Source organism: Pyrus communis, chromosome 8 (genome assembly GCF_041283825.1).
Source record: "Pyrus communis isolate YQ-2024b chromosome 8, ASM4128382v1, whole genome shotgun sequence".
Lineage (NCBI taxonomy): Eukaryota > Viridiplantae > Streptophyta > Magnoliopsida > Rosales > Rosaceae > Pyrus > Pyrus communis.
In genome coordinates this window covers 20,412,749-20,484,837 of record NC_142572.1, presented here as the reverse complement: position 1 = coordinate 20,484,837, position 72,089 = coordinate 20,412,749, and the positions used below count along the sequence as shown (strand labels likewise).

General features: G+C 39.8%; 2 protein-coding genes and 3 pseudogenes across 2 annotated transcripts; 1 reads left to right on the top strand and 4 right to left on the bottom strand.

The window, feature by feature from the left end:
- Positions 1–3,691: 3,691 nt before the first annotated feature.
- On the bottom strand, positions 3,692–6,214 carry LOC137718419 (aspartyl protease family protein At5g10770). Its single transcript, XM_068457966.2, has 2 exons — positions 5,987–6,214; positions 3,692–5,252 (listed from the first exon to the last, which is right to left on the bottom strand). Exons 1-2 carry the CDS (start codon positions 6,168–6,170, stop codon positions 3,946–3,948), a joined length of 1,491 nt encoding a protein of 496 aa, XP_068314067.2. The 5' UTR covers positions 6,171–6,214; the 3' UTR covers positions 3,692–3,945.
- Positions 6,215–15,224: 9,010 nt separating this feature from the next.
- On the bottom strand, positions 15,225–29,850 carry LOC137718095 (aspartyl protease family protein At5g10770-like; annotated as a pseudogene).
- Positions 29,851–30,572: 722 nt separating this feature from the next.
- On the bottom strand, positions 30,573–44,468 carry LOC137718096 (aspartyl protease family protein At5g10770-like; annotated as a pseudogene).
- Positions 44,469–49,971: 5,503 nt separating this feature from the next.
- LOC137718588 (aspartyl protease family protein At5g10770-like) lies at positions 49,972–53,558 on the bottom strand. Its single transcript, XM_068458138.2, has 2 exons — positions 53,246–53,558; positions 49,972–51,527 (listed from the first exon to the last, which is right to left on the bottom strand). The coding sequence occupies exons 1-2, from the start codon at positions 53,424–53,426 to the stop codon at positions 50,233–50,235; spliced, it is 1,476 nt and encodes a 491-aa protein (XP_068314239.2). The 5' UTR covers positions 53,427–53,558; the 3' UTR covers positions 49,972–50,232.
- Positions 53,559–67,890: 14,332 nt separating this feature from the next.
- LOC148695304 (uncharacterized) lies at positions 67,891–69,440 on the top strand (annotated as a pseudogene).
- The last annotated feature ends 2,649 nt before the right edge of the window (positions 69,441–72,089 follow it).

Genomic DNA, 72,089 nt, shown 5'->3' with positions numbered 1-72,089 from the left:
TGTTTTCCGAAAGATTTTTCAGTAGTGTGTCATAAAAATGGTCTGGTAAACAAAGTATTATAATACAGGAGGTTGAATACTGAAAAAAATAATTTTAACTACTTATATAATGATACTTAATGTACCAAATCCTTTCTCAACACTGAAAAATTTCTTATGTATTGGTATGCATTATTTTCAGTCTCCTGGGATTTCATCCACACAAGAATAAGTGGACTCGTGAAGTCTATAAAGCATGGTGGAGTGCTGGCTTAGGCATTAGTGGGAGCTTGACCCACCTAATTCATCGACATTTTCCTTATTTTCTTTTTCCTCCATCTTTTTAATTTCTCTTTGCCTTTCCGAGACATTTACGAGTGACAAAAAGGTAAAAATGAACGACTTTTGCCTTGTCGTGTACAAGGGGAGATGCAACGTTTGAGTTTTGTTGCCCAGCTGCGTTTTTGGTAAAAATGGACGACTTTTGACTCTTGCTTGGTATTCCTCGAACAATTGTGTGTAACATTCATGATGAGCTGTAGCGGTTTTGGTTTTGTGTTGGTTGGGTTCGTGGCAATGGCCATGCCTGTGCACCGTTAGTTCTGATGCATGTTTCTTGTTGTTGTGACCTGACTTAGTGAATCAATTTCCAAACCTCTGTCATCAATTTCAATTCCCCTTTCCCATCTTCCACATTTATGGTTTTCTTCCTTCCTTCTCCTACCCTTCCCAGCTGGCTCCGGGTTTCCTCAACCCCACATATTTGCGGATCTTCAGTCATTCTCCTTCATCGCGTTTTGATGCAATTCTCTTGGGAAGTGCATACCTTTTTAAGAGGATTTTTGTCAAACTAACCACTTCACTTAATAAGGATATTGACATATTGTTCACAGAATGATCAAAATGTTTACGGTGGACAAACTCAAAGACCACTTTTATTGATTTTCATTATCAGAGAACAAAGTGAAGAGTTTTGTCAATTTCATGAAACATTTTAGTGAAAAAGCCTAGAACAAATAAAACCTAGGATCCCCCTTGGCCACTACTTATTCAATATGCCAATCCCTTTGTTCACATCACCACCTCCCATGGATCAAAAAATACGTTTTGCTCCGACTCGGGTGTTCACACCGCCACCTCCCATGAATTTGTCCTCGGCGGCTTTGTTGCCCCCAGTGACCTTGTTGTTGGTGGGTCATCTTTCACTAGTTTTCTTTGGTTTGTGGTTGTTGTTTTGATCTACATGGTGCTTTGTGGAGGTTGTTGGAGTCGTCTTTTCCATCATTTTTGCGGATTTGGTTAGCTGTTTGGAATTCTGTTCCGCGACAGCAGTTCAAGCAGGATTGTAGGGTTCTTTGTTTGGTTTGTCTGTTCTGGGCTCAAAACTTTGTTTTGGCGGTCCATATCCTTTTTTCCTTCCTTTTTTTTTTTTTTTTTTTTTTTTGTTTTAATATTTTAACTGGACCTCTTTTCTTTGTAATTTGGTGTGCTGTTAGCAATAAATTTACCTTTTATAAAGGAAGACGTATTATTCATGATAATTACTGTTACTTATCCATGAATACTAGTTTCAAATAACTTTTTCATACCTTGGTTGGTTATAAATATATATGAATCACACATTCATTCATACAATAATTGAATGTGGTGCAAAAGGGAAGTTAATAATGGTAAAGGTAATCAATGGTTCAAATTTTAGAGCGAGATAGTAAGTGCGTCATGTCGTGTTAACAGTTTAGAATTCATGTGATAATACGTGTTATAGCTATTAATAATATATATACATAAATTTGTCATTGATCCATGTCATATTATAACTATTTGACATGGCTTGCTAGTGCTGCTATTATAGTGCTTACTACATAATGATGTCAGCGTAGGACGTCCATGCACGCTGGACCTGCAGGAATATGGAATCGTGAATTTTGATTCAAGTAGTAATTAGCAAGTCAATGGCGGTCAACTCTAACTTTGATATTTAAGTCGTTGTGTTATGCTAATTGCTAAAAGAGTTTAATTAGGTCTGTCTTATCAGTTCAAACAACCCAAAAAATTCAAACCCATAAGAAAAATCAAACCAATATTTGTATTATATTGCAGATATAGGCAGATTTTCCAAGCTAGAAACTACGTAGTACGTACGCTTATTTCCTAGTTGCACATTTAGATGTCCCTTTTACAAGTCAATACTAATTAAATGTACGTACGCTTATTTCCTAGTTGCACATTTAGATGTCCCTTTTACAAGTCAATACTAATTAAATCATCACCTCGATTACAAAATCATAATATTTAGGGCAACGACTCATACTCTAAACATCGTACTAGGAATCACTTTGAACCTCATGTTGTATGCTATACGTATTATGTGTCAAATAATTGGTTTTAAAATGTTTAGATATAGTTGGTGCCAGTAGGCCAAAAGGAGAGATTGTTTAGCGTCCATAATACTGCAGTGAACATCACATATTATTATACAATTGGAGGGACGATTGAAATTTTTTTTCTTCTCTATTTGTATAATAAGGATGTCCCTATTATACAAATTTAAGGGAAATCCTAGTCAGACTAAATTTGTGGACAAAATTTTATAAACTAAATGACATAGAAGTTGATGATTGAATTATTACTTAAAAGTTAAACATGCTCGTTTCTATTGGTAACACATTATTTAGTTTGCAAATTTAGTCGATAAATTTAGTCTTCCTAACACTTCCTTAAAATTTATGACGTTGAGAACAAAAACGTCATTAAAGGATCTTACCCATGAAGTTTTTTATTTTTATTTTTTTTATTTTCCAAACGATCTCTCTCTCTCTCCCATGACATGTAGTTTAAAAAACGTCATGGGTAAGATCCCTTTGATGACGACATAAGTTTTACCTCATTAAAAGGTAGTTTTCTTGTACTGTAAGTGAGACCACACCTTTAAAAATTTAACCCCATTTTCATAAAAAATAAAGCTAATTTTGTCTTCTTCTCTATTTTTCTCTTTACTTGTTGCATTGATAATTTAATACTCATACATGTTAACAAAAGTACGCAACTCAATATGAATATAAACATGAGATTGGGAGTAAGCAAACAAAGAAGGGGCAGGAAAACTTAATAACTCAACTAGAATTTTGTTAATATTTCAACAGGATTAATATATATATATATATATATACACACACACACTAAATTTTCAACTTGGAAAAGGGTGAGGGAGGTGGATTGTCTGCCCTCCCATTTCCATACTCTTTCTACGCCCTCCTGTGATGTGTGGTCACGGTTAAGCCACGTCAACATTTTATATTAATTTTTTATAGAAATAATAAAACAAAAAGTAATAGGAATATAAAATGTTGACGTGGCTTAACCGTGACCACACAAACAACAAACAGGAGGGCATGTGGAGAGTATGGAAATGGGGAGGGCAGACAATCTACTTGTACTTACTCAAGCTCTAAACACATGACAATATTCCGAATACACCTCAAAATTATTCTCGACGTACATACGAAACATTACTTAATACCTTTTTTTGGTTGTGAAACCAATATTTATTTTTAATTAACTAGCTGTATTACTAACACATAACCTATCCACTTTGTTTATGTGTATAAGTATTACGATTGTATCTGTTGGTGATCTTTAATTAGCAATGGTTCTCCTAATAAATGTAGAACCAAAAAAGGAAATCAAAGAGCTTTGTAAGTGCCAAGTACGATTACGCTTGTAGGCTGGGAGAATTCTTATTGAATTGAAATAGTAATTATGGCTATTAATAGCCTTACATCAAAACAGGAATGGGAATAACGGCCCACGATTTTACGTCCTGTAAAATCGTGGTAAGTGACTAAATCATAAACAGAAAACAAACTTGTCGCTCAAGTATAGGAGGGTTATTAGCACGACCTGGAATAAAACCATAAAAACAAGGATCCCTATCAACTAGGAAATCCCAACAACTTCAACAATAAATCATTGGCAACCAGCAGGTGCAAATCCAACCTTTCCACCAGCGACGTCATACACTACCTGCAACCTCTTCTGTTGAACGTTCCCAATAATCCCAACACTACTGTCATCTTTGTTTCCGGCAAACGCCAAGCAAAACTGCGAAGCACTTTGCGGGAATAATATTCCGGTTGCGTCCACGTCTACCGTAACCCCATTGCCAAACACAAACCCTATCGTTGGAAGGGTTATCGTTTTGAATCCACTGAAGTCGTAACACGTGTCAAGCAGGGAAGAATTCGACTTAGCAGTTGGGTACCTCTTCATCGCTTCTCGAAATGCGTCCCGCAGCGCTGTGTACGCTGTGGCTGGGAGGCGCGTGATGACCGTCCCCGAGTCGATGATTGTCCCCGAAGTCGAAAATACTGAAGCCGAAATTGGCAGTTGACTCCCATCGATGTTGATGCCGACCAGTCCGAGGCTGTAATACGACGTGTCTTGAGATAATGTGGTGAGCGGCGTGAACTTGACGGCGTTACCTGAACGTCCGTTGTCGGAGTTGCCTAAGCTGAGGTAACCGGTGGAGCTTGAAGTGGAGGGGAGGCAGTAGGAGAAGAATCTGTTGTACTTCTGAGCGGTTTGTTCAACAAGGGAGATCTTGCTTCGATCGAGACCGATCAAACCGGCGATGCCCCTAAATAAGCCTTGGTTATCCTGGCCGCAGCCGAAGACAAAACCAGTAAAAACATCTGTTGAAGTCAAAGTTAACTTCTCGCTGGCAAGGAAGCCGAATGTGAAGGAGCGGTCTCCATACCCTTGGCCGTAAATACAGGTGGAGCCGGAACAACCGCTACTGACACCGGAGGCTGCAAGTTGAGAACACGCGGCGGAGTTGCAGGAGATGTTGGAGTAAGAGGTAGAGAGAGAAGGGTCGAAGATGGGATCTTTCTGTTGGTAACAAGATCCAGCACATGGTCGGCACTGTGTCCAAGTGAGACCGCTGCCGGTGTCGAATGCAAGCGAGAGTTGCTTCTGGGGCGAGCCCAAGCCCACACTGACGATGTAGTTTCCATAACCAAGTACGTTGCCGGACTGGGCAGGAATCACGGTGGCGTCAGATTGTGCAAGTGGGTCGGGGAGTCTGTAATTACGGTTTGGGTCGTTGAAATGGGAGTGGATTGAGTTGACTCGGGCTTCGTCTTGCTTGAGGATTTGTATGTGATATTCATCTTGATCGGAAGGATTACTGTTTGATTTGAGTTGGTGGACTTGGTTGCATGGGCCATGTTTGTGGACCACTTTCAGTACGGATGCCGCCTTATTGTCATGACCTGAATTGAAAAATGTATAGGTTTGTCATTACATACAAATTTTTTTTTTTAACCAACGATATGTACATATGGGAACATAATGATGACACGAGTTGTTTTTACACATGTTTTTTTATGGATCCTCTTTGTAATGTATTTCAATGATCTGAACCGTCTATCTTTTAAGTCTTCCCTCAAATATCTTTTCTACAAAAAATGACCTAGACCTGAAATCATGACTGTTGAATTAATTATTTAGGTTTTTTTTTTTTTTTTTTTTTTTTTGTAGAACCGTATTCGTCAAATATTTTTCACTAAAAGATAGATGGTTCAGATCATTAAAATACATAACGGAATGTGTACAAAATTAAAAATAGAAATATATGATACAAATTTTACCCATAAATATAAACATACCAAATGTAACATTTTTGACACTAAATAGATTTATTTGAAAAATTAAACTTAAATATGTTGACATGTAAATATTTCATTACTGAAATACTGACATGGATAAAAATAAAAAAAACTTGATAAAAAATTAAAATAAAATAAGATTTCAATCGATGGAATAGAAAAATGAAGGATTTAATCTAATTTTTTCTATTAAAATATTTCCATGCACTTAGCACTCATTCTATACCATGCATGCAATGATACATATATAAAGCAAGTAGAATACGCTCCATTGAGGTTGAAAAGACAACATATGTGCGTGGATAGAGGAGTTAGCTAGAGAGAGATATGGGATCAACCATTGGTGGAGGGTCTGCAGGTGTTTGCTGGTAGAAGAGAGATGACTTCAACTGTGTAAGTACGTGAAGGGAGGTTGGTTTTTGTATCTCTTACTGCCAAAGAGCAGAGAATTAGGCATAGAAATGCTGATAAACCAATGGAAAATCTAAGGAAGGAGGAGGAGCTAGAAATAGGAGTTGCCATGGATAGCCGATTTGCAAGTCTTCTTGCTATTTCCTCTAGATTATGTTGCTCCTGTAAGCATACGATCTCAACCTTATATACTAATTGGAATTTTGGAAGACACGCAGGGATTGCGCCTGTGTTGTCGGGTTCATAGGTTGACCAATTGGTAATTACCCACCACCAGTCTGCTCGTCAATGTCCATAGAGACCCCATATACACCAACGTTCTCGACACGTTCACGTCAACTATAATACTTCGTTGCATTCCTCAAAGGAATATTAGAGAATATTACTCGAGTTCATCCGATTGTGATTGAAATCTTGTTAAACAAATGTTATAATTGAAATCGTTTATTTTTTAATTAAAATTTTTGCTACATTGAAGAGTTTCAAACAATAAATCTAAATTACTCCTACCTATCAACCTAGACCTGCCCACACCACTAGTTTTCTTAATCATAGTTTAAATATGTATCATCTCTACCCAAAAAAGAAAAAACATATATATATAATAATAAGAGAATATTTGTAGTGCATAATGAAAATTTTAAAGTGCTAAATTAGCACTCATTCATTATTTCAACTAATTTTTAATATTAATAGAAGTCACAGATGATGCTTTATTGCGTAGGGATGAGTTGGAAAAATCGAAAATCGAAAAAAAAGGACTGAAAACTGACCAGTAACCGAAAAAAATTAAACCAAAAGTACAAAATCGAATAAATTATAAATTAATATTTTTTTATTTAAATTAAATTATATGTTAACATCTTCGAAGCCCAATTCCAACATTAGTTAGTTTCAGCACAATTTACAGAAGCCCAACTTCAAGCCGAAAACATATCAATATTATAATTGTCCATTACCTAAAAGGAAATCTTATGATCAGTATATTGAGATGGTACATTATATGTCATTATATAAATAGTGAGATAAGTGTGTTAAAAAATTAATAGCTTAAGACATAAAATTTCCTACTACTTATATAAAAACACTTGATGTATCCCCGTGTACCAGTCACAATGAAAAATTTCTCGCCTATTGGACCTATTCCTTTTCTCTCCCGTTCTGCAAATTCTTAGTCAACACCTTCTGTGTGATTCTTGTGAATTTGTTCAAAGAAGGGCTAGGGGATTTGCATGGGTGAAAAGTTGTGGTAGGTATGGTGGGGAATTGCAACTTTATCTCATCTGTGATTCATCAGATTCTACTGTTTTTGCAGAATATTAATCTGTTTCAGTTAGATTTCAGATCCTATAATGTATATGATAATTTTTTTTTCTTTTTTAATTTGATTGGATTTATTATAACAGGTGTGAATGTCACAGAGAAAAATTCCATTCATTGTCATTTTGGTACATATGAATCTGTTGATTGCTCCGTCACTCAGCAATGAACTTCTTGTGAATGTTAAAAGAACAAAAATAAAAATAAAAAATTGAACCGAAACCGAAACCGAAACCGAATCGAAAATAACCGAACGAAAAGCAAATCGAATTGAACAGGAAATTCGGTTTGGTTTTTGGTTTTGGTAAAAAAATAGAACCGAATGAAATCGAACCCCTCTATTACAGTAACGGAAAAGAATTATACATGCACCTTGATGCGAATTTGATTCTCACTTATTATCCTCAATTAATAACTAACTATTATCCTCAAATATCAAAGATATGCATCAAATCAATGAATCATGAGCATGCAGAATAACTCAACAACCACACTGAGGCATGGCTCTGCATGAAGTGGGGTATAGGTCTCGTTGCTCCGCCCAGGAAGGCCAAAGGAGACAGAATATCTTATAGGAGCAAGTAGCAACGTACTACTTCTCCAAGTGGATTAAAGCAGAGTCTCTCGGATTACTGATGCGGTGGTTAAAGCTTTTGTCAAGAAAAATATCATTTGGCGATTCGGCACTCCACATACCATTCTCACCGACAATGGTCTGCAATTAACCAGCTCCAAGGTCACAGACTAGTACGAAAAATTCGGAATCAACCCTCACACTTAAACAGAAGCTTCAAACTAAACGATCACTCAACGCTTGAAGTAAACACTTGAGCAAAAGAAGCGCAAATGGCCAGAAGTGTTACCCGGAGGTCTATATGCGTATCGCACTCCTGTTCGGAAAGCAACAGGAGAAACTCTGTTTTCCATGGCTTATGGAATTGAAGCTGTGATCCTAGTCCAAGTCACAACAATGTCAAACTTGTATACTAAAGAACGAACTGAATTGAAAAATGTCGGAATTCTCTAGTTCGAACTCGACTTTGCGGAAGAGCACAGGGAATGCTCCGAGTCCGCTTTGTTGGTATTGAAAAAGTTTGCTAACTCAATACCAAAATATGTGGGTGATAAGTTTACAAACTCTATCACACCTCTCACTTTCACTCTCAATAAAATTGGACAAGGAAAGAAATAGAGAAATAGAGAAATAGAGAAATAGAGAAAGGAGGGAAGCAACAAGCTTTGGTAAAACACTTGCACTTAGATATATGAAAAGAGAGTTTAAAAACTCAATAGCTTACAAGCTGAAATTAAATGAATGGGAAATGGGATTCGGATGGGATGCTCTAAAGCTTAGCAAGATGGCCTATTTATATAAAACAGAAATTAATAAACAATGCAACAACACATGCAATGAATGGGGTGTTTAACATTTTTACACCCTTTAAAACACATGCAGGAACTTTGGACAGTCTAGCACACATATGCAGCTATCTTTCCAGCTTGCAATCAACACTCTTTCGGCTAATACATCACATGGCAGCACACTGCTGTCTTGTAATCAGCTTTCGGCTAACAGATGGAGGGAGCAATGATCTTTGTAGTTGCTGGAAACAACCTGGAAAGAAACTAACAGCTTGCTTTAACCATTAACAACCTGTTTTGATTTGATTTTCCAACACACCTCCTCAAATTAAAACGCCTTTATGCCTAGCATTTCACGTAGCAACTTGAATGGCTCAACTGGCAGTGGCTTTGTGAATATGTCAGCCACTTGTTCCTTGGTGTGACAATAGACAAGTTCGATTGTCTTTTGCTTCACATGGTCCCTCAGAAAATGGAACCTGGTATCGATGTGCTTGCTCCTTCCATGTTGGACTGGATTGCTAGCAAGCTTGATAGCTGAGATGTGATCCACATGAATCACAGTCGATTCCATTTGTGGATGAAACACTGACTTCAACAGATTTCTTAACCAAATTGCCTCACACACGGTTGAGGCTACAGCAACATACTCGGCTTCACACGATGACAAAGCAACAATTGATTGCTTCTTTGAAGTCCATGAGAAAGCTGTTGATCCTAGAAAAAACACATAGCCAGTTGTGCTTTTCCTTTCATCTTGGTCACCTCCCCAATCACTATCTGAATAACCAAATAATTTTGCATCTTCACCAAAATTATAAAATAGACCATAGTTTAGAGTACCTCTTATGTACCTCAAAATTCTTTTGGCGGCCAGCCAATGAGACTCCCTTGGTGTTTCCATGTATCGACTCACGAGTCCAGCACCATAAACTATATCAGGTCTTGTGATTGTAAGGTACCTTAGGCTTCCAACCAAGCTTTTGTACACGGTTGAGTTTACAAACTCACCTTCTCCTTCCTTAGACAGCTTCAATCCAGTTGCAACTGGAGTGTTGACAATATTACACTTGTCCATATTGAATTTCTCCAATATATCTCTCATGTACTTTTGTTGAGAAATGTAGATACCATCACTTCCTTGCTTCACTTCTATGCCAAGAAAGTATGACATTAATCCATTGTCAGTCATCTCGAATTCACTGAACATGGATTGCTTGAACTCATAGAACATTGCTTCATTGTTTCCTGTAAACAACAAGTCATCTACATAGAGACAAATAATTAAGAACTCCCCTTTTTCACCGTTCTTCATGTAAACTGAATGCTCGTATGGACATTTCTGAAATCCATTTTGGTGAAGGTAGTTGTCAATCCTTGAGTTCCAAGCTCGTGGTGCTTGCTTGAGGCCATACAAAGCTTTCTTCAAACGATACACCTTATCTTATTTTCCTTGTACTTGGAAGCCTTCTGGTTGTTCCACGTACACTTCTTCCTCAAGAACTCCATTAAGGAAGGCTGACTTGACATCTAATTGATAAATTTTCCATTTATGCTGAGCGGCAAGAGAGATTAGTAATCTTACCGTGTCAAGTCTTGCAACTGGAGCATAGACTTCATCATAGTCCACTCCATACTTCTGTTTGTAGCCCTTTGCTACAAGCCTTGATTTGTATCGATCCACACTTCCATCTGCAATGCGTTTGATCTTGTAAACCCACTTGACACCAATAGCGTTCTGATTTGGTGGGAGCTTTGTTAACTCCCAAGTGTCATTCTCCTCGATGGCATGGATCTCTTCTTCCATGGCTTTCTTCCAACAATCTTCTTCCACAGCTTCATTGAATGAGAGAGGCTCATGGTCTGCATAGAAGCAGAAAAAATTGGTTTCTTCTTCTTCTTGTCCATAAATCTCTGTGAGACTCCTTAACCTCACTGGAGTTGAGGAGCTGCTTTCTTCACTAGATGTCGGACCACTCCTTGCAGTTCTGTGCAATGGAGTTGTTGTGGTTGTTCGAGCAGGTTGTTGCTCAACAGGTGGTACAACTTCTGGTTCTTCAAAATCAGTGGAAACGATCTTCTCTTTACTGACTTCTTTGTTGTTCCACTTCTATGCCTCTTCCTCACTGAAGATGACATCTCTACTAACCACTAATTTGCCAGTTAGTGGGTTGTAGAGCTTGTATGCCTTGGACTCTTCACTATATCCCACAAACACACACTTTTTACCTCGATCATCGAGCTTTCTCCTCTTGGCTTCTGGAACCTGAGCATATGCAACACACCCAAAAACTCTTAGGTGTGCAACATTCGGCTTGTACCCACTCCAAGCCTCTTGTGGTGTCATCCTCTTGACACTCTTTTTTGGACATCGATTCAACAAATAAATCGAACAAGCTACAGCTTCTGCCCACAATTCTTTTGGCAAATTCTTCTCCTTAAGCATGAACCTTGTCATGTCAAGGATGGTTCGATTCTTTCTTTCGGCTATCCCATTTTGCTGTGGTGTATAGGCAGCAGTCAGTTGATGCCTAATTCCTTGCTCCTTGCAGTAGGCTTGGAAAGCATTGGAGGTGTACTCTCCACCTTTATCTGATCTCACAGCCACAAGCTTGTGGTTGCTTTCAGCCTCTGTGAGTGCCTTGAACTCCTTGAAGATTTTTAGGGCAGCTGACTTCTCCTTGAGAAAATAAACCCAAGTCTTCCTACTAAAATCATCAATGAAAGTAATAAAATACCTATTACCTCCATAAGACATGGGATCCAATGGACCACATATATCTGTGTGCACCAACTGCAGTGGTGCCCTTGCTCTCCATGTATCACCAACAGGGAATGATAGTCGTGCTTGCTTGCCAAGCACACAACCTTCACATACTTGGCGTGTGGCTTCAATCTGGGGTAGACCACGAACCATTCCTTCATTTGACAGCAACTTTAGGCCATTGAAATGAAGATGGCCATACCGAAGATGCCATTTCCATGACCCATCTTCCATTACACCGATGTTGCAACTCCCAATCTTTGTGTTCAACTTCAACGGGAACATTCGGTTTTTTGACATTTGAACACGTGCAATAAGCTTTCTTCTTGCATTCCTGAGAGTGAGAAACATATCCTCCATATGTATAACATACCCTTTCTGGAGCAGTTGACCAATGCTCAAAATGTTGCTCTTCATACCTGGTATGTAGTAGGTATCGGAGATGTATTCTTCTTTACCATCCTTCTGGATGATTTTGATCTTTCCTTTGCCTTCAACTGGCAACTTTGAGGAGTCACCAAGACTCACAGATCCATAAGGCCCATCTTTGAGTTCGGCAAAAAACTATTTCTTTCCACACATGTGGTTGCTTGCACCAGAGTCTAAATACCAGACATCTTGTTGGCTACTGATATCATGGTGTGCTAGTAAGACTGTAAGTTTTTCACCATCATTTCCACTTGATTCTGCCATGTTGACATGCTCACCATTTTTATATGAACATTCATTTGCATAATGTCCATACTGCTTGCAACTGTGACACTGGATATGCGCCTTTCCTCGAGTAGATCTCCACTCCTGAGACTGACCTAGATTTTGTGCATAGCCTCGACCTCTTCCTCGAGCTCGTCCTTGGCTACGGTTGGATGAACTCCCACGACGTGAGTTCCATTGCCCACGACCTTTATTTGGTTTGTCAATATTCAACTTTGACTCCAAAGCTTGCTCTAGCGTTGTGGGGCTTGCATTCTTCTGAATGCGTTGCTCGCGAACTATGAGGGATCCTAGTAGCTCCTCTGCGCTCATCGCCTCCAAATCCTTGGATTCCTCAATGGCAGTCACCACATGCTCAAACTTAGATATGAGTGACCGGAGTATCTTCTCCACAACTCGTACTTCATCGAGTCTCTCGCCATTTCTCCTCATCTGATTTACTATCACAATGAACCTTGAGTGATAGTCGGAGATGCTCTCTCCTTCATTCATGTGAGCAGTTTCAAAATCTGCTCGAAGTGACTGTAATCTCACTTTCTTGATCCGATCTACTCCTTTGTAGATTGTACTGAGTGTGTCCCATACTTGCTTGCTCGTTGTTGCTTCTGCAACCTTCTCGAACGTTGAATCTTCTAATCCTTGATAAAGAAGATACAACGCCTTCTGGTCATTCTTTCGTAAGTCCTTGAGAGTGTTCCTTTGATCCGCAGTATATACGGCTTCTTGCTCGGCAGTGGGTACAACATACCCACTACTGACAACCTCCCATAGCTCCTGTGATCCAAACAATGCTTTGAATTGGATGCACCATCTTTCATAATTTTCTTTCTTCAATGTGGGAACTTGGAGTTGCACTAAGTTGGACGCCATAACTGCTGCACCTGCCAGAATGGTATTCTGGCTCTGATACCAATTGTTGGTATTGAAAAAGTTTGCTAACTCAATACCAAAATATGTGGGTGATAAGTTTACAAACTCTATCACACCTCTCACTTTCACTCTCAATAAAATTGGACAAGGAAAGAAATAGAGAAATAGAGAAAGGAGGGAAGCAACAAGCTTTGGTAAAACACTTGCACTTAGATATATGAAAAGAGAGTTTACAAACTCAATAGCTTACAAGCTGAAATTAAATGAATGGGAAATGGGATTCGGATGGGATGCTCTAAAGCTTAGTAAGATGGCCTATTTATACAAAACAGAAATTAATAAACAATGCAACAACACATGCAATGAATGGGGTGTTTAACATCTTTACACCCTTTAAAACACATGCAGGAACTTTGGACAGTCTAGCACACATATGCAGCTATCTTTCCAGCTTGCAGTCAACACTCTTTCGGCTAATACATCACATGGCAGCACACTGCTGTCTTGTAATCAACTTTCGGCTAACAGATGGAGGGAGCAATGATCTATGTAGTTGCTGGAAACAACCTGGAAAGAAACTAACAGCTTGCTTTAACCATTAACAACCTGTTTTGATTTGATTTTCCAACACGCTTGCAGCCTATCAACAACAAATTCGGTCATACTGCAACAAAAGGAGTTAAACCTCGAAACTTTCAAAGTGGATACCTTGTTTTAAGGGAAGTCTTCGGGAACACCAAAGTACCTGCAGAGGGCAAGCTCCGGAGAAACTGGGAAGGTCTATACATGGTCCTTAGAGTAAGAGGCAAAAGAACATACAATCTTACACAGATGGATGGAACTCCAATCCTTAAGAGGTTGAATATTGCCAAACTCTGACGATATTATTAAGAACCTCAATGTCGTTCGTCTACCCGTAAATATTGAGAAACAACTCCAAAGCTTGCCTAAATCAAGGCACCTTTGCCAAAGATGAACCATGAGGTGGACAGACATTGTATCATCTTTCCTTGGAACTACACTAGTGATTTGATTTAGGTCTGATGAAATTATGGTCGATCGAATTATGTCTTGAGTGTGCTCTGCATTTTGTAGTCGGTTTGCATCAACAGTAACCGGCTGACGGTTCTATAATGGCCAGAAGATAATAGGAGATTGAACTGACTGCCCAATTTCGGTTGTCGTTGCGGTGGATAAGCATATCTTTGATAGGCACCGAGGCTGGCATGACCAAACCACTCGTTGGAATACTAGATGGAATGATTATAGCGGAAGGAGGTCTAGTCATTATCACCTCATTTAGACTTGGAGTTGTGGCATGCTGCTGTTACCATTCCATTCCGCGCGGAATATATCTTCCATTCCTTTGAACGAATCACTCGCCGTCACTTTCCGGCATTACTCTCTCTTCGTCTCCTCTCACCACTTCCAGTGGTTGCTGTTATTGCTGTTGTGATTGCAGCATTGTTGGAGGTGGCTGTACGTAACAACGATGGTGATGGTTATGACAATGGTGGTGTAAGGTTAGTGGTTGTAGTGGTAGGTGGTGTTCATCACCTTGATCTCCAAGGAAAAAAAATAAAGGTAGAATGATAAATTATGTCATTTAAAAAAATTAATGAAGGTTATTATAGGAATTAAAAATATTTATTAAAGATTTAGTTCCGTTTTTTTACAAAAGTAGCTTTTAAAAGCAATATACATGTTACTTTTAAAAACAATTAACAAGCTGCTTTTGAAAGCTGTTGTCCGGAAGTTATTATTTTAAAATTAATTATGATATTTTATTTTTATCTAACATTTTTTATTTCTTAACTTTAAAGTGAAACAGATTTTTTATATAAAAATAATAATAATAACAAAAGGGAGCCTAAGACACTTACTCTTTAGACATTTGTATGTATTACCCACATTGTTTACGTGTACTACAATTATATCCATAAAGGATCATCAATTCATAATGAGTAATGCTATGTAGATCAAATTTTGTAAATTAAATTGCAAACCAAATAATGTATTACCAATTAGAAATAAGTATGTTAATCGATACTTAATTAGTAATCCAGTAATCTACAATCACATCATTTAATATACAAATTTAATTTAAAAAATTTGATTTCTCTAGCATTACTCATTCATAATTGTTCATTGAATCGATCAGGAGCATCCAGCAGGGGGGCAAATCCCACCTTTCCCCTAGCAACGTCATACCCCACATGCAACCTCTTCTGCTGAACATTCCCAATAATCCCAATGTCCCTATCATCCTTGTTTCCTGCAAAAGCCAAGCAAAACTGCGGAGCACTCTGCTGAAAAAAATATCCCGGCAGCGTCCACGTCCACCGTAACCCCGCCGCCAAACACAAATCCTATCTTTGGATACGACATCGTTTGGAATCCGCTGAAATCGTAACACGTGTCCAGCAAGGTGGAAGTCGAGTTAGCCGACGGGTACCTCTTCATTGGTGCCTGAAATGCTCCCCGCAGTGCGGCGTATGCCGTGGCCGGGAGGCGCGTGATCACCATCCCTGTGTCGATAATGGTCCCGAAAGTCCGAAGCCGAAATAGAAAGTACGCCCGCCGACGTTGATGCCAACCAGTCTGAGGCCGTAAACCCCTGGACCTTGAGATAATGTGGTCAGCGGTGTGAATTTGACGGTCTTTCTCGAACCTTTGCCACCAGCTTTGCCGAAGCTGAGGTAACCGGTAGAGCTTGAAGTGGATGGGAGGCAGTAGGAGAAGAACCGTTTATATTTGTCGGCGGTTTGTTCGACTATGGAGATATTGCTTCGGCCGAGACCGAGTAAACCGGGGATGCCCCTAAATAAGCCTCGGTTGTTCTGGCCGCAGCTGAAGACAAAACCGTTAAAAACGTCTGTTGAGAGTTGTCCCACATCGGTGAGGGACAAGGTTTGCTATGTGCTTATATGGTCTTGGGCTACTCCCCATATTGCCAATTGGTTTTATGGTGGAACCTCAATTTCATCATGGTATCAGAGCGGGTTGTCCTCGTGTGAAGCCAAACGGCCACACGCGCTCCACGTCACCCAGTTGTTGTCCACGTGTAGGCTTGAAAATTCGCCACACGTGCGGGGGCGTGTTGAGAGTTGTCCCACATCGGTGAGGGACAAGGTTTGCTATGTGCTTATATGGTCTTGGGCTACTCCCCATATTGCCAATTGGTTTTATGGTGGAACCTCAATTTCATCAGAAGTCAGAGTTAGCTTCTCTTTGGCCCAGAAGCCGACTGTGAAGGAGCCGTCTCCAAACCGTTCGCCGTAAACACAGGTGGAGGCGGAGCAACTGCTAGCAACACCGGAGGCTGCGAGCTGAGAACACGTGGCAGTGTTGCAGGAAATGTTGGAGTAAGAGGTAGAGAGAGAGGGGTCGAAGATGGGTCTTTCTGTGGGTAACAAGACCGAACACAAGGTTGGCATTGTGTCCAAGTGATGTCGCTGCCGGTGCCGAATAAGAGCGCGAGTTCCTTCTTAGGCGAGCCCAAGCCCATGCTGACCATGAAGTCGCCATAGCCCACTAAGGTTGCCTGACTGGGCGGGGATGACGGTGGCATCAGATTGTTTGAGTGATCCTTCAGGGATTCTGTAGGTTTTGTTTCTAATATTGAAACGGGAGTGGATCGAGCCGACTCAGGCTTCATCTTGCTCGAGGATTTGTGTGAGGTCCTCATCCTGATCAGTAGTACTGCTTTTTGGTTTACGTAGGCGGAGTTGATTGCATGGCCCATGCCTGTGTACCACTTTTAGTACTGATGCCTTGTTATATTGTTATGACCTAAATTCGAATGTACATAGGAGTTCAGTTGTCCAGATTCACAATTATTTTCATCTATGCGTGTGTGTATATATATATATATATATAATTATATATTCATATAAATCCTTAAGCTGTAAACAAGCTTTAAGTAGGTGAAATTGTGACATCCCACATCACCCAGGGGAGTGATCCTTAAATGTATATTCCCATCCCTACCTAGCACGAGGCCTTTTGGGAGCTCACTGGCTTCGGGTTCCATGGGAACTCCGAAGTTAAGCGAGTAGCGCACGAGAGCACTCCCAGGATGGGTAACCCATCAGGAAGTTCTCGTGTGAGTTCCCAGAAACAAAACTGTGAGGGCGTGGTCGGGGCCCAAAGCGGACAATATCGTGCTACGGTGGTGGAGCGGGCCCGGGAAGTGGTCCCGCCCGGGCCGGGATGTGACAATTTGGTATCAGAGCCTAACCCTGGCTGTGGTGTGCCGACGAGGACGTCGGGCCCCTAAGGAGGGTGGATTGTGACATCCCACATCGCCAAGGGGAGTGATCCTTAAATGTATATTCCCATCCCTACCTAGCATGAGGCCTTTTGGGAGCTCACTGGCTTCGGGTTCCATGGGAACTCCGAAGTTAAGTGAGTAGTGCGCGAGAGCATTCCCAGGATGGGTGACCCATCGGGAAGTTCTCGTGTGAGTTCCCAAAAACAAAACCGTGAGGGCGTGGTCGGGGCCCAAAGCGGACAATATCGTGCTACGGTGGTGGAGCGGGTCCGGGAAGTGGTCCCGCCCGGGCCGGGATGTGACAGAAATAGTCACGCAATGAGATAAATTTATATAGAAATGTGAGACGTGAAGTCTAGTTTTTCTTGTAACCATAATATTGTATAAAAATATATATGTTTAGTATGCTATTTAAACATACAAACTTGACATAACTCGTAATCTCTAATAAAGGTGAGTCTTACTATTATATATGAGACTCGCCTGAGAGTATGTAAGCAAATATGTTAATTTTACTCTTCTACACACACACACTATATATATATATATATATATATGTGTGTGTGTGTGTATTTGTAGCTGGAAGAGTAATATTCATGCACCATTCCAATTACTCCATGAATGCAGGTGTAAAACGAAGCAGAGTGCGATGCATTAAGATTGAAGAGACAACATGCAAGCATGGATAAATATATGGATAGGTAGAGAGACACGTATGTATGCACAATATATAAAGGGTTGGAAATTTAATTAAGTTATATGGCATTGACCTTTGGGAGAGGGACTGCAGGTTGCGGCTGGTAGAAGAGATTCCACTTCAACAGTGAAGGTGAGTTTTGTTTTCTCCTTCAGCCAACGAACAGAGAATTAGGCATAGAATTGAAGAGAAACCAATGAAAAACCTAAGGAATAATAACAATGATCTAGAAATGCGAGTTCCCATAGATATAAGTTATAACAAACCCAGAATATGTTGCTCCGTGAATGTAAGCATACGATCTCTTCCTTATATACTGATGGGAAGACAGGAATGTCAATTGACTGGGGATCTTGGGTTAATTTACATAATTTCCTCTCGGTTTAAATTTGCTGTTGATGATAAGCATGTAGTGGATCAAATGGTAATTACATACGATATAGTTTGTGGAATTTACTTTGTTGGTTGAGTGGAGTTACAGTAGTTCAACCTAGACTCCACATACCATACATACCGACGTCCTCAACACGTTCAGGTCCACAACCCTTTGTTTCTTTTCATCCTCAACACTTTCAGGTCCAATCTAACCCTTTGTTTTCTTTCCATCAAGGCCCACTCGACCTTAACATTAATTCGGCAATTTCTTGCATTCCCTCAAGGGAATATATAATAGCACTACTCGAGTTCACGCAATGTGATTAAAGAAACTATTTATTTTCTTAATCACCATTTACATATGGAAAAGGCTAGGGATACTTTTGTAAACTAAATTTGCAAACCAAATAATGTGTCACAAATAGAAACTAAGCACGTTAACTAACACTTAAGTAATAATTCAATTATCAACATCCACATCATTTGGTTTATAAATTTGGTCTCTCTAGCATTACCCTTTAAACAAGCCTTTTAACAAGAGGGATCCCATTTTTCTAAAAAAATGGGAACACCCTCTTGACCGTTGGATTGACTTTAATGAAATTGTGTGGTTGAGATTAAATCACAGATAACACAATCTCAACCACACAATTTCATTAAAAGCCAATCTAACGGTCAAGTGTCCCCATTTTAAAAAAAATAGGGATTCCTCTTGTTAAAGGATTCCACCCTTTAAATATATATCATATCTAATAAAAACTATCACATTATATGTCATTTAGTCATTGTATGTACATAATCGACAGATATCGTAAGAACCTTAGGGCGCGTATTAAGATTTACATGGACTTCTGTTGAGTTTTTAAAGTGATAAACTTTCATGGCAATAAGGCTGATGGCGATGATGGATGGAGGAGATGGTTATGGTAAGGTGGTGGTGCCGACATGGTGGTAGAAGTAGTGATAATGATAGTCATTGCATTTTAGTGGGTGGTGAAGTATATCCTAAAAAAATTTAGTAAAAATAAAATTCATCAAAATCTGTGGGGAAGAGGTTGAATTTCTCATGACAAAAAATTACCATAAAAGAGCAAAGTCCATTAAAATCCAAAATGATTTAAAATCCTTTAAAATAATTGAATAAACCTTAACTTTTGTAATGACACACCCCGATCTAGAAAGTCCACTTGGACCCTGAATCGAGCTGTGCTGGCCGACACCTGGAAGGTGACGAAGCCATAAAATGTGATAGAGTGTAGAAAAATGTGAATAATTTGAACCTAAAAATTATTAATACCAGAGTGCGTTGCGAGCGGGAGCGAACCCATTCCACGCACAATGTCAGAGCATAAGTAAGGTACAAGAGTGTGGGTAAGAATCATACACTCAGAAATATCCATTAATACTAAGATTCACCACAGATTCTTGTCGATACAAACTCAGCAGCTAAAACCTGGAGGGCACCAAACAGAGAGTGTGAGTAAGCAATAAAACCAAGCTTCCTAAATTTATTACCTCTCTAAAAGTAATGCCCCTAAATGTAAAACATGTATCGTTTTCCATAAGACAATACAACATATATACATATATCTAAACCGTACTCAGAAATGGCCAGAACCACGGTTTGCCATCAACTCCACCATGCAATAATAAGCAGGCCAAATGAACTTAATCAATACAAAATGATATATCAGTCGGAGTCATCTAATATGACATGTACAACTTATCCATATCTCATCAATCATGGCTAGCATATAAGTCGGAGTCACCTATAGTGACTTGTGCGACTTATTCATATCTCATCAATCATGGCTAGCATATAAGTCGGAGTCACCTATAGTGACCTGTACGACTTATCCATATCTCATCAATCATGGCTAGCATATAAGTCGGAGTCACCTATAGTGACATGTACGACTTATTCATATCTCATCAATCATGGCTATAGAAGAACTCAATAAGTATCACCTGTACGACTTATTCATATCTCATCAATCATACTCACTAACATCACTAACATCAACATGTATCACCTGAGGCTTACCTGGGCGTCTGCGGCGTCATATAGCACTTCAAAGCATTCACCATAGTTAGGTCCAGGTAATATCCATATGAATATGCCATGATGCAATCTAAACCCAAACATTTCATGATATTCCCAAAATATATATAATACGGCGTAACATGTACAATCAATAACACCCTACTCCCAAACTATTTACTTTTGAGAGTAATCATTAGTGATAAGCCCAATTAGACCCTAGTTACATTAACTATCATACTTACCTTTCCTTACTTCAATTTCTTGATTCTTCACGCATTGATTTATGATCAACATTTAATCACCAAATCATATAGCTAAATCTCACAATTCCCACCAATGTCCCTCACATTGCTCAATTCACTAAATAAGGCTATTGTCTCAATTATTTAATTCATTTATTATATGGCTGCATCTAACGTCTTGTTAGACTGCCTACGTACCGTTAGACTGCCTACGTACCCTAAACAGGGATCAAGCCATTCGTAGTTCAAAATGATTAATTGTAGGTAACAAGCATAGATCACTATAGAAGTGCTTGTGGAACTATCAATTATATGCCTATCAAAGAAAAAGGTCTACTCACCTGGAGTCCACGCTATGATTATCTTGCACGCACATCGAGACATCACGATCTATCGTCGCCTGTGACCAATTATCAAATCACGTCTCAAAGTTTTTACCGATAGAATACATAATTTACATAAAACATATCCTCAAGGACCTTCAAGAATAATTTGAGACCCATTGACCAAAAGTCAACCGTCGATCAAAGATCGGCGGTAGGTCTACAACCCTGTATAGCTCGATTTGGAAGATCCGCATATCAGATTTCCAATCTGCAACTCCCAACGATCCAAAATATGTTTCTAGAATAACATATTAAAATTTCATTACTATCCAACGGTTGGATCTCCGCCATTTGCCCAAAACCAAGTGGACGTGAACATTTATTTTACTAACTTACAAATTCAATTCAGGAAGATCCGTAAATCGGATTCCCGATCCATAAATTCCTATGCTCTTTAAATATTATGTATTATAATGTATCCAAGTTTGGTGACGATCCAACGGTCGGATCGTCGATTCACATTTTCATCAAGCAACGTATCGTAACGAATTTAGGTTCCAACGATCAACCTATGTTATTCAAATAAAAAAACTGAATTCAAGACATTCGACATAGCCTAAAAATAGCATTGGCGGCCCACTGGCCAAGCACCGCCGCACGCGCCGCCGTAGGTGGCGGTCGGTCGCCCCAACTCGCCGGAAAATCCAACTATTTCCAAAAATTCTCAAACTTTATACAAATGAAGATCTCAGTGATTGGAGCAACTTTCATACCTGCCACGAAGTCCAAAAGTGGACGGAAGATGGTCAATTTTTCCCACAAAGCCGGCGGGTGCCTAAAACTTCCCGACGTCGATTTGTCGTCTACGGTGGTCCAACGGGGTCAAGGTTGGTTGGGTTTTTCTCCTGGGATGATGGGCTACAAAGCTCAAGTGGTGGCATCGGCCATCGCTTTTCCGATTTGCCGGAAAATCGAAAAGGGTGGCTGGAGCACTATTGATTTTCGTCAACTTTCATAGCCTCAAACCGCCACATCCCATGGTTAATCAAGGTGGTTCTAGGGTGGGTTTTGTAGAGGGGAATGAGAGTTTCAAGATGGTGGTGGTGGCATCGAAAAAATCCACCGGAGTTGGCCGGAATCGGCCTTGAAAGATGGGTAGTCGGAGAGGTGTACGGACGGAACCCACGGGAGCTTCCCCCCCCCCCCCCCCCCTTTTTTTTTTTTTTTTTCTTTCTTTCCTTTTTTTTTTTTTCTCCTTTCTGATTTTTGGCTTCACCCCACGAAGTGGGGATTTAATTTAATTAACACTAAACCTTGAATAACCAATTTCGAACGTCCGTAACTATACCGTTATAATCCGGACTCGCAAACGGCTTTTGCCTATATGTTCGTACCAACGAGTACTACGAGGATATGCTAAAAGAATAAGTCCCACATCTCTCAAGTCGATGGTCCACGGAAGTCAAAGTCCTTACCTCTAAGGCAATTTCATAAATTCACGCTTTTAAAATAAAATAAAAACGTAAAATTTGGAACAGGTTGTCACATGTAAACTCACAAAAAGTTATAATTAAATACCATAGGGTTTTTATAGACTTTTTAAAAGTTACAAAAAGTTTTTATCCAATACATGATGACTCTTGTTTACTCTTTAAAGTCTATTTATATATTTTTTTAGTCAAACCTTAAAGTATATATTGAATACCCTTGGATTTGAGAGTCAAGCAAAGCACATCAATCTCCATACACAGCGCAATCCCTTATTGTACAAAGCCGTCAATTTGGTTAAACATATAAATTATTAAAGGGTTTTCTAATTGGAAAAATTAGTATCCAGTTCCTAGTTATTAATGTTCTTTGATTGAAACTTTATTAGTTTTCAAAGTTTGATCCAAGTCCCACATTAATGTAATAATGAATTTACATGTCAGTTACAAAAATTTTTAAAATAAAAATTAATAATAGATTTAGAATTTTAATACTCACACCTTTATTAAACTCCTAACTAATTTTCAATTCAAAACATTCCAAAATAAATAAAAAATTAGAATAAGTTTGTACCCATTAGCTTTTTTTTTTTTTAATTTTTTTTTTTTTTTTTTAATCTTATATGTAACATCCCGTCCCAAATTCCATTTTAACGTACGTGTGAAATTACGATTTTACCCCCCTAGTTGTTATTTTTTTTACGTGTAGTTTTGTGTTGTGTGGTGTTGTAGGACCACACACACACTCATACACCTCGTCTCACACCCCCGGGATTCCCTCACTCCCTGTCTCTTCCCTGTCTCTTTTCTCTCTCTCTCTCACTCTCCCCGAGTTCTTCTTCTTCTTCCTTCTGCAAACACACAGACAACACACACATATACTCAAATCTTCACCAATCGAGAAACCAAGACCATCATCGTGCTCGTGAGGCTGAGAGGAGTCCAGTGGTGCCATTTTCAGGTAAGGATATAGTTGTTTTCACGTCGATTTCACCATGGCCGAATTTGAACACTGTTCATGCAAACCTAATCTAGCTTGTTTTAGGAGATTCTAAGCTTGTAGTTGTGTTTGTGAGGTTCCCAGGAGCTTGGGAGTAGTTCGTTGGACGAATTTGGACGTTGGGAAGGCTAGGTTCAAAGTTGGCCGAACTTTGATTGTTGTTGCAGGTATGATCTAGCAATTTTTAGCCCTTGAAACTAGTCTATCGTGATTCTACTAGTCATAAGCTTCATTTTGGCTTTTGAATCGTGAAAAATGGTTGAAAAACGAAGGAGAAAACAAAGTTTGAAAAATTCCCAGTCGCCGGCGCCGGCGACGGCGACTGGCCGGAGAAGGAAGGGGAATATTCCGTTAAGTTTAACGGAATATTCCTAACGGCAGTGACGGCGTCAGTTAACGGCGTCAGTTAAGGTTAACGGAATATTCCGTCAGGTTAACGGAATATTCCTGACGGCGTCTGTTGACACCGTCAGTGTGCAGTGCACGTGACTGCGCGTGGGGGCGCGTGGGTCCGTGCCTATTCAGGCACGTGGGGGCGCGTGCGTGGTCCAAAAATTATTTTAAAAATATGGGTGTGATCCTGAGGTTGTGTAGATCACGTTGGTATATTCAATTGTCCATTTTGAGCAATGTATGAGAAATTATTACAAGAAGTTGCTTAGGTGCTTTTAAATTAACGTTTTCGTAACTCTGTCGCGTATAGGTGATTCGTTTTCCGAAGACGAGCGTTCATACTCGAGGCAGGGGGGCTACGACCCTTCTAATTATCAGTGAGTGGGCTTTTGTTTTCCGTATATACCTATATACATCTATATTCCCAGAAATTAAATAGAAAAGGTTATTTGTTTTATGCCATACATTTTATCATTATCACTTATGCATCATCACATGCATTTGTAACGGCATACATTTATATACGTGTATTGGTGCTGTTGACGCACAGGTAAGTGCCAGGTAAGTGGTACTGTTGTTTGTATGCAGTAATAGTTTGAGATGCTTAGAGAGCTCATAATCTGCACCCCCGGTGTTAGTGCTCCCGCCCAGAGTGAGGGGCATAGCCTTCACGTGTATGTTCACCCGCACCGCATGCTCGCCTTGGATCCAAGATAGGTGCAAGCCTGTCGTACAGACCACATTAGGTGGTTCCGACTTGTAGGTGACCCGCGATTTATCGCCCAGCTTCACGTGATCGTAGCACTAGAGCATATATATATTACACCCAGCCTGTCGTACAGACCACGTTAGGTGGTTCCGACTTGTGTGCAGATTCAGATGTTGAGTTGAGATTGGAGCTCTATATGCAGCGGTACATGTCACGTTAGGTGACTCCCGGCTGCCAGTTTATATGTTATTGATGTGAATTACGCTTGAGTATTTATATTTGATTATGAGATTCTGTTGTGACATATTCTCAAGCATGAATGGCATATTGTGAGCATAAATGGCATATGTGGAGCATGATTGAAATACCTATACATACGTATATATGTTCATTTTCTGGGAAGTATACAGGTTTTACGGCGAGGGGTTATAATGTATTTTGCTAAAGAGTTTTCAAAGAGCTTTGTTTTTGCCCACTCACGCTTTTGTTTTAGCGCCCCTCCAGGTTCTAGTGGTCTAGAAGATTCAGTGGTTTATCCCAGAGGGCGTCCCGGCATTTCTGACAGACACTCACCATTGTAGGGTCACCTTCGGGTGTACATATGTCGTATCTTTCCTTTTTCGACTGCTGTAGACTTGCTCTGAATTGTGTCTCACATACACTAGTACCTTGTATGCTATTAGGTTTTTAATTATTCGTACTTTTATATTACTATCTTAATAGCTTCCGCACGCGCACATGGCTACGTCACCTTCGCGTGACGGCCAGCATGCCCTGATCTCGGTCGGGGTGTGTCATTATATGTACCCATTCATGTAATTTTTTTTTTTAAATTTTTTAATCTTAAAATGTACTCATTCTTAAATATTCCTATTTGTTATGTGTAAAATGTATCATTTTTTTTAGGGAGTTTTAACGAAAAACCCACGGTACTGTTCACTTTAACGAAAAACCACATTTTTACACTAAAAAGTCAAACCTGGTACTATTCACTTTACCCTTTATTTTGTCCTTATCATTAAAACTCAAAGTTTTCAAGCCATTTTCCTTAGTTTTCCTTCTTTTTTTTTTATTTTTATTTTTATTATATATATATATATATATATATATATATATAAAATGTATTCAATTTTTTTCTAATTCATTTTTAAACTTATATGGGTACTGTGACATCCCACATCGTCCAGGGGAGTGATCCTTATATGTATATTCCTATCTCTACCTAGCACGAGGCCTTTTGGGAGCTCACTGGCTTCGGGTTCCATCGGAACTTCGAAGTTAAGCGAGTAGCACACTAGAGCACTCCCATGATGGGTGACCCACTGGGAAGTTCTCGTGTGAGTTCCTAGAAACAAAATCGTGAGGGTGTGGTCGGGGCCCAAAGCGGACAATATCGTGCTACGATGGTGGAGCGGGCCCGGGATATGGTGGACCCCGAGCCGGGATGTGACAATTTGGTATCAGAGCTTAACCCTGGCCGTGGTGTGCCAACGAGGACGTCGGGCCCCTAAGGGGGGTGGATTGTAACATCCCACATTGTCTAGGGGAGTGATCCTTATATGTATATTCCCATCCCTACTTAGCACGAGGCTTTTTGGGAGCTCATCGGCTTCGGATTCCATGGGAACTCTGAAGTTAAGCGAGTAGCGCGCGAGAGCACTCCTATGATAGGTGACCTACTGGGAAGTTCTCGTGTGAGTTCCCAGAAACAAAACCGTGAGGGCGTGGTCGGGGCCTAAAACGGACAATATCGTGCTACTGTGGTGGAACGGGCACGGGAAGTGGTACTGTGACATCCCACATCGCCCAGGGGAGTGATCCTTATATGTATATTCCTATCTCTACCTAGCACGAGGCCTTTTGGGAGCTCACTGGCTTCGTGTTCCATCGGAACTCCGAAGTTAAGCGAGTAGCGCATGAGAGCACTCCTAGGATGGGTGACCCACTGGGAAGTTCTCGTGTGAGTTCCCAGAAACAAAACCGTGAAGGTGTGGTAGGGGCCCAAAGCGGACAATATCGTGCTACGGTGGTGGAGCGGGCCCGGGGTGTGGTGGGCGCCTAGGCCCCAGAGGAGTGATCTTTATATGTATATTCCTATCTCTACCTAGCACGAGGCTTTTTTGGGAGCTCACTGGCTTCGGTTTCCATCGGAACTCCAAAGTTAAGCGAGTAGCACGCGAGAGCATTCCTATGATGGGTGACCCATTGGGAAGTTCTCGTGTGAGTTCCTACAAACAAAACCGTGAGGGTGTGCTGGGGGTCCAAAGCAGACAATATCGTGCTACGGTGGAGTCGAGCCCGGGATGTGGTCCCACCCGGGCCGGTATGTGACAATTTGGTATTAAAGCCTAATCCCTGGCCGCGCGTGTGCCGACGAGGACGTTGAGCCCCCAAAGGGGGTAGATTGTGACATCCCACATCACCTAGGGGAGTGATCCTTATATGTATATTCCTATCTCTACCTAGCACGAGGCTTTTTGGGAGCTCATTGGCTTCGCTTTCCATCGGAACTTCGAAGTTAAGCGAGTAGCGCGCAAGAGCATTCCCATAATGGGTGACCCACTGGGAAGTTCTCGTGTGAGTTCCTAGAAACAAAACTGTGAAGGTGTGCTGGGAGCCCAAAGTGGACAATATCGTGCTACGGTGGAGTCGGGCCTGGGATGTGGTCCCACCCGGGCCGGGATGTGACAATTTGGTATCAGAGCCTAATCCCTGGCCGCGTGTGTGCCGACGAGGACGTCGGGCCCCCAAGAGGGATGGATTATGACATCCCACATCGCCCAAGGGAGTGATCCTTATATGTATATTCCTATCTCTACTTAGTACGAGGCCTTTTGGGAGCTCACTGGCTTCGGGTTCCATCGGAACTCCGAAGTTAAGCAAGTAGCGCACGAGAGCACTCCCAGGATGGGTGACCCACTGGGAAGTTCTCGTGTGAGTTTCCAGAAACAAAACTGTGAGGTTGTGGTAAGGGCCCAAAGCGGACAATATTGTGCTACGTGGTGGAGTGGGCCCAGGGTGTGGTGGACCCCGGACCGGGATGTGACAGGTACATTCTTTTTTCTTTGATTTTGAGAATGTATCCATGTCAAGTGTAATTGAAGAAATTTACTAATGTTATTAAGCCTAATATCTTTTTTTTTTTTTTTTTTTTTTTGTGATTTTTGAAGAATGTACCCATGTTTTGGTACAATAATTTTTTTGATTAATTTAGATGAATGTACCCATGTTTACACACACACACACTCACAATAGTATAATTTATATTTTAATATTTTTAATCCCACAAATTATGGTTTTTTATTTAAAATCTCATTAATCTAAACAACTATAAATTTCAATTTTTAATTTAAAAAAATATAGTAACATTCATAGAAATAAATTATCACATTAATTTCAGGGACTTCGATTAGAAATTGAAAACCAACAAGGTTTCAGTAAAAAAATATTCATACGCATCCAAAGTCTTCCTTTCTAATTTTATGTATATGAATACAATGAGAGTTAATTACAAGGGCAATGGACAAGCCAGTGCACACAGTAGTAGTGCACTAATTATCTCAGTGCACTTGGAATTTGCGTATAACCAAAGCCCATGTCAAATTTCCACAGTGCATTGATCATATATATGAATTTTCATTGGGATATCCTCAGGCGATGTTCCAACTTCCACATATATGGATGCCCTTTCTAAGTCATGAGTCGTCCACTTATCTCTACCAAGATTAAGATTTCTTACAATTGTTCAATGCAACAAGAAAAGTCTGAATTTAATTACGAAATATATTGCTTACTTTGGGACTACTTTAAGAAAGTGTCACCCATAGAAGCACATAAAAGTATTAACATGTAAACAATCTACGTCATTTTTGTGTATAACCCAAAAATTTCCATGTTTAATGATTATTTTTCAGTATTAGATTGATATGTCGTTAATTTTGATTCGATATACCGTTATGTGACCAACATTTCTTTTAAAAGAAATACAAGGACATAAACCTTATCCTAATAATAAAATATAAAAGAATAAAAGGGCGAGACATAAATCTAATTCTCATGAAAGCAAAAATAAAAATACAAGAAAAATAGAAGGAGTGACATAAAGTTGAGCCATCTTGAAAACAAAAGAAAAAAGAAAAGAAAAGAAGGAGATGAGCTTTTACTCTAATAAATTTCCAAAATTAATACAAGTTAACAAATGTTTTGGATTTGACTCGGGAGTGGATCGAGCTGACTCGATCTTGGTCTTGACTTAAGATTTGAACATGAGAGTCTTGGTTTTATGTTGGTTAAGTTCAGAACGTGGCCACTTTCTACGCTGATGCCCTGTTCTTAATTGAAAAATATATCCAAACGTCTAAAAAGATAAAAAGGGGTTTGAATGGTTAAAATACGACCTATAATAAGCTTTACAACTAGTTTTCCTTTCTATAAAAAAAATGAGGACCCTTTTAGATAAAGGCTCTGTTAAAACATGTATTATTACATTTAAATTCACAGTTATATCCATTTTGTGAGTATTTTAAGTAAATTTTTGGTGTATTTGGAACCCTGTTATGTGGTACCACTTAAATTTCTCTAGGAAATCATGGACCCAAAAATAATATCACCAAAAAATCTTTTTTACATTTTAAAAACACTTTTAAACGAATTCTAATTTAATTCGTCGATATTTTTCTTCATATGTAAAATGAAATACCTCAAAGAAAATGATGTTTTTGTAGTTAGTTGCAACGTTATTGCTTGCATCCCATGAAGATGATCTTTTAGTATTACTGTTACCAAAGTGGTTTACTTCAATTTTCGTCAAATTATTTTTTGTCAATTTTAATAACTTGGCCTCTACATGTAGGTCACGTTCTACCATAGTTTTCTTTTTATGTTCAAATTTCACTTTTCTTTGTTTGGATGAAGAAAATAAATTTAAAATTTAGACAAAAGTCAGGATTTATACATTAACATGCACAAATTTTTTCGTTTGGATTCATAAAAATAAAAATTTGGAATTTCCAAGTGAAAAGAAAATCTCGAAATTTAAGACTTCCAATTTCCAAGTTTAAATTATATATTAATAGTTGTCAATGTGAATTTTCATGAGGGGAAGTTTAAAAAACTTAAAAAAAAAAAAAATGAAACTAAATTATTAGTGACCATCATTGTTAGTCCCATCACCGTTGTCGCCACCACCACTTGTCATGACCACTGTAGCCGCCATCGCTACCCACCATCACCACCACTGCAACCATTGATCATTGTCATCGCCGCCACCACCACCATCATGACCAATTATCATCATCGTCTTTATTGCCGCCACCACCCACCATCGTCATTGCCACCACAGTTGACGCCACCACCACCACCAACCGCCTCTGTTAGTACATTTCCTTACTATTATATCTCATATATACACATTAAATTATGTATTTGAATTCCCTTATCTGTTTAGATTAGCCAAAAATGAAAATTCACAAATTCTTAAAAATAAATTTTATTCATTTTAAATTCCATCATTTTGGAATTTCTTGAAAATCTTTAATCGTCATCCAAACTTATTAGAATTATGGTAATATCACACTAAGTGAACCCAAATTTTTATTGATGCAAGTCCCCTACTTTTTCACACACAAAATAATTATTGTTTCATGGCTTGATTTTGCATTATTCCAACTTATTGAGTGAGACTGGATATAGAAAAATTATAGTCTCGCAACGACAGAAACTACTTGCTTTTATTTCTTATTTCTATATAAGTTGCTGCTTGCGTACCTGAATTCTTTTTTACCTATTACACACAAACCAATTGTCACTGTATAATTTGTGCCGTCTATTTGTATCATCATGTGTACCACTTTTCTAATAGAAATGGAAACCACATGCATGACGGGTCCTACCTCTATTACGAAGATGGAACAACTAGGTGATAAGTGTAACATTACTCTAAAATTTGCTATATGTTGCTGCTGCTGGCTTAATCAAACTTTTTAGCCAACCTAATTAAGCAAACTAATCACATAAGCCCTCAGGCTCAGGGGCATCCTGCAGGGGAAAATCCGATTTTACGACCACCCGCATCATACACCACCTGCAGCCTCTTCTGCTGAACGTTCCCAAATATCCCAAGGTCGTTGTCGTCGCTGTTCCCGGCACACGCCAGGCAAACTTGATCGACACTCGCCCAGTACAATATCCCCGTTACGTCCAAATCCAACGTCATCTCGCCCTCGAATGCAAACGCAATCTTCGGATACGTCACCGTTTCAACGTTGCTGAAGTCGTAGCAAGTGTCGAGAATAGAAAGCGCCGGAGCCGACACGTAGCTCTTCATCCCCTGCCGAAAACGCGTCCCGCAGTGCCGTGTACACCGTCGCCGGCAGGCCCGTAATCACTGTCCCGGAATTTATAATCGTCCACGAGGAGGAAAAAATTGTACGGGAAATAGGTAATGTTTTCCCGCCAACGTTGATCCCGACGACGTCGATGCCGTAAAACGACCCGCTTTAAGAAATGTCGGCGAGGGGCGTGAATTCCACGGCCTTGTAAGATTCGCTTCCTTTGCCGAAACTCTTGACGTTTTTGGTTTCAACTTGTTGTTATTTCTTATTAAACTGCTGCAACGGCAACAGTGTTTTATACACATTTTTACATACACGCATGCACACATACGCATGCAATAAACAACTGCAATACAGTGTGTTGTGCTTGCTGTCCATGATGCAGCAACTAGAGAAAAGTAAGCAGCAAACCATGTGGTGTCTAGCTGTCAAGGAATATACAACATTCCTTTTCACGTGCAATATTCCCTTCCATACTGTCACTGTCAGTCAATGTCAATACTCCCCCTCAAGCTGGATCAAGGGGGTTGATTGATCCAAGCTTGAACAATAACCGTTGAAACTGTGTAAAATCGAGAGCTTTCGTGAAAAGGTCCGCAAGTTGATCATGACTTCTAGTGTACACAGTTTCGATGACTTTGGATTGAACTTGAGTGCGGATGAAGTGGCAGTCAACTTCAATGTGTTTAGTTCGTTCATGGAAGACAGAATTGGATGCAATATGCATTGCAGCCTGGTTGTCACAGAATAAGGACATGGGTTCCGTGCTGGTGAAGCCAAGATCAAGAAGGAGACTCTTCAACCAGATGAGTTCAGAAGCTGTTGCTGCCATGGCCCGATATTCAGCTTCAGCACTGGACCGTGCAACCACTGTTTGTTTTTTACTTTTCCAGGTGACAAGGTTTCCACCTACAAAGGTACAAAAACCTGTGGTGGATTTTCGATCAAGGGAATTACCAGCCCAGTTAGCATCGGTATAGGCCAGAATGTTATTAGACTCATTTTTCTGCATGAGTATGCCTCTACCGATCGAACCCTTGAGATATCGGAGGATTCTCTTGACAATTTCCCAATGAACCAATGTAGGAGAATGCATAAACTGACTGATAAAGCTAACGGAGTAAGCAATATCAGGCCTTGTGATAGTGAGGTAAATGAGTTTCCCAACCATGCGTTGATACACATTAGGATTTGATAGGGGTTTACCTGGAGCATCCAATTGAAGTTTGCTAGCAAGTGGGGTGCGAGCAGGTTTGCAGTTGACCATATGTGCTTCTTTAAGAAGGTCAAGAACATACCTCCTTTGATTCAAGAATAAACCCTTGGAAGAGGTAGCCATCTCAATTCCCAGAAAATATTTCAAGGTTCCCAAGTCTTTAATGGCAAACTGTTGATGAAGCGACCTTTTAAGAGCCTCGAGTTCATCCATGTTGTCCCCCGTGATGATAAGGTCGTCAACATATATAAGAACTATGAGCTTCCCTTGGACACCACTTCGAACAAAGAGAGAGGAGTCAACATGACTCCTTTTGAACCCTGCCACTTCAATAACGGAGCTCAGTTTGGCGTACCAAGCTCGAGGAGACTGTTTAAGTCCATATATAGGATTATGAAGCTTGCAGACTTTGGTAGGTTCTTGTTCTTGAGGGTGTCCTGGAGGTAGCTTCATGTACACCTCTTCTTGAAGCTCACCGTGAAGAAATGCGTTTTTAACATCCATTTGAAACAAGGGCCAGTCGTGGTTGACTACTACTGATAACAACACCCTTACTGTGTTCATTTTGGCGACGGGAGCAAAAGTCTCCTTGTAATCAATACCGTAGGTTTGAGTGAACCCCCGTACAACCAATCGTGCCTTTTGTCTTTCAATGGTACCATTGGAATTGAATTTGGTCTTGTAAATCCATCTACTCCCTACGGCTTTCTTCCCTTTGGGAAGGTCTACCACACTCCAGGTTTGATTTTCGTTCAGTGCTTTGAGCTCATTATGCATGGCTTCTCTCCACACAGGCATACATACTGCTTCTTGAAAGTTTTTAGGCTCAACATTATTTGTCACCTGACTCAGGAAGGATGCATGAGATGCTGACAGTTTGTGATAAGTAAGAGCTTCAGAAATGGGATGCCTTACACTGTAAGTGATGTACTCTTGCAGCCGTAGGGGAGGATTGCGATCGCGAGTTGGGTTCCTTTTTGATGCTGCTACAATTGGTTGTGTGGCAACAACTGGTGCTGGGGCACGAGGTATATCTTCACTGACCATCTCATCAACTGGGGAATCACTTATAGGGTGGTATGGGGGGGTGTCTGTATGGATTTCAGCAAGAGTTGGTAGTGGAAAAATATCCATTAGACTCTCCCCCTGAGAACTATTTGGGGAGTGATTGTTGAAGAAAGGAACGAGTTCATCAAACCGTACATCCCTAGAAACAACCAGCTTCCCAGTGTGTGGGTTATAACATTTGTATCCCTTTTGAGAACTCGAGTACCCCATAAACACACACTTGATAGCTCGAGGTTCGAGTTTATCACGATGATTTGCTTGAACGTGAACATAACAAGTGCATCCAAAAATCCTGAAATGAGTTAAATCAGCAGTTCTTCCCTTCATAACTTCAAAAGGTGATTTGGAATTCAGGACACGAGTGGGAAGTCTGTTAATGATATAGGCTGCAGTGAGGAGTGCTTGGGACCAGAATCTCTTGGGAACTTGCATCTGAAACATAAGAGACCTAGTTTTCTCCAATAAATCCCTATTCTTGCGTTCGGCAACACCATTTTGTTGTGGTGTACCCACACAACTAGTTTGATGCAAGATACCATGACTGCTCAAATAGTTTGACAGATTATTGGAGGTATACTCGGTGCCATTATCTGACCGTAAGGTATATATTTTTTAGGAGAATTGGTTGGTTATTAGCTTATGAAAGTCTTGAAAAGCTGTAAAAAAATTCACTTTTAGACTTTAAGAGATATAACCAGGTAACCCTAGAGTAGTCATCTATGAATGTAACAAAATACTTGTACCCATCAAATGACTCAACACGGGTAGGTCCCCAAATATCTGAGTGTACAACTTCAAAGAGTTTACTGGTTCTAGATTTAGAGGGTACAAAAGGTAGCCTAGTGGCTTTTGACATTTGACAGATCTCACACTCATGTGTGTTGGTACAATAATTTGGAAATAATTTAGACATTACTGGTTCGGAGGGATGAGCGAGGCGTTGGTGCCAAAGTTGATGCTTCTGTACATGGCTTAGGGTGGCAATGGGTTCCTTAATTTGATTGAACTCCTTTGAGATGTAGTACAGACCATTTAAGAAAAAACCCTCACCAATCTTCTTCTGAGTGACTCGATCCTGAAACACAATTGTGTGAGGAGAAAAAATAGCAAGACAGTTCAAAGTATGTGTGATGTTTCCTATGGACAGGAGCTGAAATGGAAATGAGGGTACATATAGTGCCGTAGACTCTACATCACTCCCCATCAATTTAATTTTTCCTTTTCCTAGGACTGGTTCCCCTTTCCCATTCGCTACAGACACATGAGTAGGATTAGGTAATTTTTGAAACTCATGTAGACAAGCTTGGTTGTTGGTTATATGGTCAGTGGCACCTGAGTCTACAATCCAAAAATCGTGTGTGAGATTGAGAGCCGTGGAAAGTGCACAAATGATACCTGGGATATTGCCGGATGTAGTGGTGTTTGAATTTGCCAAAAAACCAGCAAATTTTCCAAGCATTTCTGTGGAATTTTCCGTGGTGACATTGTTACCCTCAGCGATATCACTCTTCTTTTGGAGAAAGGCGGCAAACTCATTGATCAGGGAGAAAGGGCTTGAGGTGAAGTTTGACATCTCTTTAGATTGGAAAGCTTTAGGCGTAAACCCTTTCCCATCCCTGATCATTTTTCCTTCCTTGTTAAACTTAGGTTTTAACTCAGGGTGTAAAATCCAGCATTTTTCCCGTACGTGCCCCTTGGTGTTGCAGTATGTGCATTTCCAGTCTGTTTTCTTTCCATTAAAAAACCTTTCACTAATGAAGTTGTGGTTACTTGTGAAAGCCCTAGCTTCTGGGCTAGACCGAGGCTCAACATGCATCACTTTCCTTCGAGTTTCCTCTCTTTGGACTGCATGACACACGTTGACGAACGATGGTAGCTCAGGAGTCATTAGTAAGTGGCTACGCAAGTCTTCATACTCAACTCCCAAGCTTGCCAATAGTTGGAACACTTTATCTTCATCAGCCATTTTCAAGAGTGCAGCGGATTCAGTGGTGTGTGGACGGTATAGATCAAGTTCATTCCACATAGATTTCATGCTTCCAAGATGCTGAATGAAAGTTTGATTACCTTGCTTAAGTCCAGCGAGGCTTTTCTTCAGTTCAAACACACGGGCATCATTGTGTTGACTGCCGTACATTTCCTTGATCGATTCCCATAAGATGTGTGAAGAATCTGAGTAGCTGAAGATCTCGGACAACTTGGGCTCCATCGAGTTAAGTATCCAGGACATAACAAGCTGGTCATTTGAGTGCCATGCATCAAAGTTAGCTGAGGAAGAATCTGGAGGCTTGATGGTTCCATTTACGTACCCTAGTTTCGATCTTCCTCCTAGGGCAAGAGATATAGCTCGTGACCATGGCAAGTAGTTGAACTCATTCAACAACACGGAGCACAGTCGTGGGTTGCTCTCCCCATGTATCATGTTGGCTGGTGTTAGGGTTGAGGAACTTGTAGCCTCAGAACTAGATGAGATATCTTCTGCCATCACAACAAATGATGAATAGAGGAAGAAGAACATGCTAGAAGGATAAACAACAGAGGCAGGACCCTATGGTTCCTGCTCTGATACCATCTTGACGTTTTTGGTTTCAACTTGTTGTTATTTCTTATTAAACTGCTGCAACGGCAGCAGTGTTTTATACACATTTTTACATACACGCATGCACACATACGCATGCAATAAACAACTGCAATACAGTGTGTTGTGCTTGCTGTCCATGATGCAGCAACTAGAGAAAAGTAAGCAGCAAACCATGTGGTGTCTAGCTGTCAAGGAATATACAACATTCCTTTTCACGTGCAATATTCCCTTCCATACTGTCACTGTCAGTCACTGTCAATAGAAACTGAGGTATCCGGTGCCGCTTGATGTGGAGGGAAGGCAGTAGGAGAAGAACCGTTTGTATTTCAAGGCGGATTGCTCGACGAAGGAGATTTTATTCCGGCCCAGACCGAGCAAACCGACGGTTTCACCGAAGTGGCCCTTGTTTCTCTGGCCGCACCCGAACAAAAACCCGTTAAAAACATCCGTCGACGGCAGGCTCAGCCGCTCTATCCAGAAATATCCGACGGAGTAGGACCGGTCTCCGTACTGAATGGTGTAGATGCAGGTGGAGGTGATGGAGCAGCGGGGGGTGTATCCTGTGGCTGACCTCAGCTGGGAACAAATGACAGAATTGCAGGAGACGTTGATGTATGAGGCGGAGGTTGCGGGGTCGAAAATGAGGGAGAGCTGCTTCTTGGGGGAGCGCAGGCCTACATTGACAATGTAATTGCCCGATCCCACTACTATTCCGGACTGGGCCGGGATGGTGGTGGCGGCGGATGGACGGAGTTTGCCAACAGTGGCTGTAGATAGTGATTTCTTGGTGTTGAACGGGAGTGGATTGAGTCGACTCGGGCTTGGTCCTGGTTGAGGATTTGGGCATGAGTTGGAGTTTTGGATTTGTTCTTGTTGATTCGAGAACATGGTCCGTGCTTGTGTACCACTTTTGGTACCGATGAAGATGATGACTCCTTGCTCTCATCACCTGAATTCAAATAGATGATTCACAATTAGTTACACAAAGTTCTTTTTGAGGAATTACTTTGAATTGTAATATAACAATTTCTACAAACTTTTTTAACAAAAGCATTTTTCAAAAGGGAAAAAAAAAAAAAAAAAAAAAAAACACGCTTATGAGCGGAAATACTTCAACAAGGTAACATTTTCTTAAGGTCCCTTTTCATTGAATATGAAAACCCAATTTATTTAGGTGTGTGATATCTACACCTCTCTTTTTACTTCTCATACACCTCTCATCAATTTCTGTCATTTGATATTTTTCAATTCATTTGGTCCGAATGTCAAAAATTAAGAAGGTGTGTGAGAAGTAAACAGGGGTGTGTGGATAACACACCCCTTTATTTATGTCTTTAGTGCGTAACATTTGCTTATAACGGGTGGCGTTTGTGAAACATTCATCTATCTAGTCTCTATACTCTTTGCATTATTTCGTAAATGACGGCACCATGCATCAATATTGAGTTTAAATCTTCTGCACTCAAAACTCTATTTGGCTTCTCTGTGACCCAGAAGACCGTCTTTGTTGTACCTGCTTAAGTGGTCATGAATAACCAAAGAACATGCATGGTTTGTGGATATATTAATTGGTTTACCACCAAAAGAAAAAGAAAAAAAAGTTTTTATATCTTATGATTTCATGTTTCTGTTGAGTACATTGTCGAATTTAGTTAACTAATTGTATCATGTCTGTTCATTGCGTAATGTTTAATTGCTTTTTTTGCATACAGGAGTTTAGTTATATATTCATATATATTCATATATATATATATATATCCTTAAGCAATAAATAAGTTTTAAATAAATGAAATAGTCACGTGATGGGATAAGTATATGTAGAAATGTGAGGTGGGAGGTGTGAGGTGTGAAGCCAAGTTTCTCTTGTGACCAATAATATTGTATGGACATGATTCATATGTTTAATATGCTATTTAAACATACAAAATTGACATAGTTACTCGTAATCTCTAATAGAACTGAGTCTTACCATTATATACGAGCTCACCTGAGAATATATAAACAAATATGTCAATTTTACTCTTCTACACACACACACACACATATGTGTGTGTGTGTGTCAATTTTACATGTACTATTCCAATTACTCCATGAATGCATGTGGATGCAAATTTCTTCCTCCATGATCTTGAACAAAATTATACCTACAAAACAAATAACACCTTAGGTCAAGGCCAAGTGTCTCACACGCCCACGATGAAGGGGGGGCTTTAGCCGAAGAACTTCCGATGCTAAGGTTAGAATTTTGAGAGAAAAGTGTTTGGAGAATTTAGAGAGTTTAACAAGAGAATTGGAATTGGGTTTTGGAGAGAATGAGAGGGCTTTAATAAGGGTGTGGGCGGCCTCATTGGGTGAGAGAGGACCGGCCACTTGGCTCTCTTTGTAGGCTAGGTTCTTGATTTGTGTTTAATTGGGCATAATTGAATAATTAACCAATTAATTAGCCAATTAATAGAATAATTGCATAATTGATTAGCTAATTAGTATAATAAAAAGGGAAAGATTTGGGAGTTACCTTGTGGAAAGGATTTGATGAGGATGGATAAAATAGGTTTTGAATTGTTACCTATTTTGGGCACTTTTGACTTGGTTGAGGGATGATTGCCCGCTGCTCACACGTAGGAATCCCGATGTGCCTCAAGGGTATTCTTGTCCTTTTCATCCAAAGATTCACGTGTCACATTGTGATTATTTTTGGCTCCACAATGCAGGTGTAAAATCAAGCATAGTACGATGCATTAAGATTGAAGAGACAACATGCATGCATGGATAAATATATGGATAGGTAGAGAGACATGGATGGAGCTACTGAAGGCTCATTGGGGCAGATGCCCCCACTCGAATAATTCGTTTGTTAAGTTGCAGACTACATTTATATAATACACACGCGTTATTTTTAAATAAAATTTATGCATCTAATATCTAACATACATTCATAATACATATACTCCATACAAAATATTATATAAGCAAAAGTATTCTTGTTCTGTCATTCAAACCGAAAAACCCCTCTCTCGCCTACCATGTATTAATATTTTTTCTCATCACTTTGCCACTTTCCACTACTACATTAAATTTTTTGTAACATTGGAATGGTGATACCTCATCATTTGAAGTCATCCATGTTACCGTATTGGGTGTAAGCCATACTATAATAAAGTTTTCTTAGTTGTTCTTCGGGTTGTCCCCTCTAAAAGAAATTTCTAGCTTCGTCCTTGTAAAGAGACACGTATGTATGCACAATATATAAAGGGTTTGAAATTTAATTAAGTTATATGGGATTGACCTTTGGTGGAGGGAATGCAGGTTGCAGCTGGTAGAAGAGATTTCACTTCAACAGTGTGAAGATGGGTTTTGTTTTCTCCTTCAGCCAACGAACAGAGAATTAGGCATAGAAATGCAGAGAAACCAGTACAAAACCTAAGGAATATTAGCATCTAGAAATGTGAGTTGCCATGGATATTAGTTATAAGAACCCCAAAATTAGTATGCTACTTCGTGAATGCAAGCATACGGTCTCTTCCTTATATACTGACTGGAAGACAGGGATGGCAATTTACTGCGGATCTTGGGTTAATTTACATAATTTCCTCTCTGTTTAATTTTTTGATTATGATAGGAGAAAAACTTGTGTGGAGCTTGGCATGCCATTGGACTTTGATAAGTGGCACTACAATCCACTCAAAAATCACCACGTGACAAGTCTTAAATATAATTTTTTTCTCATTCTTTTATATTTAAAATTCTCATAAACTAATGAACATGCATCAATTTAATGGCTTATATTTTGTTCACCCCCCCCCCCCCCCCCCCCGCCCGCCCCCCTCTTTGCCCAAATATTCCCTCCAGTTTATGTTGCAGGGCATGCCCGCCTTCTTTAACTTCCCAAACAATCTCATTGTGTAATATTATTTGATTTATCTCTTCGAATATGCTCTTTACGAAGACTGAACCCTTTCCTCATAGCATAAGCATTGCGTACTTGAAAGGCTTCACTGTCAAAATTCACCACCATTCTAATTTTTACATCTTAAAACTTCATTGTCTTAACAGCAACCTACCAATTAAAGAAAAAAAAAATGACTACCACATTAATAAAATACTCATAGTAAAGAATGGAAAAAACTATTGTATAAATATGTGGGTAATTCGTATTAACATATTAACCATAACATTGATTAACATTTGAGCCCAAATATTAGATTAACATGTTAACGAAAACAAATAAAAAATTAGGCTAACCCTAATACACCTATATATATGGGTTATTCATGTCAAGTTCACATGATCAAATCAAGGATTGTATAAATAACGAAAAAACTTAAAGATTATTGATTGATTTCCATGACAAAAGTTGGAGAAAGTGATTTTGTTTAGGGTACATAATTTTTTCTGAAGAACAGTGAGAGAAAAAAGTCGAAGAGACAAAGAAGTGGGAGAGAGAAGAAAGTGAAAGAGTCCCGCAACATAAATTGGAGGGAATATTTGGGATGGATAATCGTATCTTGCCATTAATTGTCCATTTTTTAAAAAAAAAAAAAAAAGAAAGAAAACAAAAAAAATATCCATTAGATTGATGTATATTAATTAGTGAGAAATATAATTATGAGAATCCTAAATATAAAAGAATGGGAAAAAAAAAATTACATTTAAGACTTGTTACGTGGCGATTTTTTGGTGGCTTGTAGTACTACTTAGCAAAGTCCAGTGATAAGCCAAGCCCCACACAAGTTTTTCTCTTACGATAGATTGATCAAGTGGTACTTACTTACCCACCATCGTCCTCAACACGTTCGGTACACTCTAACCCTTTGTTTTCTTTTTCATCAAGGCCCACTCGGCCTTAACATTAATTCGGTAATTTCCTTGCATTCCCTCAAAGGAATATATATATATATATATATATATATATATATATATATATATATATATAAAAGAACATTACTCGAGTTCATCCAATGTGATTGAAGAAAAACATTTATTTTCTTAATTACGATTAAATAAAATAAAATAGAATACACCTAAACTTTTGCAAACTCACAAAAAGTTATAATTTTTTGGCTTTTTAGTCAAAATAGTCACTAAGATTTGCATAATACATCACTTTGGTCCCTGAGATTGTCCACCATTCATTATTTTGGTTCTTCCGTTAACAACTCTATTAAGTGTCTCAGAGCTCTTGGCTGGAAATTTGAGCAATTTTTAAAGCTTCGTAACTCAATCGTTTCTTAACCAAATTTGACCCATACTATATCAAAATGAAGATAGGAAAGTGTAGAACAAGATTATACCTATTTAGAAGCCTAATGGTTGCTGTAAATGGCCGGAAAATAGCCTGAAAGGTGAATGGTCCGCGGAAAAACTGGAAAACTTGCTGGAAACTGGGTAAACTTTCAACGTTCATAACTTCTTCAATACTTAACAAAATCAAGTGATTCAAAAATCAAAATCATACTTCTCAATGAGATGAAGAGAATGGTATCCTTTTCAATGGCTAATTCGCTGTGGTTTGACCAGAAAAGGGCTTGAAAGTGGCTAACTTGAGACCAAGACATCCACTTTCGAGCCGTTTTCCGGCCAAACCATGGTAATTTATCCATCTAAAAGGTACCATTCTCTTTGTCTTGTTGAGCAGTATGATTTTTGTTTTTGAATCACTCGATTTCGTTGAGTATTGAAGAAGTTATGAATGTTTAAAATTTACCCAGTTTCCGGCGAGTTTTCCAGTTTTCCCGCGGGCCAGTCACCTTTCAGGCTAGCTATAAAATTATTTTACACTTTCCTATCTTTATTTTGATATATTATGGGTCGAATTTGGTTAAGAAACGATTGAGTTACGAAGCTTTAAAAATTGTCCACTTAACAGAGTTTTTAACGGAATGACCAAAATAATGGATGGTGGACAATCTCAGGGACCATTTGTATTGATTTTCAATCTCAGGGACCAAAGTGATGTGTTATGCAAATCTCAGGGACTGTTTTGGCTAAAAAGTCTAATTTTTTTTTTGTTTTGTCAAACGATAGATTTTGTTAGATTAGCCATTGATAATGTTTGAACCCACGTCGTCATGCAATGGGTCAACACATTTCCACCACTGTGGTACATGGTCACTTGCCATAAAAAGTTATAATTGAATACCATAAGATTGTCATAGACTTTTTAAAAGTTACAATAAGTCTTTATTCATACATGGTGACTTTAATTTGTTGACTCCTTTAAAGTTTATGTCGGAACCAAATCTACGCTACTCGCTTAATGAACTCCGAAGTTAAGTGAATTGGCGCGAGAGCAATTGCAGGATGGGTGACCCACTGGGAAGTTCTCATGTGAGTTTCTAGAAACAAAATCGTGAAGGCGTGGTCAGGGCCCAAAATGGACAATATTGCGCTACGGCGGAGCAGGCCTATGATGTGGTCGAGCCCGGGTCGGGATGTGACAATTTGGTATCAGAGCCAATCCATGGCCGGAAGTGTGCCGACGAGGACATCGAGCCCCTAAGTGGGGTGGATTGTAAGATCCCACATCGCCTAGGGGTGAGGATCCTGTAAGCTTTATATTTATATTCTCATCTCTACCTACCATGAGGCCTTTTTGGAGCTCACTGGCTTCGAGTTCCGTAATCACATCCCGACCCGGGCCCTTACCATATCCCGGGCTCGACTCTATCGTAGCATGATATTGTCCACTTTAGGCCCTGACCACACCTTCACGGTTTTGTTTCTGGGAATTCACACAAGAACTTCCCAACAGGTCACCCATCATAGGATTGCTCTCACGTTCTACTCACTTAACTTTGGAGTTCCGATGGAACCCGAAGTCAGTGAGCTCCCAAAAAGCCTCGTGCTATAAGAGGTGGGCATGTACATATAAGGCATAGAGGATTATCTCCCCTGAGTGATGTAGGATCTTATAATCCACCTCCCTTAGGGGCTAGACGTCCTTATTAGCACACTTCTTGCCAAGGATTGACTCTGATACCAAATTGTCACATCCCGGCTTAGGCCCCCACCACATCTCGAGCTCGACTCCACCGTAGCACGATATTGTCCGCTTTGGGCCCCACCACACCCTCACATTCCGTAGTCACATCCCGATCCGGGCCCCTACCATATCCTGGGCTCGACTCTATCGTAGCACGATATTGTCTGCTTTGGACCCTGACCACGCCTTCACGGTTTTGTTTCTGGGAACTCACACGAGAACTTCCCAATGGGTCACCCATCATAGGATTGCTCTCACGCTCTACTCGCTTAACTTTGGAGTTCCGATAGAACCCGAAGCCAGTGAGCTCCCAAAAAGCCTCGTGCTATAGGAGGTGGGCATGTACATATAAGGCATAAAGGATTCTTTCCCTTGGGCGATGTAGGATCTTATAATCCACCCCCTTAGGGGCTCGACGTCCTTATCAGCACACTTCCTGCCAAGGATTGACTCTGATACCAAATTGTCATATCCCAGCTTGGGCCCCCACCATATCCCGAGCTCGACTCCACTGTAACACGATATTGTCCGCTTTGGGCCCCACCACGCCCTCATAGTTTTGTTTCTGGGAACTCACGCAAACAGAACTTCCCAGTGGGTCACCCATCCTCGGAATGCTCTGGCCCTTTTCTCGCTTAACTTCGGAGTTCTTATGAAACTTGAAGCCAGTGAGCTCCCAAAAGGCCTTATGCTATATGGAGGTGGGCATGTACATATAAGGCATAGATGATCCACTTCCCTCAGCGATATGAGATCTAAAAATCCATCTTCCTTAGGGGCCCGACGTCCTCGTCGACACAATTTCGACCAGGGATTAGCTCTGATACCAAATTGTCACATGCCGGCCTGGGCCCCCACCATATCCCAGGCTCGACTCCACCGTAGCACGATATTGTCCGCTTTGGGCCCCGACCACGCCCTCACGATTTTGTTTATGAGAAGTTCTGCTAGCATGAGTTCCCAGAAACAAAACCTTGAGGGCGTGGTCGGGGCCCAAAGCGGACAATATCGTGCCAGGTGGAGTCGAGCCTGGGATGTGGTGGGGGCCCAAGCCGGGATGTGACTATTGTAAGATCCCACATCGCCCAGGGATGAGGATCATGTAAGCATTATATGTTTTTTCCCATCTCTACCTAGCACAAGGCCCTTTGGGAGCTTACTGGCTTCAGGTTCTGTAGAAACTCCAAAGTTAATCGAGTTCGCGCGAGAGCAATCCCAAGATGGGTGACCCACTGGGAAGTTTTCATGTGAGTTCCCATAAATAAAACCGTGATGACGTGGTCGGGGCCCAAAGCGGACAATATCGTGCTACGGCGGAGTCGAGCTCGGGGACCTAGGCCAGGATGTGACACTGATGGGCAAGGGAGAGAGACTTTTTAAGGATAGAATCCTCGTTCTAAGTCAAGAGAATCCTAGAGGATATCTAGAAGTAGATATTGTAGTTGTGATTACTTGTGGTGCACGCCAATTCCTAGGTTTGCAAGGACTCTAAGACTTATAAGGATTTGATTGTGTCCATATGTGGATTAGATCGCGTACCTTGCAGAACAAGCATGGTCGTTCCAGCAGAGTTGCTCGGGCTTGGCTTATTGCCCCAGAACATGGTAAAGGTGGCACCACTGCTTTGTCTGGTCCACAGAGCTGGTGAGTCCATGATGGGACTTTCAAGGTAGCGATATTCGGATCAGCCTTACTCCGACCTTAGAAAATCATGGTCCCACAATTTATATATTTTTTTGTCAAACCTTAAAAGATATCGAATTTGAGAATTAAGCAAAGTCCATTAAACTCCATATGTAATACACCTCCGAATTGTACAAAACTGTCAATTTGTTTAAAACATATAAATTATTAAAAGGTATTCTAATTTAACAGATATTTTACAGATAATTTTTATATTGTAATTTCGCAAATAAAATGTTCTAGATACAATAATATACATGAAATGATGAGAGTTAATCACAACGGCAATGGACAAGCCAGTGTACACAGTAGTAGTGCACTAGTTATCTCAGTGCACTTGGAAATTTTGCATATAACCAAAGTCAATGTCAAATTTCCAAAGTGCATTGATCACATATATGAATTTTCTTTGGGATATCCTCACGCGTAGTTCCAACTTCCACATATAAGGGCATCCATGAGTCGTCCACTTATTCTACCATGATTAAGATTTTTTACAATTGTTGAATGCAACAAGAAAAGTCTGAACTTAATTACGAATATATTTACTCACTTTGGGAGTACTTTAAGAAAGTGTCATCCACATCAGCACGCAGAAGTATTAACACTTAAACAATCTACGGTATTGTTACAAAATTTCTATGTTTAATGATTATTTTCACTATTTTGATATCCCGTTAATTTTGGATCGATATGCTGTTAATGTGATCAACATTTCTTTAAAGAAATACAGGGACATAAAACCTACTCTAATAATAAAATATGAAAGAATGGAAGGAGGGGGGGGAGGAAGAAATAAATCTGACTCTCATGAAAGAAAAAATAAAAATACAAGAAAAATAGGAAGGAAGACATAAATTTGACCCTTCTCGAAAACAAAAGAAAAATACAAAAAAGGGATATAGAGCTTTAACTCTAAACAATTTCCAAAATTAATAGAAGTTAACAAATGTTTTAGTTTTGACTAGGGAGTGGATCGAGTTGACTAGGTCTTGGTCTTGATTTTGTATTTGACCATGAGAGTTTTCTTTTTAATTTTATTTTTTTAGCAAACGATATTATTTAGGGGTGAGCTTAGTCTTACAATGGGTTAGTAATAATGTGGTTCAAATTTGCCATTGGCGAGAATCTAATCTAAGATATCTCACTTACGAGTGGAGGAATACCATTAAACCGTAATACTAAGTGACTAGAGTTTTGATTTTTTGTTGGCTGAGTTGAGAACATGCGCCATGCTTGTGTACCACTTTCTACGCTGATGCCCTGTTATCAAAACGACCTCAACTAACCACCACAGGGTGGCCAAGTGGTTGGGAATGAATTCCATGCCCGTATTCCACATGGTATGTTCTGGATTCTGGATTTAATTCTTGGCGTTGGTGAATCACACAATGATGGCCAAAGGGAGGTTGAAATGCTTATGTGAGTTTTCTCGACTCCCGGAAGGGTGGACTGTCGTGGCGAAGCCACATACTGGTCCCTTTTTTAAAGAAGAAATGACCTTAATTGAAACATATATTGTTACATTAAAAAAAAAAAAAACAATTCGAATCTTTGAAGTTAGATGTATAATGGGCTCGACAACTAGTCCTCATTTTTACTAAAAAAATAGGGATTCTTCTGGACAAAGGCTCTGTGGAAACGTATATTGTTACATTTAGCTTTACATTTATATCCATGTTGTCAATATTTTGGGTAAGTTATTGGTGTATTTGGAATCATGTTACGTGGTGTTACAATATCACTTAAATGTCTCTATAAGTGGAAAATATGAACTATGTCGTCCACCGTAACATGTGAAAAGTTGCACCACATGACAAGTATTCCACTTACACAAAAGTTTATGTATTTTGAGCGAGACTAGTAGTACAATTGTATAACTTATTGATACACTACAACCTTTGCATATGGTCCAATATCCTAGTGGATAGGGTGTTGGATTTTCATCTATGCGTCTCGGGTTCGAAACTTCCCCTCCTTTAAATTATTATAATAGTTTCAAACCTTTCCCCTCCCCTTAACAACAAAAATGTTATTTATTATTGATAATTATTATTAAGTTCCGAATAAGAGAGAAGTCATACATCACATGTCACCAATAGGAAAGAAGCACATTAATCAACACTTCAATAATAATTCAATCATCAACAACTACGTCATATGATTTACAAAATTTGATCTAAATAATTGATTTTCCTAGCATTACCCTTTCTTCATATATATGCAAAAGCATATTACGTACCTATATATGTATAGATACTATTCTTATGTACCAATACATTCATACTAAAACTTATGTACCAATATTTCCGTCTCCGTACTTACATACCAAATCACCAATACTTATGTACCTATGATATTTTTTTTTTAAATATAGATTGTTTTTGTATTGATGTTGACTTAAAAAAATAAAATAAAAGAACTTGAATTTTGAATAAATTTTAGGGAATTGTTATTAGCACTCAAAAAATCTCATTTGGCACTCCAAACTTTCTATAATTAGAAAGAAAAATACACTTGTGAGGAGTGTAGAATGAGATTTTTGGAGTGCTAATAACAATTCTCAAATTTTATCTATTAATATAATTAGAGTGCAAAATATCGGAAGTATGGATGGTTAGAGAATCTGGAATGGTAAATTTATGAATAATAAATGTGGTAGAAGTACTTAAATATGGTAAGTTTCAAAAATAGGGACTTGAATTAGATTTAGAAAACCTTAAACTATTTATAAAAGAAAAATATGTTAAACCCTAAGATTTAAAAGGCTAAAAACAAAAACACTATATCTCACGGGAAGTGCGATTGACACTCCAAAAATCTCATTCTACACTCCTCACAAGTGTATTTTTCTTTCTAAATATAGAAAGTTTGGAGTGTAGAATAAGAAATTTAGAGTGCCAGTAACAATTCCCTATCTCACTCCAAATTAGTATCCGTAAAAAAATGTTAGCAAGACTCATTAATGTAAATTAGTAATACCACATATATATGACATTAACCTTTGGTCGCGAAGGGCTGCGGGTATTTGTTGGTAGTAGAGGGCAAAGAAAGATGTAATAACTAATCCAAAACAACCAGTGGAAACTCTAATGAAAGAGGAGCTAGAAATGAGACTTTTCATCAATAACAGGCTAATAAAATATATTGCTATTGGAATTAACGTAAGAATGCTCTGATCCTTATAAGCTTATCGGAGAGCGAGATAGGGATGGCAACAGAGCCTGTCGGGTTCAGCTCTTGGGATAGTTTGGGGAAGGAAAGGATACTCATGAGTGTTTTTGGCAAGGGCGTAGAGAAGATGAGGCTTTCCTGCCATTACAACTTTTGCAGTTTGTGTTATTTTAGCGTCTTGTTAAACAATCCCATAGCTGTAATTTTCCAGACTACGTATTGGTTTGGTACTGAGATGCTTTGATAAAAAGTGGATATAAAAAAAACTGAGCTTAAAAAGATGTTTGATAAACACTTAAAAACAACTTATTTTTATAGTTTTGGATGAAAAAAAAAAACTGAAAACATGAAGCAGCAAAATTGAGCTTATTCTCACAGCACAGCAGAAATAATTTTTTTTCAAAGCACAGTAATACCAAACCAGCCCTACTTCGACCACAAAGATCAGTTTCTTTGAGCTGTCCTCTCCTCGTGCGCTTATTTCCTGCATGCATACGCAACGTAATGCTCTTTAGCAATTTGTACGTCAGTCATCAGTCATCGCCACTAGCTCCGATTAAAATGAGGTTAATTGTCGAAACTGTGCTCATATGCCAACATTAGAGAACCAAGAACATATTATAAAAACTTAATTGCCAAACTTTTATTTCAGATACTTTGGTCTAAATCTTTTAGTATTACTTTACCAATGTGGTTTACTTCAATTTTCGCCAAATTAATTTTCATCAATTTATCATAACTTTGGTCTCTACGTATAGGTCACGTGCTGTCATAGTTTTTTTTTATTTTTTACGTCCAATTTCAAATACTTCCGTTTGAATAAGAAAAATAAACTTGAAATTTGGACAAATTAAAAACTAGAGTTTATAAATAAACATGCACTAATCCTCTTATTTAGATTTATAAACATATAAATTTAGAATTTTCGAGTTGAAAAAAAAATTGAAATTTGGGACCTCTAATTTCCATGTTTAAGATCTATGTAGATAGTTGTCATTTTTGAATTTCTACAAGTGAGATTTAAAAATTATAAAAAAAAAGAAAATAATAAAAACTCAACCATAGTGGTCACTATTGTTAGTCCCACCACCACACCCATCATCATCACCGTTGCCATCGTCACCACTCACCAAATTATAGTTGCTGCCACCAATACCCACCATCACCGCCACTATCATCATGACTTATTATCATCATCGTCGTTATCGTTGCCACCATCCACCATCTTCATCACTGCCGCCACCACTGCCGCCAATGTTGCCACCACCTCCACCCACCATCATCATCACCACCACCTTTGTTAGTACATTTCCTAACTACTATCTCTCAATGTTAGAAAACCAAGAACATGTTATAAAAACCTAATTGCCAAACTTTTACTTCAGATACTTTGGTTTAAATCTTTTAGTACTTTACCAATGTGGTTTACTTCAATTTTCGCCAAATTAATTTTCATCAATTTTTCATAACTTTGGTCTCTACGTGTAGGTCACGTGTTCTCATAGTGTTTTTTTTATTATTTTATTATTTTTTTTACGTTCAATTTTACTTACTTCCATGTTTGGGACCTCTAATTTCCATGTTTAAGATCTATGTAGATAGTTGTCATTTTTGAATTTCTTATTTAAAAATTTAAAAAAAAAAAAAAAAAAACTCAACCATTAGTGGTCACCATTGTTAGTCCCACCACCGTTGCCACCACCACTTGCCATCATCATCGATGCTGCCATCTCCACCCACCATCATCACTGTTGCCGTCGCCACCACTCACCATAATTATCGTTGCTACCACCATTACCCACCATCACTGCCACTGTCATCATGCCTTATTATCATCATCATCGTTATTGCGGCCATCATTCACCATCTTCGTCACTGTCGTTGACGCTGCCATTACTGCCGCCAACACTGCCACCACCTCCACCCACCATCATCACCACCACCACCTTTGTTAGTACATTTCCTAACTACTACCTCTTACATTGGATTCTGTATTTGAATTTCCTTATCCTTTTAGGTTAACCAAATAAGAAAAATTTACAAATAAGAAAATAAATTTTAGAAAAAAATAAATAAATCACAAATTTTAGAAAATAAATTTCTTCATTTTGCAATTCCTTGAAAATCTTTAATTTCTTCGTTCACAGATATTAGAATTGTGGTAATATCACACTAAGTGAAACCAAATTTTCATTGATGCAAGTCCCCTATTTTTTCACACAAAAAATAATTATTGTTGCATGGCTTGATTTTGCATTATTCTGACTTACGTTGTGAGACTAGATATAGAAGAATTGTAGTATAGCAACGACAGAAAGTACTTTTATTTTTTATTTTTATTCAAGTTGCTGCTTGCATACTTGAATTCTTTTTTTACCTATAACACACGCAAACCAATTGTCACTATATATAGTTTGTGCCAATTCGTCTATGTATAATTATGTATTACTATTACATTTTCTGTTATAAAATTTGCCCTAAGTTGTTGCTGCTGCTGGTGGTGGCTTAATCAAACTTTTTAGCCAGCCTAATTAAGCAACTAATCACATAAGCCCTCGTGCTCAGGGGCACCCTGCAGGGGCAAATCCTATTTTACGACCACCTACATCATACACCACCTGCAGCCTCTTCTGCTGAACGTTACCAAATATCCCAACGTCGCTGTCGTCGCTGTTCCCGGCAAACGCCAGGCAAACTTGATTGGCACTCGCCACATACATTATCCCCGTCTCGTCCAAATCCAACGTCATCCCTCCGCCGAAAGCAAACGACATCTTCGGATACGTCGGCGTTTTAACATTGCTGAAGTCGTAGCAAGTGTCGAGAATAGAAAGCGCCGGAGCCGAGGTGTAGCTCTTCATCCGCTGCCGAAACGCGTCCCGTAGTGCCCTGTATGCCGTCGCCGGCAAGCGCGTGATCACCGTCCCGGAATCGATAATCGTCCCGGAGGAGGAAAAAACTTGACCGGAAATCGGTAATTTTTTCCCGCCAACGCTGATCGCGACCACGTTGAGGCCGTAAAACGACCCGTCGTCGGAGACGTCGACGAGGGGTGTGAATTTCACGCCCTTGGAAGATTGGCCGCCTTTGCCGAATCTGAGGTATCCAGTGCCGCTAGATGTGGAGGGGAGGCAGTAGGAGAAGAACCGGTTGTATTTCAAGGCGGATTGCTCGACGAGGGAGATGTTATCCCGGCCAAGACCGAGCAAACCGGCGGCACCCCCGAAGAGGCCCTTGTTGTTCTGGCCGCATCCGAACAAAAATCCATCAAAAACATCCGTCGACGTCAGGCTCAGCCGCTCTTTCCCTAAATATCCGACGGAGAAGGACCGATCTCCGTACTGAATGGTGTAGATGCATGTGGAGGTGTAGCAGCGGGGGCTGTATCCCGTGGCTGACGCCAGCTGGGAACATGTGGCAGAATTGCATGAAACATTGACGTATGAGGCGGAGGTTGCGGGGTCAAAGATGGGCTCCTTCTGGTCGTAACACGAACCAGCACATGGGCGGCATTGGGTCCACGTAAGATCGCTGCCTGTGTCGAAAATGAGGGAAAGCTGCTTCTTGGGTGAGCCCAGAGCCACGTTGACAATGTAATTGCCCGAGCCCACTACGCTTCCGGACTGGGCGGGGATGGTGGCGGCGGCGGATGGACGGGGTTTGCCGACAGTGGTTGTGGATGGTGATTTATTGATGTTGAATCGGGAGTGGATTGAGTCGACTCGGGCTTGGTCCTGGTTGAGGATTTGGGCATGAGTTAGAGTTTTGGATTTGTTCTTGTTGATTCGAGAGCATGGTCCGTGCTTGTGTACCACTTTTAGTACCGATGAAGATGATGACTCCTTGCTCTCACCACCTGAATTCAAATAGATCGATTACAATTAGTTACACTTTTTTACTATAACCGAAGGAGACTACGTCCGATACAAAATCTTAAAACGCTTTCAAGTGATAAGAGTGGTTTTTAAATAACTTTTAAGTACTTTTTGAGGAAACACTTTGCAATATCTCCAATTTTTTTTTTTTTTTTTTAAATTTTAACAAAAGCACTTTTCAACAAAAAATGCTTATAAAGAGAAATATATGATACATAACATTTTCATTTATAAATATGAAAACCCAATTTATGTCTTTAATACGTAACATTTTCTTATAATCTCTAATGTTCTTTGTATTATTTTACTTAGTACTGCAGTCTAGTGATATTTTTTTTTCACTTGTAATTACGAAGTCTTATGTTCGATTTTCGCTAATGGCAAATTTAAATTACATTATTATGGCTAGCCTAATGTGAGAGTTAGCCTCCTCCCTCATCCTTGTCCTTCTGCCAGTCTTGTGGTACCTGCTTATGTGGCCATGAATAAACAAAGAACATGCATGGTTTGTGGATAAATTGGTTTGGTACCAAAAGAAAATAGTTTTTGAAGGTTATGATTTCATGTTCCTATTGAGCAATCATTCCGTAATTTTTAATTATTGTAGCTTGAACACACACAAATATATATATATATATATATATATATATATATATATATATATTTTTTTTTTCTTTTTCTTTTTCCTAGCAAAATATATTATCTACACTAATAAGAGAGGATAGGTTTAGTCTTACAATAAGCTAACAATAATTTAGTTCAAATTCTCTTTTGGTAAGAATCTAACTTAAGACCTCTCACTTACAAGTGAAGAGAAATGCCACTAGACTGTAGTACTGAGTGGCAAATATATATATATATATATACTTACACAAAATATATATATATATATATATTTTTTCGTAGTTAATTAAATTGTTAAATGTAAAAAGGAAAGGAGACCGTTGAAGATGAAACCTAAACGAAAGTGCATAAATATTATTATTTTTTGCTACTACAACAAAACGTCATTTGCACACACACACATAGATATTTTTGAAACAAAAGACTCAGGAAACAAAACCATGAAAAAAAAACTCTTTTAATAACTTTATGAAAGTTCCCAAAATTTAGACAAAACGAGTCATTCTAATTTTTATAGCATAAATTGGTTGGAGCAGCATGTTTTCCTTTTAGTATATATTTCAATTCGATTCACCTTTCATAATTTAAATTAATTTAGTGTAATCTATTAGTAGTATATGAAAAACATAATCCCTTTTGTTATTGGTGTTAATATAATCGTGTTCGCATCAGATAATAGTAAATCCTAGCTCGCTATTTTCATATTTGGTTCCGTACGTATCACCATCATCATGTTGAAACTTACATCAAACTACCAAAACTTTATTACTTTCCAAAATAATATAATTTTATGACTTTAGGATTTTGCAGAATCTAATCCGTGCTTTCTTTATTAAAATATCCCCTAATTTTCTTTTATCTATTTTATAAGACGAAACATTTCTCCGACCAGCCGCAGGACATATATTTCCAACATTGCAATTAAACCTTGTACATAGAAGCAAGCTCTAACAAATTATACAGTGGCCTTCTATGTGAGTGATTTTTTATATGAATGATCTTTTGCAATGATGACTTACGAAATGACCGGTTCAATAATATTGAAAAAAAAAAAAACTTGAACATATTTATTAACCTTTGGCGGAGGAGCTAGGGCTGCATGAGGTTGCTGGCAGCAGAGAATTGAGTTCAACTGTATGAGAAACTGGATGGGGTTCAACTGTATGGGGACTCTGGTTCTCTTCCAAGGCAAAGCCCTTCTCCAAAGAGCTGAGAATTAGGGATAGATATGCAGAGAAGCAAAGTAAATAGTTCATGAGGGAGGAGGAGGAGGAGCTAGAAATACTGGGAGTTGCCGCCGTGAATATCGAAAACTCTTCCCAGAATTCAAATTATGGTGTTGCTCCTACATATAGCGCGACCTTCTCAGCCTTATAAGCGAATGGGAAACCTATTGGCGTCTTACACGTCACCCTTACAACTTGACATGAGACCAATTGATTGATTAGGTTTTTTTATTAAGGGTAGATATAACAGTCTGTAGATATGGCGTATGTGTACGTGTATTTACAACACTACCTACACACATACACAACTTGTGAATAATATTGACATGGTGTGTATTTAGGTATAATATATTGCTTGACCTATAATGACATATAGCTGGATGATATATTGAATATCCCTGTGCATTCGACTCGTTTGACTATATCATTGATCAGGGTTAGCTTGCTTTGTAATCGTATATAGTTGGTGGTATACAAGAGTAGTCTTCATTATGTGATTGGTTAATGTAACGAAAGAGATAAATACATATGAGCTAGTGTATTTATGATTGTATGTGACTTGTGCTATAGAAGTATTTCTTCCTATTCTAGGGTAGAAAACATCGACCAGCACAACATGTTAGTTGATTTATATCATTTCGGTGGATCTAATTACCTACTAATAGCTATAGGGAAGGCACCCAAATTATCATCCACTACTAGTTTGTACTATACCTTAGTATATTATTGCATGAACATAGTTTTCTTGTTAATTATAGGCAAATTAGCAACTTCATTAATTCTTGCATTCATTTCAGCCTTCCAGAAGATATATATAAATTTTTTTTTCACCGTTTGTACAGTATTTTCCAGTAGGGGTGGGCATAAAAACCGCCAAACCGCAAAACCGCATCGAACCGTAAGAAAAAAAACCGTGTTGACTGGAAAAGTCAACTTTGAGTGAAAAACCGAACTGAACCGTTCAAACCGGTTCCAGTTCCGGTTTCGAATGACCAAGAACCAGCCGAACCGAACCGAACCGTTTTATTAATAATAAATAAATAAATTATATATACACACACATGTCATGGTATAATAGGTTGAAAAATTGTGTACAGGAGTTGCTGCTTCTTGCTTGCTCTCTGAAGTCTGAAAACTTGCAATTTGTTTCATCATTTTTTTGTTTGTTGACTGATTGACCAGTGCATATGTATTTTAGTTGTCTCTTTTTGTTGACTTGGTGCCACTACCAAAGACATTTGCATTAAAAAAGATGTGTTGTATGCAACTTTATGTAATCAGTTTTAGAAGATGTATTTGAATGCATAATAATTTGGTGTTCAAATAATTTATTATTAGGAACCGTAAACCGGCAAGAACCGAATCGGAACCGGTGTAGACCGAACCATAATGTTCTAGTCATAAATTTAAGTGGAACCGCACCGAATCGAACCGTTAATATATTTCGATTCCGGTTCCAATTTAGGGGTGGAACCGCACCGAACCGCACCGTGCCCACCTCTATTTTCCAGCACTGAATTGACTTGGGTCAACGTTGTCAATTTTCATGCCACTTGACTTTTCAGTAGTGGAGACATGCTGGAATGGCAGCCCAAAGGAATCATCATGTTTTCCATGATTTTACTCATCCAAAACAAATATATATGATGAGCGGATCCTTTTAAAGGGGCAAATCAATTCTTTGGTTTGTTGATGGAGACTCGTTTAATTTTGATATCATCATAATATATAAGTAGTGCTGATGATGGTGTTAGGTGAAATGAAACTACATGAGTCTTAATATGTACTCATTGACAATCCAATGAGTTGGTTTGCCACCTCTAAATTCATACACAATTGTTAGACAATTTTTTTTGAGGCCCACTCCGTCTACTTTTAGGTCTTTCTTCAAATATCATGTTTAAAAAAAATTACCTAACATAAAACCATATAACGGTTGGAATAAGACTTTAGGGCCGTATTCGGTAATTTTTTTTTCTACTACAAATAAATATCTTAATAGTTTTAAATTTGTCTAATTTTTTGTAAGAATAATCAATGAATAATGTTCTAAATTGATCCGAACATAAAATACATTTACGGAATAGACCCTACAAAAACTTTTGTAAAATGATGGTGGAAAAAAAAGAAGATACGGATCCGTCCCATGTATGTTAATTTTCTAAGTGGTAACCCACCCACCCCAAAATCGACACCATCCCACTATAACGTACTCCACAAATTATATAGAAGTCCAAAATCTAATATTGATGCACTTATTTCATTATCCCATGTAAATCCTTGGCATGCTATTTCTTGTTATTGTTCATATTAAAAATTCGACAACATACCATGATTAAATACAATACTATCAATATTTCGAATTCAGAGTTTGAGAAAATATTATGATTAAAACGAAGACTTGTATGACAGGATAATAATTATTTTTTGGCGTAATTGTGCAATGTAACATCCCGTCCCGAAACTAACGAAACGTACATTGAAATTACAATTTTACCCCTAATCTATTCGGTTACGTGTAGTTTTGTGTAGTGTTGTGTTGTAGGACCACACACACACTCACACATCACCCTCACTCTCCCGGGATTCCCTCCCTCATTCCCTCACTCTTTGTCTCACTCTGTCTCTCTCTCTCTCCCCGAATTCTTCTTCTTCCTCTACACACGGACACACATACAAACATACCCAAACCTTCACCAATCAAGAAACCAATTACACCATTGAACTCGTGAGGTTGTGAGGAGCACAACCATACCAATTCCAGGTAAGAATTCGAACGTTTTCACGTAGTTTCGATGAGGTCCGATTATTGCACTGTTCATGCAAACCTAAACTAGTGTGTTTTTGGAATTTCTAAGCTTGTAGATGTGTTTGTGAGGTTCCCAGGAGCTTGGGAGTAGTTCGTTGGACAAATTTGGACGTCGGGATCGTCCTGTACGAAGTTGGCCAGTTTTTGATTTCGTGGACAGGTATGATCGTGTGATTTTTAGGTCTTAAAAGTTGTTGGGTCTTGTTCTACTAGCTTTAAGGTTGATTTTGGTGCAAGAAACATGGAAAAAGGTGGAAAAACGAGAGAGAAATGGTGAGTTGCAGGTTTTCCGGCGACGGCGACGGCGCCGGCGTCGGTGACTGATTGGAGAAGGAGACGGAATATTCCGTCAAAGTTGACGGAATATTCCTAACGGCAGTTAACGGCGTCCGGTTAAGTTTAACGGAATATTCCGTCAGGTTAACGGAATATTCCTGACGGCGTCTGTTGACACCGTCAGTGTGCAGTGCACGTGGCTGCGCGTGGGGGCGCGTGGGTCCGTGCCTGTTCAGGCGCGTGGGGGCGCGTGCGTGGTCCAAAAATTATTTTAAAAATATGGGTGTGATCCTGAGGTTGTGTAGATCACGTTGGTATATTCAATTGTCCAATTTGAGCAATGTATGAGAAGTTATTACAAGAAGTTGCTTAGGTGCTTTTAAATTAACGTTTTCGTAACTTTGTCGCGTATAGGTGATTCGTTTTCCGAAGACGAGCGTACACACCCGAGGCAGGGGGGCTACGACCCTTCTAATTATCAGTGAGTGGGCTTTTGTTTTCCGTATATACCTATATACATATTAATTCCCAGAAATTAAATGGAAAAGGGTATTTGTTTTATGCCATGCATCATATGAATGTTGTTTACGCATCATCGCATGTATTAGTAGTGGCATACATATATATATAAATGTGTATTTGCTGCTGTGGACGCACAGGTAAGTGCCAGGTAAGCGGTGTTCACGTTGTTATGCATTACTGTTTATTATGCAATAGTAGTTTGAGATGCTTAGAGAGTTCATAATCTGCACCCCCGGTGTTAGTGCTCCCGCCCGAGGCCAGGGCCCAACTTTCACGTGTATGTTCACCAGCACCGCATGCTCGCCTTGGATCCAAGATAGGTGCAAGCCTGTCGTACAGACCACATTAGGTGGTTCCGACTTGTAGGTGACCCGCGATTTATCGCCCAGCTTCACGTGATCGTAGCACTAGAGCATACATATATAATACACCCAGCTTGTCGTACAGACCACAATAGGTGGTTCCGACTCGTGTGCAGATTCAGATGTTGAGTTGAGCGTGGAGCTCTATCTACAGCCGTACAGGTCACGTTAGGTGACTCCCGGCTGCTAGATTATATGTTGTTGATGTGTTTTACACTTGAGCAATTATATTTGATTATGAGATTCTGTTGTGGCATATTGTGAGCATGAATGGCATATCATGGAGCATGATTGACTTATCTATATATACGTACATATGTTCATGTTCTGGGAAGTACAGGTTTTACAGCGAGGGGTTAGAATGTATTTTGCTAAAGAGTTTTCAAAGAACTTTGTTTTTGCCCACTCACGCTTTTGTTTTTGCGCCCCTCCAGGTTCTAGTGGTCTAGCAAGTTCGGTGGTTTATCCCAGAGGGCGTCCCGGCATTTCTGACAGACACTCACCATTGTAGGGTCACCTTCGGGTGTACATATGTCGTATCTTCCTTTTTCGACTGCTGTAGACTTGCTCTGAATTGTGTCTCACATACACTAGTACTTTGTACGATATTAGGTTTTTTAATTATTAGTACTTTTATATTACTATATCTCATTAGCTTCCGCACGCGCACATGGCTACGTCACCTTCGTGTGACGGCCAGCATGCCCTGATCTCGGTCGGGGTGTGTCAGCTTGGTATCAGAGCCTAGTTTTGGCAGTCCTGTGTCTTTGTGAGTATTCTAATAGTTGGTGTCTTCTGTCAGAATCATGCCGCCTCGTCGGGAACCACGTCGCTCAGATGAGCCTAGTTTCCCTGATCTTACTCAGTTGGGGGAAGTGATTGCTACAGCCCTTCAAACAGTGATGCGCCCTCCCCAGAGGACTCCTCTGGAGACTATGTATAACCTGAAGTTGGATAAGTTTAAAGGTAATGAGGGTCATGAAGGCGCAGAACGTTGGTTGGAACACATAGAAAAGACTTTCCGTGTGTTGCATAACCAAGGGAACCTTCCTATGGAAAGGTGGGTTGAAACAACCTCTTGGTTTCTGGAGATGGAGTCTGCAGCTTGGTGGGAGCAAGAACTTCGTATGTTGACTCCAGCTCAGAGAACCGATTGGAATGTTTTCAAGGATGTGTTTCAGAGGAGATTTGTACCCCCTGAGTATATTGACCGTAAGAAACAAGAATTCACTGAGTTGAAACAGCGGAAGATGACGGCTAACGAGTATTATCGTAAGTTCACTGATTGGTCTCGTTACTATCCTGATGTCGCTGGTAATCCGGCGGAGATGCTTCGTCGTTTTCGCTTGGGCACTAAGAAGAAATGGCGTTCTATGGTGACTACTACTCACTGTGAGTCCTACCAGGAGTTCTATGAGATATTGTTGAGGGTAGAGGACTCTGAGAACATGTCAAGTGATAGTGACGAAGAGAAAAACGGCAATCAGAAGAAAGACGACAAAGGAAAAGGTCAAACATCGCTAGGGCCTCGCCAAACTCAGAACTTTAAAAGGGGTGGTGCTAGTTCAAGTTCGTCTAGTGGTGGTTTCAGTGCCTCTGGACAAGGACGTGGAGGTAGATTTTATGGAGGTGCTCGAGGCCAGAGACAAGGTGATGGTGGTCGAAACCGAATTCCATTTTGCCGTAGGTGTAATAACCGACACTTCGGCGAGTGCAGGCAGATTAGCGGTAATTGTTACACGTGTGGACAGGTGGGACATAGAGCGGTGAATTGTCCCCAGAGTCAGCAGCAGAAGCCGCAGCAGACCTTTATGCCGCCACCTGCACCGATTCGGCAAATCCAGGGTCCGAGTAATTATGGTCAAGCAGGTAGAGGTGGTGCCTATCACTATCAGGGTGATGCTGTTCCCTATGCTCCAGGACCGTATCAGTACCCCCAGGATCCGTATTCACAAGGTGGTTATCCCCCGTATCCCAGCAACTTCATGCCGTATCCTCCAGCTCCAGTTGGTGGTTCTCAGTGGTACCAAGGAGGACAATATCAGCAGAGTGAGAATGCTACTAGTAGTGCAGGGTCTTCGAGACAGATGGGTCAGCCCAGTCAGGGGCGTGGAGCTCAAGGTCGCAGTGTTCAAGTGAGCAGAGGTCGTGGCGGACGACAGCAGGGCCTGGGGCGTATTCACAATATTTCCCTGCAGGATGCTCAGAACAACCCGGACTTGATAATGGGTACGTTAAACATTCTTGGTTATTTTGCTAGAGTCTTAATTGATTGTGGAGCTACACACTCCGTAATTTCTCATACATTTGCTCAAGTAACGCAACCTCGCCCCACATCTCTAGGGTACGATTTAGAGTTCGCTATGCCTAGAGGAGAGAGATGTGTTGTAGATTGTATGTACCCAGGATGTCCAGTGATAGTAGAAGGTGTAGTTATGCCCGCTGATCTTATCCCGTTAGATATTGTCGACTTCGATGTGATTTTGGGCACAGATTGGTTGCACTTCTATCGTGCCAACATTGATTGTTACGGGAAAGTAGTTGCGTTTCACCGTCCTGGATTACCTGAGGTTACTTTTGTGGGTGAGCAGAGTGGGGTAAGACACGGCGTTATTTCGGCTTTGCGAGCAAAGAAGTTGTTGTCTAAAGGTTGTCAGGGGTATCTAGCTCATGTGGTGCTAGAGGAGACCGTTCCTAGCAGAATTGAAGATGTGAGAGTGGTTAGACACTTCCCTGATGTTTTTCCTGAGGATTTACCTGGTTTACCCCCAGATCGAGATGTGGAGTTCAATGTTGAGTTGCTTCCAGGTACCAATCCTATTTCTTTAACTCCTTATCGTATGGCTCCTGCTGAGTTAAGAGAATTGAAAGTGCAGTTACAGGAATTAGTGGATAAGGGATTCATTCAGCCTAGTACTTCACCTTGGGGCGCTCCAGTGTTGTTTGTGAGAAAGAAAGATGGGACTTTGAGGCTATGTATCGACTACAGACAATTGAATCGGGTGACGATTAAAAACCGTTATCCATTGCCTCGTATCGACGATTTGTTTGATCAGCTGAGAGGTGCTTGTGTATTTTCTAAAATAGACTTGAGGTCTGGGTACTATCAGCTGAAGATTAGTAGGGATGATGTTCCTAAGACGGCGTTCAGGACTCGTTACGGTCATTACGAGTTTCTGGTTATGCCGTTTGGGTTGACGAATGCACCAGCAGCTTTTATGGATTTAATGAACCGAGTATTCCAGCCTTACTTGGATAGATTTGTTATTGTCTTTATTGACGATATTCTGGTGTATTCTAAGTCCAAAGCGGAGCATGTTCGACATCTTACTTTGGTGTTGAAGAGGTTGAGGGAACACCAATTATATGCTAAGTTTAGCAAGTGCCAATTCTGGTTAGATCAAGTTGCGTTTTTGGGGCACATCATTTCTGCTCAAGGTATTCTTGTTGATCCTCAGAAGGTTGCAGCTGTGGAAAGTTGGGAGCAACCACGAACCGTCACTGAGGTGAGAAGTTTCATTGGTTTGGCGGGATATTATCGGAGATTCGTTAAGGATTTTTCGGTAATTGCCTTGCCACTGACGAGATTAACAAGGAAAGACGTTAAGTTTGAGTGGAATGATAAGTGTGAGCAAAGTTTCCAGCAGTTGAAGCATTGTCTTACTAATGCACCTGTTTTGGCACTCCCGGACGATAATGGTGATTTCGAGGTTTATAGCGATGCTTCCTTGAATGGTCTGGGATGTGTATTGATGCAGCATGGTAGGGTGATTGCTTATGCTTCGCGGCAATTGAAAACCCATGAGATGAATTACCCTACACATGATTTGGAATTGGCTGCTATCATTTTTGCGTTGAAGTTGTGGAGACACTATCTTTACGGAGAGAAGTGTAGGATCTTCACAGACCACAAGAGTCTTCAGTATCTCTTCACCCAGAAGGAACTTAATCTTCGTTAACGGAGGTGGTTGGAGTTGCTCAGCGATTACGATTGCATGATTGATTATCACCCTGGTCGTGCGAACGTAGTAGCCGACGCACTTAGCAGGAAGTCACATGGCCGTATCAGTGCGTTGTACGCTAGTCGTATTCCTCTTTTGGTGGACTTGCGTACTACGGGAGTAAGGTTGGAAGCAGAAGATCAAGAAGTGGCGTTACTTGCTAATTTTCGAGTTAGGCCAATCTTGGTTGATCGGGTGCTTGAAGCTCAGGTAGCTGATGAACAGACTCAAGAACTAATTCGAGCTCGAGATCAAGGAAGGAGGCGAGATCTCAGAGTTCGTGATTCTGATAGCATGTTGATGTTAGAGGGTAGAATGTTCGTGCCTAGTAATGTGGAATTGAAGAAGGAAATTCTTGATGAAGCACATATCTCGGCTTATGCCATGCACCCAGGGGCAACCAAAATGTATCATACTATTCGACCATTTTACTATTGGCCGGGTATAAAAAGGGAGATAGCTGAGTATGTGAGCAGTTGTGCTGTTTGTCAGCAGGTTAAAGCAGAAAGAAAGAAGCCGTTTGGATTGTCGCAACCGCTTCCTGTTCCAGAGTGGAAATGGGAAAATATCACTATGGATTTTGTGTACAAGTTGCCGCGTACACATAATGGCTTTGATGGCATTTGGGTGATCGTTGATCGGCTCACTAAGTCGGCACATTTCATTCCAGTGAGAGAGAAGTACTCTTTGAGCCGGTTAGCAGAGTTGTTTATTTCAAAGGTTGTGAAGTACCATGGTGTCCCTGTAAGTATCGTCTCGGATCGTGATCCACGATTCACATCGAAGTTTTGGGTAGCTTTTCAAGAAGCTTTGGGTACGAGACTACTTTACAGTACGGCATATCATCCACAGACGGACGGACAGTCCGAGAGAACTATTCAGACTTTGGAAGATATGATGCGAGCATCAGTGTTACAGTTCAGTGATGCTTGGCACCAGCGATTAGACTTGATGGAATTTGCTTACAACAACAGTTTCCATTCGAGCATTGGCATGGCGCCATTTGAAGCCTTGTATGGTAGATCTTGTCGCACTCCGTTATGTTGGTCAGAGATTGGCGAAAGAGTCTTAGTGGGTCCGGAGATTGTTGAGGAGACTACTCAAAATGTTCAGGTAATTAGGTCTAACCTGAAAGCAGCTCAGGACAGGCAGAAAAGTTTAGCAGATCGACATGCTACGGACAGAGTGTATGAGGTCGGAGATGGGGTATTTTTAAAACTTTCACCGTGGAGAGGTGTTGTGCGGTTTGGAAAGAAAGGGAAGTTGAGTCCCAGGTACATCGGACCGTACATAGTCACAGAACGAATTGGTGAGGTAGCTTACAGGTTGGAGTTGCCTCCGGAGTTGGCTAAAGTGCATAACGTTTTTCACGTGTCTATGCTCCGACATTATGTTGCGGATCCGTTGCATGTGATACCTCCTCAACCGTTAGAAATAAATCCAGATTTGACGTACGACGAGGAACCGTTAACGATCTTGGATTGGAAAGAGAAGGTTCTGAGGAACAAAACGGTGAATTTGGTGAAAGTTTTATGGAGGAATCACTCGGTTGAAGAAGCTACTTGGGAGACAGAAGAACGAATGAGGGATTTGTATCCTAGATTGTTTTTCGATCACTAGGGGTTATATGAGGTTGTTTTGAATTTCGGGACGAAATTCTATTAAGGTGGGTAGGTTGTAACATCCCGTCCCGAAACTAACGAAACGTACATTGAAATTACAATTTTACCCCTAATCTATTCGGTTACGTGTAGTTTTGTGTAGTGTTGTGTTGTAGGACCACACACACACTCACACATCACCCTCACTCTCCTGGGATTCCCTCCCTCATTCCCTCACTCTTTGTCTCACTCTGTCTCTCTCTCTCTCCCCGAATTCTTCTTCTTCCTCTACACACGGACACACATACAAACATACCCAAACCTTCACCAATCAAGAAACCAATTACACCATTGAACTCGTGAGGTTGTGAGGAGCACAACCATACCAATTCCAGGTAAGAATTCGAACGTTTTCACGTAGTTTCGACGAGGTCCGATTATTGCACTGTTCATGCAAACCTAAACTAGTGTGTTTTTGGAATTTCTAAGCTTGTAGATGTGTTTGTGAGGTTCCCAGGAGCTTGGGAGTAGTTCGTTGGACAAATTTGGACGTCGGGATCGTCCTGTACGAAGTTGGCCAGTTTTTGATTTCGTGGACAGGTATGATCGTGTGATTTTTAGGTCTTAAAAGTTGTTGGGTCTTGTTCTACTAGCTTTAAGGTTGATTTTGGTGCAAGAAACATGGAAAAAGGTGGAAAAACGAGAGAGAAATGGTGAGTTGCAGGTTTTCCGGCGACGGCGCCGGCGTCGGTGACTGATTGGAGAAGGAGACGGAATATTCCGTCAAAGTTGACGGAATATTCCTAACGGCAGTTAACGGCGTCCGGTTAAGTTTAACGGAATATTCCGTCAGGTTAACGGAATATTCCTGACGGCGTCTGTTGACACCGTCAGTGTGCAGTGCACGTGGCTGCGCGTGGGGGCGCGTGGGTCCGTGCCTGTTCAGGCGCGTGGGGGCGCGTGCGTGGTCCAAAAATTATTTTAAAAATATGGGTGTGATCCTGAGGTTGTGTAGATCACGTTGGTATATTCAATTGTCCAATTTGAGCAATGTATGAGAAGTTATTACAAGAAGTTGCTTAGGTGCTTTTAAATTAACGTTTTCGTAACTTTGTCGCGTATAGGTGATTCGTTTTCCGAAGACGAGCGTACACACCCGAGGCAGGGGGGCTACGACCCTTCTAATTATCAGTGAGTGGGCTTTTGTTTTCCGTATATACCTATATACATATTAATTCCCAGAAATTAAATGGAAAAGGGTATTTGTTTTATGCCATGCATCATATGAATGTTGTTTACGCATCATCGCATGTATTAGTAGTGGCATACATATATATATAAATGTGTATTTGCTGCTGTGGACGCACAGGTAAGTGCCAGGTAAGCGGTGTTCACGTTGTTATGCATTACTGTTTATTATGCAATAGTAGTTTGAGATGCTTAGAGAGTTCATAATCTGCACCCCCGGTGTTAGTGCTCCCGCCCGAGGCCAGGGCCCAGCTTTCACGTGTATGTTCACCAGCACCGCATGCTCGCCTTGGATCCAAGATAGGTGCAAGCCTGTCGTACAGACCACATTAGGTGGTTCCGACTTGTAGGTGACCCGCGATTTATCGCCCAGCTTCACGTGATCGTAGCACTAGAGCATACATATATAATACACCCAGCTTGTCGTACAGACCACAATAGGTGGTTCCGACTCGTGTGCAGATTCAGATGTTGAGTTGAGCGTGGAGCTCTATCTACAGCCGTACAGGTCACGTTAGGTGACTCCCGGCTGCTAGATTATATGTTGTTGATGTGTTTTACGCTTGAGCAATTATATTTGATTATGAGATTCTGTTGTGGCATATTGTGAGCATGAATGGCATATCATGGAGCATGATTGACTTATCTATATATACGTACATATGTTCATGTTCTGTGAAGTACAGGTTTTACGGCGAGGGGTTAGAATGTATTTTGCTAAAGAGTTTTCAAAGAACTTTGTTTTTGCCCACTCACGCTTTTGTTTTTGCGCCCCTCCAGGTTCTAGTGGTCTAGCAAGTTCAGTGGTTTATCCCAGAGGGCGTCCCGGCATTTCTGACAGACACTCACCATTGTAGGGTCACCTTCGGGTGTACATATGTCGTATCTTCCTTTTTCGACTGCTGTAGACTTGCTCTGAATTGTGTCTCACATACACTAGTACTTTGTACGATATTAGGTTTTTTAATTATTAGTACTTTTATATTACTATATCTCATTAGCTTCCGCACGCGCACATGGCTACGTCACCTTCGTGTGACGGCCAGCATGCCCTGATCTCGGTCGGGGTGTGTCATGCAACATGAACAATAACTTTATGAGTTTATTTGGTGCATAATTTAGGCACAATTGCAACCAACAAATAATTGAGTCCACGAAGACCACACCCAGCATCAAATTAAAATTATTGGATGAAAATTAACACCCACCAAGGTTTATTCAATTCAATACTACTCCATATAAATACTACTTCTTTATAAATCTATTATGTACTTGACCATCCTCACTAATAAAGCAATATTAGCACACTAATAAGTAGAAATTTTCTTTTGCTTATAAATTCATGCAAAATAAAAACAAATTTCCAATTAATATGTACCAACAATTAAGTTAATTCGTCAATTTTTTTTCTTCATATGTACAATGAAATACCTTAAATAAGACGATGTTTTTGTAGTTAGTTGTGTTATACATCCCATGAAGACATAGTCATGAATCCGTCACAATCTAGACTTGAATTATTGTTCATGAATTTATGACTTTTGACATCAGAATATTGTTTTCATAACAATGTGATGGCCTTAGTTAACAAAATTAAATAGAATGGGTAGTCAATATCCTAATGGTTAAAGTGTTGGATTTCCACTTATGCATCTCGGGTTCAAAACTCATTCATCTCTTAAATTACTATAATAATTTTGAATCCTCATCTCTTCCCTTAAAAATAATAATTAAAAAAAAAATCCTTAGTCCTGCATTCTTGTTTGATTGTTAATTGCACATCAACAGTTTCTGGTGATTAATCATGAAAGAAAAATAGTGGGAATCTTTAATCGGAGAGGGAAAAATGATTGATATGTTGGAACTTGTTAGGGCGTGGAGTAGACAGAAGTAGTGGATGGCGGAGAAAAGCTGGAATCTGTCCCAAAAATGAGAGAGTGAGAGAGACACTGATAGAGATTTTGATGGCTTGACTTCCGATCATGTTGTAGTTTTCAGCACCAACATGCAACATTTAAATTTTTATTTATTTATAAGAGTTCATACTTTCTACGAATTGGCATGGCTTAATTATTATTATTATTATTATTATATTTTTTCTTCCATATGCCTAATTTCCCCACTTTGATAGTGCACCGTGCACCATTGAAAAAGATGAAAAGAGTGGTTAAAAGTATCAGTTCACATCATCATCTGAAGTTTCTAATCTCCATATATCGCAAAAATCTTAGCAACCCATTACACCAATATTATCTCTCTAGGAATTCATGTGCAGTACGCACGATTTATTACACTAATATTATATCTTTAAGAATTCATGTGGAGTATGTGCGACCGTCTTTTGTTAAATAACGAAATTTGCACTGATATAGTGTTGACTATTGATAATAACATATTGATAAGTTGTGTTGTTGACAATTTGTATATCAATATTATATGTTATTTATCAACAACTTATTTTTTAATAAAGAACGAACATCTTGTCCAGAGAAGAACTAACTATATGCATGCCATTATATATATATATATATATATATATATATATATATATATATATATAAAATAAAGTTACTTGTATAGTTTCTAAGACGATTCCCAACCCTAGAACATATACTTCATGTTAATGTAATGTAGTTGGAACGGAGTCAATGTTTGGTTATATTTTTCCTAATGTAATGTAATAAAGAACGAACATCTTATCTAGCTAGTGCTTAGTTGATTAATCATCGAGGAACTATCCAAACAACTACATAAGGATGAATTTTTCTTTGAGTTCACACTCTTGGGTAGTCTTCATGTGCTTATTTTCCGGTTACACATGGATGTCACATTTGCAAATCGCCACCCCTTTTTAATGCAACATGATACACTAAGAAGGACACTACTCTAAAAACACATTTTAGAACCATTTCGTGTTTAGAGTTAATTAACTTTATTTTTAGCATAGTTTAGCAGTTATCTCTTTGATTAAGATGGATTATTGCTCATTGTGTTTCATATATATAGATAACTATTTGAAAACATATTGAACTTACCTCTTAAACACGAGAAGAACTTTCATGCAACTAGGATCTTGTGGGGACATAATATGTCGACTAATAGGAACACATGCACCATGCATACAACTTATCAAATATGACTACTCTGTAAGAAGGATGAAGTTCAAAAGTGTGATCCATGTGAGAAAGTTATCAATGGTCAAAACAAAGCCACTTGTCAAAAGATTAAATAGGTTGTTATACATATAGTTGGTTAGTTAGAATCTGTTGCTTTGGTTAGAGTGAGTTAGTTGATATAAGGATGTAGTTAAAGAGGAGTACTTGCTCTGCAAGTTTGGCATTGAAAAACTTCTATATAAGTGAACAATGTAAATCATATGGGGCTCCTAATGAAGAAAAACATTTTCTACTGATACCACTTTCTCTCATCTCTTTTATCTCTCTTCTTAAAACTGTTATTGTAGCTATCTTAACATGGTATCATCGCCGGCCGATCCGGTGCTTTTGCTCAACCTCTAAAGCATTTCTTTCTCTTCTCTACCCTCTAGTTTGTATCTCTCTGTGATTTTTGGGGACGGAAAACATACCAGTCGCTCAAAAAGTTGGTTTCTTCTTGTCTGCCCACCAACTGTTCGATCAAACGTCTCAGTCAACGATTGTTCACGAAATTTGCAACATGGTAACTGCAGCTCAGTTACAAATTGTTCAGTCGCCGATTACCAGTTTTCTCTCCATCGTCTCCACTTCTGTTACAGTAAAGCCTAATGATTCCAATTATCTTACTTGGAGCTTTCAGGTCCGATTGCTTCTGGAAAGCCATGGAATTATGGGATTTCTTGATCGTTCAAGAAAGTGCCCACCACGGTTCAACGACAATTCTGAAGTTGAAGGGGTTGAAAATGATGACTACCTGGTATGGAAAATGCACGATCGTGCACTAATGCAGTTGCTCATTGCCACATTATCAACCACTGCCATTTCCTGCGTCATTGGGTGCAACAGTTCTACCGAGATGTGGTTGAATCTCACGGAGCGATTCTCTGCTGTGACAAAAGCAACGATCTTCTAGATAAGGACAGAACTTCAGAATATTAAGAAATGGTCAAAATCAGTTTCTGTTTATCTCCAAAAGATTAAGGATGTAAGAGATCATCTTGCTGCAGCTGGAGTAATTTTTGATGATGAAGATATTATAATTCTTGCATTAAAAGGACTACCTGCAAAATTTAACACATTTCGATGTGTGATCAGAGGAAGGGAGAATGGGATATCTCTCAAAGACTTCAGGTCTCAACTTCTGGCTGAAGAAGCTATCATTGATCAGTCTTTTGACAGTTCTTCTGGATTGTCCTTTGGTAATGCCATGGTTGCTGGAATTCAATCTGACAAAGGGAAAACACTTGTTCTTGATCAAGATCAACCATGGTCCTTCTCTGATCCATCTTTCAGGCCCAATGGAGGATCCAGTTTTGCTAATTCCAATCATAATACTGGATCTTACAACACTGGGAGTTACCACAACTTTGGCAACTATAAGGGTAACAATTTCAGGGGCAAAGGGAGAGGCAGATTCCAATACAACTCAGGTCCCAGATTTTCCAACGGTAATCCCGGCATTCTTGGTACTCCAAAGCCATATCAATCTCACTGCCCGGATCACCCTTCTGAGATTCTTACTTGTCAAATATGCAACAAAAAGGATCATGTTGCTGCAGATTACTTTCAACGACATACCAACACTGCCTCGAGCTCTCCTATTCAATGTCAAATCTGTTGGAAATATGGACACTCAGCTCTTCAATGCTATCACAGAAGTAATTTTGCGTATCAAGGGAGGTCTTCAACCACTAATCTCAGTGCTATGCATGCCAATCATCAATCTTCAGCATCATCTGACCAATTTTGGCTTGCATACACTGGTGCTACATCACACATGACATCTGACTTGGCAAATTTGGACCTCTCCACTTCATATCAAGGAACTGATACAATTACCACTGCAAGTGGTGCAGGTTTGCATATTTCCAATATTGGCACGTCTAAATTGGTTGTTCCTTATCATTCCCTCAGTCTTAAGAATGTATTACATGTTCCAAAGCTTTCTCAGCATCTGTTATCCGTTTATCAACTATGCAAAGACAATAGGTGCAGATTCATTTGTGATGATGTTTCTTTTTGGGTTCAGGACAAATCCACAGGGAAAATCCTACTCAAGGGGATGTGTAGAGCTGGTTACTATCTTATACCATTCACCATTTCACAGAAGCAAGCTTCACCACCTACATCTCATTCATGTTTCCTTGCAAAACCAGTTCACTCAAGCATATGGCACAAAAGGCTAGGACACACATCCAATGCAATTACTTCTGCAATTCTACATCAATCTCAAGTACCTGCATCACTAGACACATGTTTATCCATTTGTACACCATGTTTAGAAGGCAAGTTCACCAAATTACCATTTCAATTCCCTGTAAACAAATTTGTACATCCTTTAGAAAAAATCCACAGTGATGTATGGGGAGCTGCCCCTTTACTATCCTATGAAGGATTTAGGTATTATGTGACCTTCATAGATGATTGTACTCGTTACACATGGATTTTTCCATTAAGAAATAAATCAGAAGTATTTGCCACTTTTGTTCATTTTCATGCCTATTTAAGTACACAGTTTTCTGCTATAGTTAAAATCTTTCAAAGTGATGGTGGTGGTGAGTATACAAGTACCAAGTTTCACCAATTTTTAGCACAACATGGGATTTTACATCACAAATCATGTCCCTATACACCTGAACAGAATGGTTTAGCAGAAAGAAAACACATGCATATTGTAGAAACAGTAGTAACCCTTCTTCAAACTGCCAAACTACCTAACCAATTTTGGGTTCATGCTTGTGCTACTGCTACTTACTTGATAAATAGGATGCCTTGTGCTTCTTTACACATGAAGTCCCCTTTTCAAATGCTATATAACACTGTTCCTGAGATTAACCATCTCAGGGTTTTTGGTTGTGCCTGTTTTCCTTTGCTCAAACCATATAATTCTTCTAAACTTTAACCTAAGACAGCAACTTGTGTGTTTTTGGGATATGCAAGTCAATACAAGGGGTTCCTATGTCTAGATATTGCCACTGGTAAAATTCAAGTGTCCAAACATGTTTTATTTGATGAAGCTAGTTTTCCATACTCAACCTTCACAGTGTCACACACTTCAAAATTATCTTTTGCATCACCTATTACAATGCATCCACCCATGTTACCTCCAGTCATCACATTAACAAATCAAGCAGTCATACCCTTATTTCACTCCATCTTATCTCCCACCACAGAGTCCTTGTCTATGCATTCATCTAGTGCTTCAAAATATTTTTCTGCATCTCAAACCTCAGAATCCTTGGAAACAAGTGCATCTCGTGCTCCAGAGTTTAATTCTTTACCTGCACATGACACACCTGCATTACACATACCATGTGCCTCTTCTCTACATCAGTTGCCTCCACCTAGCTCCAGTACACAACACCATATCCCTGTGGATCCCGATTTCCACCCTGAGAGACTCAATGTGGTTCTGTCCATACCAATGAATGTACATCCCATGCAAACAAGGTCCAAGAATGGGGTGTTCAAAAAGAAAGCTTTGTTAGCTACATTTACTTCTGAACCCAAAACATTCAAAACTGCTTCCCAAGTTTCTGAATGGCAGATTGCAATGCAAGAGGAAATAGAGGCTCTTCATTCTCAATAGACTTGGTCTTTAGTCTCATTACCACCTAATAAGAATTTAGTTGGATGCAAATAGAGCTACAAAATTAAAAAACATGCAGATGGGTCTATGGCAAGGTACAAGGCACAACTTGTAGCACAAGGGTATAGTCAAGAATAGGGTGTTGATTATTTGGAGACTTTCAGTCCTGTGGTAAAACTTACAACTATAAGGCTGATCTTTGCCTTAGCTGCTTAATTCAAGTGGTCTCTTAGGCAGCTAGATGTCAAAAATGCCTTCTTACATGGCATCCTTCAAGAGGAAGTATATATGGCACAGCCTCCGGGTTTTACGAGTGTCACACATCCTTCAAACTATGTTTGCAAACTTCACAAATCATTATATGGTCTCAAGCAGGCTCTTCGAGCCTGGAATGAAAGGTTCACCAACTTCTTACCAAGCTTGGGATTTCAAGTTTCACAGGCTGATCCCTCCTTGTTTATACAACAGTCTTCCAAGGGCACGGTGTTATTGCTTTTGTATGTTGATGATGTCATTCTCACAGGTAGCAGCACTCGATTGATCAACCAAGTGATCACAGCTCTCACTGGAGAATTTGAAATGAAGGACTTGGGCCTCCTGCACTACTTCCTGGGATTGCAGATCAGTTACACCTCAGAAGGATTGTTTTTTTTTTTTCAAACAAAGTATATTAATGAGTTAGTTGATAAAGTTGACCTCTAGGACTTTAAACCGTGTGCTACACCATGTCTCCCATATCACAGACTCCTCAAGGATGATGGGTAACCGTATCACAGTCCGGATCAATATAGAAATGTTGTTGACGCTCTTCAATATCTTACTTTCACAAGACCTGACATAGCATTTTCAGTCAATCAAGCTTGTCAGTTCATGCACAATCCTATGATTTCTCATGTGATTGCAGTTAAGCGAATCCTTCGTTATCTCAAAGGGACATCCACTTATAGTATTCATTTTAAACCCGGACCATTGCATCTGCAATCTTATAGTGATGCAGATTGGGCAGGAGATCCAAATGATCGCAGATCCACTTCAGGATTTGTTGTATTTCTTGGTTCCAACCCCATCTCATGGGCATCAAAGAAGCAACACATGGTATCCCGAACATCCACAGAAGCTGAGTATAGAGC

Bases quoted from the DNA above. Each gene is read 5' to 3' on its own strand.
- LOC137718588 (XM_068458138.2), bottom strand. From the start codon at position 53,426: ATGAACTATTTACTTTGCTTCTCTGCATATCTATCCCTAATTCTCAGC. The intron at 51,528-53,245 runs GTTAATAAATAT...ATTTGAATTCAG, and splicing joins CCCTAGCTCCTCCGCCAAAG to GTGGTGAGAGCAAGGAGTCA.
- LOC137718419 (XM_068457966.2), bottom strand. From the start codon at position 6,170: ATGGCAACTCCTATTTCTAGCTCCTCCTCCTTCCTTAGATTTTCCATT. The intron at 5,253-5,986 runs GTTGATCCCATA...TTTTCAATTCAG, and splicing joins CTGCAGACCCTCCACCAATG to GTCATGACAATAAGGCGGCA.